Source organism: Vidua macroura, chromosome 9, assembly GCF_024509145.1.
Source record: "Vidua macroura isolate BioBank_ID:100142 chromosome 9, ASM2450914v1, whole genome shotgun sequence".
Taxonomy (NCBI): Eukaryota; Metazoa; Chordata; class Aves; order Passeriformes; family Viduidae; genus Vidua; species Vidua macroura.
In genome coordinates this window covers 250,701-321,556 of record NC_071579.1, presented here as the reverse complement: position 1 = coordinate 321,556, position 70,856 = coordinate 250,701, and the positions used below count along the sequence as shown (strand labels likewise).

Here is a 70,856-nt window from a genome sequence, read left to right as displayed (position 1 = left end):
AAACTGTAATTCTTGATGCTCTTGCTAGTGCTTTATCCACCCATCATGACTCTTGATACAGTGTTTGACTGGGATTAAAAAGGCTTGGAAAGTGCAGGGGAGGGAATGGAAAAACCCTAGAGCTGCTGGCTTGGTATCTATCTGAAATGCATTGATGGATGCTGATAGCACGTAGGAGCACAGTTGCAACAAAACTGCCCCCAAGATGTCTATAAATAAAAGAATACTGAAACTGGCTCTTCCACATCCAGCTCATTTCAAAGGAGGCAAATTCTAACCTCATGTTGTACTGTAGTAGAGTAGTTTTTAAGAAGAAAAGACAATCTTTTCCGTAGACAGAAATGCCAGTAACTCCAAAAGCAGGTTTCATCATCTACCTATGTTCAGTTTTTTAAGTGTTACACATTTGCAAGGAGAGGTTTACCCTTCCAGTGTATGGCAGCAGTGAACCATTTGTAACTAGTAAGGTCCAACTCTGAGTTATAACCCATATGCCACCGAGCATTTGCTGTCTGCCCATTTCTTCCATGTTTGGAAACCCTTACTGGCCTTGCAGCTGCTCTGGGTAGCTGGAAGAGGACATCATCCACACAGAGTCCGTATAAATTTACACCTTCCTGTGTCTCTGTTTTTCCAACCTGCATGCACATCTCCTGGGTACTGGTGCAAGAGGCTTCTTACCAAACACAAGCATCTCTGCCCAAATATAAAGTCTCTTCCTGACTGGAGATCATACTGTTGTACAGCAGTGAGAGCCTCGCTAGTGCCAGGGCTGATTTATTACTGGCTGGCGATTCTGACCCGATAACATTATTTGTGTTGGTAGGTGCTCACGTGTCAGGATTAGGGCAAGACACTGAAGAAGGAACACAGTGTTCTGCTCCTATTTATGTTTCTTGCTCTAGTTCCCTCAGAGACTAACATTAACTTCCCCTGTCAGACAAGGGACACTTAATTTCAGGTAATTTATACCTGTCTTTTACACTTCAGGAGTTGTTATATGAGCTTTAAGTCTGATGGAAAACTGAAGTATAAATGTAGCAACGTGTAATACACATATATACATCCAAGTAGATGTTTGTGGGTGGCTCCTGTCAGAATTTAGGACCTCAAGCCATCAGCAGAACATTAGGAAAAGCTATAGTGACTCAGTGGCATTACTACACTTTGCTAGACCTAAGTGCTCCCTTTCTGGAATTTTTGAGTGACTCAGAAGAGAAATCTGGCACCCTCTGGCAAGGGGGACACTCACACATCACAAGAGAGGGTAGCCTCTAGGTCTGTACTGCAGAGCACCAGCTTTCCAAGAACACCCCTAAAAGGGACTCTACCAGGACCAGTGGCATTGCAGACACCTGCAATGCAAGAGTTGGTGTTACCAATACTGAGAACAGGACGTGCCTTGGCTTGTCTGGCTGCAGGACCAAATAGCGGCCACTGTGGTGTTTCACCCCCGAGACACTTTTGGCTAGCTGGATGTTGCAGCTGGGCACGTGGAGACAAGTCCAGGCATGCCGGAGCTCAGGTGGCGGCGGGATGGAGCCTCCTCTCACAGAGGGTCTGCTCCTCAGGCTTCCCGCTGTCGGAGAATCCTTTAAGGCGATGGTGAAGGAAAGGAGTCGGTTCTGATGGAGGGTTTTAATCCAGAGCTTTTACTCTGTCCCACGGGCCTCTGAATCCAGTCACAGCTCCACCAGAACTCTGGGACCGCGTGGTTCCCCTCTCTTTTACCTGGGGGAGGGGAGTAGGGAAAGGATAGGGAGCCCAGCAACCAGGTACGGGAGAGGAGGGCTCAAAGGACACCTGGATGGCCCAATGCTCCCCTGGGGGTGGAGGGCTTCTTATGAATCTGCCCAATCACTCGATGCACTTCTGGAATGCCAGGCGTGACAGACAGTGCTGGCAGGGGTCAGGGTGGGGAAAGGAGGAGTGATTGACACACCCGGGAGGAAATCTTCAGGGGAAGAACAAGGGTTCGGGGGTAAACCATGAAGGCACACCGCAACATGCAAGGGTGAAGCCGGAGGAGATCTGCAGAGAAAAGTCTGCAAAGCAAGACTTCCACTTAAGGCCAGGGCTGGGACAGCATCTGCTGCATGTGCTGTTGGCTGTGAAGCACCAAGCAACCGAAGCCCCAACACCAATACATCAACCGTGGTGCACACACGACCTGCACGCAGGACACAAACCAGGCAGCAGGCTCAGGCTGCTGCCACACGTAGAAAACAGACCTACTCAGTCAGAGGCTGACATTTTTACAGAGCTGCTTTCCAGAGCCCAGGCGTACTCCAAGTGTGGAATAGTTTCCACTGTTTCCCTTTTCACACACACTCAGTTTTCCAAGCCATTCACCTTTGGCAAAAGATTCATGCCTGGCCCCTGCTAGAAGGCCAGCTTGTTTTGCAATATGAACTAAACTCTTTCATTTGTTAAAGATCTGGGGCAGCAAATGATCTGCTTTCACATCCCAGGGTTCTTTACTTCATCATTGTCACTAAATTTGTATATATATTTCCTTTTAAAATGTATAGTTCATTTTTAAAAGAGACTTTGGCAGACTGATAAACAGAATTATCTTCCAGTAATCCAAATATGTCAAAGGGAAATTATGTCTCTCATTGCTACATAGACCTTTTTTCTTTTTTTTTTTTCTTTTTTTTTTTTTTTTTTTTAGCAAAACCTATTTTGGTCCTGTACTTTTTGTGCCATTGTCAGATTTTTTTACATGCGCACAGTGACATTTGCATAGTTTCCATGAGGGAGACTGAAACCTTTCGGGGAAATGCAAAGTCCAGGAAGAGAAAACTTTTCATACAGGGGAAAAGGAGACAGAAGTGCCAATGTTAACCAGGGAAGTGCTTCCCGCCGTGCCCCACAGGGCTTGCTCCCTTCTCTGGCTGATTCATCCTAACACAGACTCTCAGAACTCTACATTTTCACCAAACTGGTGTGTTTTGGACAAGTTCCTGTTAAGGACACTTTCCTGTCCAACCATCCAGGAGCTACTCTGGCAGTCACACCTGCACCACCTGAGCCGGGATCGAGGTCCCTTCCCAGCTACAGCCCCCTCACACAGCCACACCAGGTTTCCTCACTGGCGTGGCCCCAGGCTCCCCATAGCAGCATCTCAGACATCCTGATTCTTAAAGTAGTTTAATTTTGGTGCAATAATAACTGAGATATCAACAGCTTAAGCTGATGTCTCTGAGAAGGGATCCCAAGCAAAGGAGACCCTGGACTTCTATAGCCTCACAATCCACATGTCTGGGGCCATCGGCTCCTTGTGTCCCTAAGTGTCCCTCATCTGGCTGTGCCACAGGTCCCCAGGCCCTTTTTTATCCAAAGGGTCAACAATTCAAGGCCTCCTGACTCCCCGAAGTACCTGCACAGAACATATTCCTCAGCACAACAAATGTGAACAGCCACAAGGACTTGACTCTCATGACAGAACGGATGAATCCCTCTGCACACACCATTATTTTCCAGCCATCCCCCTGCTCTCAGCCAGCTTGCCCAACTGGACTCCAGCACTCATCAGGCCCTTCTTTTTTAACTTATTGAAAGGACAGAAAATGATCCAGAAAAAATATTTTACTATGTTTTGTATTTAATTAGAAAGATAAATTAGCTCTGTTACAGCTCAGAACTCTCTTAAGGATGGGGCAGGACTGCCCAGCCAAGAGCAAGCAGAGGAAAGGGCATAGGAAGGAAGAGGTAGGGCAGGGATGAAGAAGCGGCAGCAAAACAAGCTGTTGCAATGCCCAGATGGTAAACAAAGTTGAACACCTCAAAATTTTCATCCTGGCCACCAAGGAAGATGAAGAATAACAAGGTAATATAAGAAACAGTCAGACTTAGTGGAATGACAACAGTAATCTTAAAAACCTCAAGTGTACAATGATATGATTCTGTATCATAAGTTAGCATGCTAGCAAATGGAAACAGAAAATCATCTGAGAGACAGTATCAACTTTAAACCACACTGGAGCTATCTTCTACTTCCAACTTTCTTCTATTTCTGTGATTACACATTGATAATTTAGTGCATGGCCTCTACAAACATGGTGCATGTTTGATCATTTTGTCATTCAGTTTCCATTTCCCACAGAGACCCCATCTGCTGTTCTTACCAAACCTCCTTCTCTTGAAGTCATTAGTATTTAAACAATGACTGCAATGGCAATGCCATTTCAGTGAGAGGCACCACCACCATTCATTATTTCCAGTTGTCCCAGTTACACACAAATGCAAAGCCAGGAGCAATAAAAATAAAGTGGTTGGACATTTTAAAAACAGTACCTTCGTATATGCAACCTGTACCTCAGCTTCCACTCATCTAAAGTCAAACTCTTACATGACCAAGTTACACAACATGTGCAATAGCTCAGAAATCTAGAGCTGGAGAAAGATCAGGAGCCAGAAAGATGCTAGGAAAGAAGTTTAGGACAATATTTCTCTAAAATTACCAGCAAAGTTGGTGAATTGTAGTTTGTTTTACAGGTAAAAGTCACATGGAGATGTAGAACACAACAGGAAACTTTCATCTTGGGACTGTAAAAAGCATTCATGGAAATAAATAAAATAATTCTGACAATATAGATCAGAAAATGATCTTCATTACACCAGGGAAAAATGCTAAAGAAATTTACCCTGATGACACAAAAAGGCAAGCTCAGAGTTTAGAGCTGAATCTTTAATCTCTAGCACTCACCTGGCTATTGCCTGCTGTCCTTTCTCCACATTTCTCAGAACACCAGAAATAGTCAACATTACTATTTTGACCACTCCTTCCTTACAGCTATTCACCACAACATAGGTGAGAAATGTGACCAAAGACTAAAATACTTCAATTTCAAAATAAACCTAAGTATTTTGGACTCTATTTCTATACCTTTTTGCTTCCTCATTAGTGAAACTTATTTTTTCTTTTTTTTTTTCCTCTTTTAGTCTCAAATGAATCTCAAATGCAGCAAAGCACTATGTTAGTATACGAAAATGCTCTTATGGCCTTCATAGGGACAGAGTCACTTCATGTTTCTTACACCACTGTACAGTCTTCATTTACTTTTCATAGTTATTAGAGCTATGTTGCACAGCTACAGAGTAAACCTCATTTATTTTGTGTCTTAGAAGGAATTATGCTTTTTCCACTATCACATTTCAAATTAATTCCCCATATGTACCTCCATCTCTTCATCTTTTGGTACAGGCCAAAGACTTTAATCTACTCAGTAATCTAGATTTATTAAAAATAAAGAGCAATAGTGAAAAAAGTGACAGAGAACAAGAAAAAATACACAAAACCACAGCTGGGCTAACACTTTGACAGTCACAGTAGAATGGCACTAGCACCACCAACTAAAATGAAACGATATTGCACATTTCAGTCACCCAGCTCTGACATCTGGCAAGACTTTGAAAGAAAAGTTTTATTTCTCCAGGAAATCCATGACTAAGCAAAATGCTGAAATGTTTGTCTTCTTGTTTACAACATTATGTCTTTTAAAAGAACTCCCCTTGCCCTACAAACAAGGAACTCAAGCATTTATAATAATATTACATATATAGAACATGAATAGTTTAAAATTGGGTTAAAAAAAGTCTGGCTTGCAGTGCTTAATGGAAGATGGAAAATAACGCAGTCAACAGAGAAACATTATACTGCACAAGAGAAATGTTCTAATCTATTCTTAACTCACTTTTATCAATAATCCCCATAGCTGGCTTCTGGCCATACCAGATGAATAATTTAGAGCCAGGAAAAAACAGAGATCTGGACAGACAGTGTCCACATCTGTAATTCATCTGCCTTGCTATATTAAGCCATTCACCTGTTAAAATCCAATTTCCTACTATATAGTTAAATATGCTTAAAGGTCACACAGCTAAAAATAGCACTGCCTGCAGTATTTTCTATACTGTAGAATACATGAATTATCCTTGTCAGCATGTTACTTTAAAAAGGCATTGGCTTGTATTTCTAGAAGAAGGCATTTCAGAGATGTCAGGGGTTTCATTTTCATCAAATAGCTTTGCAGCATATATAAAAGTGTGTAGGTAAAATCTCTAAAGATATTTTACTATTGCCACTAAATTCACAAAAAAAAAAAAAAAAAAAAAAAAAAAAAAAAAAAAAAAAAAAACCTAGGCTTCTCATAGGGAATAGTAACACGTGCCTAAAACTAGCGAAATTATGACATTTTGGTTTTGGGGTTTTTTATTCTCTTAAAGGATTTTTTTTTTTTAAGTGCTCTATGGCTGAACCAACTTCAACCAGCAAATTTTCTTTCTGCAAGGCCACTGCCCAAACATGCCCCTTCTTCTTGGAGAAATCTCCTCTTTGAGCCCCCTTGAGCCCATGAATAAAACCATTTGCAAAGCTCTACATGTGCATCACAGCCTCTGCATTGCTGTTGCTACAGCCCTGCTAGGGCATTTTGGAATATTTATTGTTTGCCATTATACACAAGGTGGAAAAAAAATGCTCTTTGACTCTTGGGATCCTGAGATGACTTTCACTGGCCTAAAAGTGACAAAGGTTTCAATCTGAATTATGGATCTGGAAACCACTGATATGAGAAGATAACGCACTGATAACTCTACAGCCTCTATCTCCAGTGGTCAGGACATCATCCTTCAGTGACACTCAGCAAGGCTTCACTAGAAATGAATGAACATGTCTGCATACAGTAATTGTCTTGCAGCTTCCTCCCCCTAAAGAAAATGCAGCAGAAAAGCCAATTTGTTGCAGAATGCCAGTTCCATTAAATACAAAGCATGCAGGTAGTAAATTTTTGCCCATAAACCAAGTTATCCGAAGGTCAAGAAAACAATGGAAAATTGTAGTTTTAGTGTCAACACTATGCCAAGTATTGTCAGAAATAGAGAAGGTTTCTGCTCCAACCAAGCAGATGGAAACTATTCTCTTGTTCAGAGATAAAGCAGAGGTCCCACCCAGGCCCTGACCACGTAATTACATCTCTCTGTGTGAGCCCAGGCTTTCAACCACTCTCCATGCAAAGCAGCTTTCAGGGAGAAAGTCTGATACTGCAGCTATTTTTACTTTTGCTCCTTGCTTCTCTTGTCCAAAAATGCAAATGCAAGGATGACTGGTTCCATGAAAAACCAAGAAACTTCCTTTGATAAACAGGATGTTGGGTTTTCTATGGAGGCGCACACGCACACCTGTTCTCTTTATGGCTGGATAAACATCCTCAGCTCCCCGCAGATCCTTTCACACACTGTGCACATCAAGCATCTTGCTCTGGCCCTATTCCTGGCTGGGCTGCAGTGGGAGCAGCCGGGGTGTCGCTCAGGGTGCCCACGTAGTCAGCAGGGTACGTTAATCACTCCTTATCTTGTTTGCAGAGCTGAGACAGACAAGCGTAAAGATGAACACACCAATCCATTCACAAACATTGCAAAGAAATACTCAAGTTTTCCTTTCAGCAGAGCAAATATTGGGAAGTGAGCTCACAAAACATGAGGTCAGCTGGCATCCTGATCTAAAGAATTACTTATATTTACTTTCTCTTGCCTTATCTCCTTTGAATAACTTGCGTTCGGGATGTAAGCATACATTCATGTTTGTCTTTCCGAATATAGGATTGTGACTGGAGTAAGCCTCTGCTGGAGTGAAATTCCACTCAAGTCAATGGTATCAAGCCATGTTCCAACACGTGGGCTGGGTTAGCTTTTGTTTAAAATCTTTAGATGACATCCTTAAGCAGGGCTTTAGCTGCACTGAAGTTCAGCACTGCCCACGCTGCCCTTCAGACACAGGGTGTAGGCATGCCAGCCTCTGCTTCCAGCAGGAGTCTTTGGGATGCCAAGCTCACAGGGAGCAGTGTCCACCTCTCCTCACTCCTGTCGTCCATGCCCTTCACCCAGTTTTCTTTTTCATAGCTCCATTTCTCTCCACATCCCCAGATTCATATGGGCCTTCAGTTGCTCACGTGCCCCTTTCCCCTCCAATGTCCCCAAGGACCAGACAATCCTGCAGGACAAGCCTTGGCTGCCTTTCTCCAGGGATGTTTAACTGCAGCACATCAGCAGAATCAGAGAAACGCGAGACATTCAGTTGGAGTCAAAGACAATACACAGCAGAGAGGGCATTGCCCTTTAGGCAGGAGGCTCCCCCAGCAGCAGAGGTGTATGAGCTCTCACCAACTCAAAGTTGACTCTCAGCAAGCAAAAGTGCAAATTATTCCCTTTTAAATCAAAGTGTGTGACAGTTTACCAGCTTGAAGAAACCTAGGCTGGCTTAGGGTTCTGTGTAGGCAAACAACACTGGTTTCACAAGCTTAACGAGTTTAAACCTCATGAACTCGTGAACTGCAGTCAACTTTTGTCTTTGAATTATTTGACTCTGAAGCTTGAATGGTAAAGAAGTAGCATACTTGTGGACCTGAAACTTTCAGGCTTTGCACGTATCAGATTTATGAGCCAGAGCAAATTAAATAAGATGAATGCTTTTGTTACAGCAACTTCTTTTTAGAAGTTGCTGCCTTGATAGACACTGAGTTGGGTGGCGGTTTCAGAGAGGTAAATACAAACCATCATCTTGCTGTTCATGGAAAAAAAAGTAGTCCTTTGGTACCAGCATCTTGGAAATGAAGTAATAAAACAAAGAACACAGAGGTGTTTGATGGCTGTTCTGGAGTCATTAGGCTTGTGATTCAGCTCTTAAATTCAGGGTAGCAATTGTCTTGTAAGAGATACAATATAGGTAATAAATGACAGACGATCTTAAAATATTTATAATCTTAATAATCAAAACACAGGGAGAGAGACAGGAAATCAATATATTACTTTTAGAATTAGCATCAAGAACAATGATCTGAGGGAAAATAATAAGAGGAAACTAAGATGATAAAGCACACTAGGGTAATTTTAGACAGAAAGGCGGCAATAACATTCTTCTAAGGTAGCAAGGGAGACACAATGAGCTAATCTGGGTAGCTACAAGTTATAAATAGTATGAAACAATAGAGACCAAGAAATATGAGAACTTTTCAAGCTGAGGGAGAGAAAAGAAAACTTAGCAGTCCCATAAAGTTATTTGTGCAGTAACTAATACTCATGTGAGTGGGTCGCTACTATTTTTTCATCCATGTTTACAAGCGTCCCTCTCACTATGTGTCAGAGTTAGAAAGACCAGAGCTGAAGCAAAACCTTAACTAATAGCAGGGTAACTGTCATAAAGCCACAGGGCAAGATCATAAAATTTGTAATTGAGCATTCCTTTCCACAACTCCCGTTGCCATGATGTTGATGGAAATGATGGATGAGCTCCATGACAGGCTCATCTTTGGGAAGAACCATTCAGGTCTAATAAGTTGTTCCTTTTTTTTTAGAAACAGAGTCATTTCACAGGGATACTTTTTCTCTTCCTGAGAATATTTTACCAGATTATGAAAACATTCTTCTAACTGCCCCACTGGTATAATTTGCTTTAATCAAGCATAAAGGTGCAGACATTTCTACTACTCTGCAATGCACAAGAAGTTACAAACAAGAGGACATGAGAAAGAAGAGATGCAGGAGGGGCAATGGTAGCCAAAATAAGGACCATACTGTAATACTTCTTGTGACTTAAGAATGCTTAGGTATTCCAGTAGCTCAAACTCAGGCAATCCCATCTCCCAAGACATTTAATGACTTGCCCAGATCAGCACCTGGACATTTCACAGAAACCCTTTATTTAGCTTATGGAAACCTATTTATAGCAGTCACTGTAACCATCCAGTTTTCAGACCTTTCATGGATATTTCATTACATTCTCTGTTTCCAAAATGAGTCATTCTTCCTTCAGAGTAATTTTTGAAGATGACATTAAAATATGCAGAGATAATACAATATTTTCCTCCCTCCAGACACTTTCTCATTTAATTTTATTACGTTTCAGAGAACACTATAAACATGTATAATGGCATATCTATTGTTCATGGGTCATCAGTTGCTTTTATCAGTTCAGTTACAAGTTCGAATGAGATTTTTCTACTGAAACTGCTGCCTTGAGAGGCTACTTAGAACAGAGACTAGACAGTGTTAAAGGAATGAAGTAGGTATTTTTTAAAAAGGCCTTCAAAGGATACACCTTGGGCAGTACAAGAGCCCGGCCGAGGCTACACCCAAGATCAACAACAAGTCATGAGTTTTCACACATTTATAAGATTTGGTCCATTTCCATTTGGGGGTTAATTGTCCAATTCCAGCTCCAGGTGATGCAATCCCATCCTCCCAGTCTGCTCTCCTCAATTCCCTGTTGTTTGCACTTTTTGGGCCTGAAGCTGCAGCGGTGTCCTTGGTTCTGGGGCTGGAAAAGGATTGCTGTGTGTGACTGAACTGCGAGGAGAACTCACCAACACTTCATATGAAGTTCAGATTATATAAAAATGCAGTACAGAATCTGGAAAATATGAAAGCTAAACCTTAAGGCATCAAACTAGTGGAATGATGCAGATAGACATTCGATTAAGTTTTGCCCAATTACACTATCACCTGTAAGTAAGAAATTATTTCTTTATTTTTAAACACTTAAAGAAACAACAATTCTTTTCATTACATAAAAAAGATTAAGGGGAGTATAAATAGGAGGAGCACTGAAACATTACCACATATGTGAATACAGTTAATCTAAAGGGGTAGGCAGAATTCTTTGGGATCAACTAGCAACTTATACCTTGTGAATCTCTGGGCAGATTTCCCCCCAAAAGCAGTGGAGGATGGCACCTTCTAGACCAGCTTTGTCTAAATCTCAGAGTTTGGTGAACATAAATTTGAAATATTTTAATAAAACAAGGTCACTATATTGTGGTATTTCCCTGTATTTTAGACATGAGGGGAGAGAAGAGGTAAGGGCACCATCCAAGTTTCAGCTTTGCCACTATCACAACTGGCATTTATTTATGTGCCTAAAAAAACAGTGGCATTCCTCATGGCTATCCAGGAGATATTCAGGAAAACTCATAAATCTGTGACCACCCAAACAGCACAGACATGCAGGATGCTCAGCACAGGTCACTGCCAGATCATACTTTGCAAGTGTTGATTAAAGAGTAATCTTGGCTATTTTTAAATCTAGAGAACCGGCCTAACAAGGACAGACAATGAAACTATTCTGTATTTGGAAACTTAGTTGCCGACAATGGGTTTGGCTTTCTTTGCCCTTGCTCTGTTCTGACCCTGGTGATTCCATATTTTATCCTCATCTTCAAACTGAAAGACCAGGACAAGATGCACTTGATTTCTATGACTGAGCTCTTAAAATATATTAACAAATTCTCGTCTTAGCTCTCTCTTGCATCCCCTTCTCTCTCTGCTTTCCTGAGGCAAGAAACAAAAATACCTCAACCAACTGAAAGCTCTATTCGACCTCATATCATAAAAATTTCAGTCAGAAACAATGTTCTGACAAAATATTTTGTAATACAATCCCTTCTGCTCTGCTACAGGAATAACTTCCATGCTGGTTTTCATGTAATTAAAATGAAATATGAAAACTATAGAGGTAGTTTTTTTCTTGACTTTCTTTATCATGAGCTGGTATATTTTGCCACCAAGAAAAATAAAAAATACAAACCCATGACATTTATGTTAGTTTCAGTGAAAAGCAAACAGTCCCTGTTTTTTCCCCCAGAAATATATACAGGTTTTAGTGTATCTCTAGGAGAAGCCACAGCATCCACTTCTGAAGTCAAAACTTCCAAAGTGCTGAAGCTCTTCTAAGTCAAGCACAGCAGATGGTCTCAGCAGCCCTTAAAATAACCACTGACCAATAACAAATTAGTTAATTGATAAATGTCCTACAACGTAGAAGACAACTTTAGCCAAGAGATCATCACTAGTCCTTCAGACTTATTTAGGAGATTATATTGACATTTAACATTTACTAGATTTAAATTTGACAATTCAAGATTCCAACATGTCCCACCACTGTATGTATTTTATATTCAAATAATATTTGCAAGAATTTAATAGGTAATTTTTTTTAAAATCCTTATTTTCATCTTATGGATCACAAGGATTGGGTTGGTTACTCAGGGCACATTAATATGTGTATTTGTCTTCTACTGAGGTTAATCTGAGTTTTTACAGATATGAGTGTGTCTCTTAGAGAAGGACAGATACAGAAAAATGACTTACTCATTACTTCATCTTGTCCTTAAGTAGCATCTCTGTGTCTGTATTCAGCTACTCCAACCAGCCTGAACCTCAGATGATTTGGTTTGGATGAACGCCTGTGAAAAGTGGCCAAAATCAACCTTTGTTTATTGTTCTAGCACTGGTTTTAGTTGCTGCCAGTATGTCCTACCCCACAACAATAAAAAGCTTTAGATTTTTCTTGATGGTGGAAAATCCTGATCCCTTGCAAGAAAATGCTTTTAGTAGCCTATGAGAGACTGAACCCCCCCTATAATTATGGACAGTTTTGTGTTAGGTGAGATCCCACAGAAGCAGCCAATCACTATTTGTCAACAAGCTGCACAATGAAGAGGTCTGTGCTTGAGCATCTTGCACTTTCATGGACCTAACAGTGCAGTTAAACAAAAAAAAAAAACCCACTAGGCCTAAGAGCAGATTTCCCATGTAATCAAATATTTCCCAATAGTTCATCTGACATTTGTCTAGCATGTAGAGGAAAATCATACTTAGAGACAGTAGAAAGAATGCAGTATGAGGAGTCTTCATGAAGTCCTATTGCAAATTCTGCAAAAACAGGGAAGGAAAAGGGTACAAGAGCTGCTCCCCTTGCAGGCATGGAGTTTCTGAAATACCACAGTTCCTTTGCAGCAATCCATTTTCACAGTGTTTATTGTGTTTAAATAGTTCCTGAAACATTGGTAGCACAATCCCCCATCTCAGTGCTTTCACCTAGAAATCTTAAATCTTGCATTTCCTTACTGAGTGTATCATATAGGACCAATTACTAGTTTTATAGTACTTTCACCTGTAAAAGTCTAATGAAAGGCAAATTCAAAATACATTCTTCAGTAACATAGCATCATTCTCTCTAATCTCCAAATCGAAAAGAGTGAGAGACTGTTACACTGTAACAAAGCAGAAATTGGAAGCATAGTGGGGATAAGAAACCTCTGCTCCAAAGCTGAGGATAAATCAACAAACCAAGGCTTTTCAAGAGAACCTCGTCCTCAAAAGGGTGGGAAAAAAAAAAAAGTTAAACTTCAGAGTTTCATTTAATCTTCTAAGTTTTTGAGGCAATCTGAATGCAGTCTCTGAGGATGCAAAGTTCACAGATGTGACTGCAGAAGTGTATTAAAAGGTCAGTTATATTTGCTTTTGCACACAAATGGAAATGATTCCCATATGTATTTACTGGGCTCTTTGACAATGTTATGGAATAGATCTGGTCAGTCAGAAGATTATTCAGTGTCTTTCAGTGTATCATATGCTTCCCTCAGAGCCACTGCAAAATGGAGAGAGATTTCTGGATGAAGTCTCTGAAGACACAGGAAATTTCTTCAAAAAACCTTATTCAATAGCTTCCTGGTGATCCCATCCTTACTGTGGCTCTGATGGCTTCTCTTTCCTGTCAGATGGGTACTGAAGATAAAGCTGCGCACAGTCACAGAGGTGGGCTTATTATTTCAGCTCTTATTCTGACAAAATGAACAATACTGCCACGAACCTTCCAGCTAAGCCAGGCTTAGTAAAACATCAAGATGCATCCACTGAACTTCAGACCTCTTGACATGTACACCAGACAGCAAAAAACTGCAGCTCTGTTGCCCCAGGCCACTCAAAGGTACTTATTTGCAAAAGATAATTCTGTAGACAAGGAACTGCACACCTCAAAATCACTGTCTTTTCAGGTTTTGGGTTTGTCATATTACAAAAGATACAATCCCAATGGATTTTCCACATACCGCAATTCTCATAGAAGAGAATTATCAAAATTGTCAAAGTGGTATTGAAGCAGCTTATCTGGCAATTTGGCTCAAAGTTGTAAATTATAATAAGGAAGGTCAAGTTTTTCTCTCTGCTACCATGCACTTCAACAGGACTAGAGTTGTAATAATACAGGATTTGTGTCACTTGCAATAAATGATGGCCAAGTGTCACTTCTCTTTAGTAGGTTTCATTTCAATTAAATAATTAAAAACTCCCAAACCAATCCTGGCAGTTTTGCATTACAGCATTCAGTGAACACATTACCTCCACCTTACTGAATAATAACACAAATCACACCCAAGAAATGTCTGGACAAAGATTTTCCCTCACCTTATCCACAAGGAGGAGGTTTTGCTTTCCTCCATTTGAATCTGAGAGCAACTTAGCAGGGTATTTCTTAAAGCAAGTTCAGTTACTCATGTCAAGGTATTTTAAGAATCTGCCTTTAATTTATTGCTGGAAGAAGCAAGACTGTTGAACCTTAAAGCTTTTGCACATTGTGGAAGCTCATAAAGCCTTGAGAGCTTTGTCCACGGACCCCACAATAAGTATGACTCATTGAATGCTGGTCTTTTCTCAGTATGCAATAAAGAGAAATATTATTTATAGCAGCATGCAAACTATTAAAAAAAAACTGTTTTTCTTTGAAGTTTAGACATAGCAAGAGAACAATAAACTGGATGAACGGCAGTATTTACAATTTCTTTGAACTGGGGCCACACATGATATCATGGCCAAATATGTGGTTACTATGAAGAATTCCAATTTCTCAAAATAGCTCTGACATCCACAAGTTTGCTGAGGTTTAATATCTTATTGGTTTTGGATCAGAAGTGACTTAAGCACAAATAATGGAGCAGTTTCCTTGCCATAGGGCTCTCACTTCCGTGCCTCACATTAGATCTTGACATACATCCTCAAAAAGGTCCTACCGTTCTCAAAAAATGTTCCTGGCTGGATTTGCCAAAAGCCTTCAGCACAGACTCATTTGTTCCCACTAGAATTTGTGGTGAGAGCTTAGTAAAACCCACTAGAGCAGACAGTTGTAACAAGTTGTACACTACATGACTGCTGATGCTCTTATCAGCTGTGCTCTGAGAACTTAAATCATGCAAGAAATCACTCACCAGCATTCATGTTAGTCCAGACTAAAGAGAGAAAAGAAGTCTTCCCAAAATGTCCCAAAGATGAGATTTGAGGCACAATCAGCTGTAACAAAATGTTCTAGAATGGCACTAGGTTTGTGGCAGATATTTCATACAGAGAAAAACTGCTCTTTTTCTGAAGCTACAAGGAAGACCAGGAAGTACCTTCCTACCAAAAATAAGAGGGAATTGGTTCTTTCACATATAGCAATCAGAGGAGAAATGTACATACAGTTAGAAACAGTGCAGTACCTTTTAACTTGAGTTATAATATGCAGCCCAAAATGCGTTTAAAGCCAGGCCCAAATACATCAGTTTCAGGCCTACTCTATTTAGGTTAAAGTCTGTTTCTCACGCCTCCAGCCAAGTAACATATTCAAAGCTAGTAATAGTTACATAGGATTCAAATAAGACAAAATACCCAGTGCAAAAACACCCCACCCTCTGTGAAAAGAAGCATGGTAATGGTCTGTTGAGGAGGTAACAGCAGAAAATGGATGAGACTCCCTCTCTTTAGGACTTTCTTCATGTCCTAGGCTCCTGTAGTCAGCAAGGAAGAGAGGAGCCTTCATTGGAAGTCCTGCTGGGAAAATAATGAAAATAGCACTAGTTTACTCCTGGAGCAAAATGTTTTCTCCAACACCTGTTCACTGAAAAAAATTCAGTTTGTGCTGCAGAGTTTAGAAGAAAGATTGAAAAATGTGCATACTTTCGATTTTGTCTTCCCTACCTTCCTGGCATGGTGTGAATCCATACAACACCCACAGACCCTGACAACAGGTGACCTTTCCCCTTATAAACAGAATATTGCCACAAGATTTTGCCCTTCCTGGGCTTTCATTCAGTACAACAATACAGAAATCAAATGCAATAAAAAGCCATTGCTGAAGCATATTCTGAAAACTACCTGGGTTGAAGGAACAACTGTCACACTTTGCACACTATTCAGAAGGGCATTTGGGTTCCTGCTGTCACCAGTTGCATTTTAATCGCTGCAGAACATGATATGCCTGAAACAGCCACGCAAGAGCTGCACAACAGCCAGTAATTTTCCTCAGGTCGTGTCAACCAAAAAGTACCAGTTCCTTTCCTCCCCATCTGATTTTATGCCATGTGAAATGAACAGGGCTAATGCCTTTATTAACGTTCAGCTCTTTATTAAAAAGATCAGCTGGGCAGGCGGCTCAACACGCAGCTCACCCCCGCAGTTGTAGCTTTCCCAGGTGGCCAAAAGGAAGGAGGAGATTTTAGAGTCTGTCACTAAAATCCAGAGCAGCAGCTGTCCCTTGTTCTTTCCTTGTGGCACACCGGTGGCCCGAGGACGAGGAGGCGTGGCGTGCAGAGTCTGTTGCTGAACTCCAGAACAACAGGTGTCCCCGCTCCTTCCATGGTGGCAGCACCAGGGCTCTCTGTCTCTCTCTCCCTGCTTCTCAGAGCCTAACCTAGTCTATATGGTGACTGGTAAAAGTCAATCAGGGGATGTGTTTCCCTCTTCCTCAGCTAGGGCATTTGTCTAGACTCCTCCACTGTGTTTAGTTTTTGATTTAGGGGTGTCTTTATCTCCTAAAAATACTCCCATGATCCTAAGGGGTTTTTATTTGCATGTTAGTCCCAGAATGGCAGTGTGGAAGGGAGGGAGGCAAGTTATCTCCAGGTAGTTTAGAGAAAACAAACAGAGCAATTAGCTAATTAGAATTTCAATATCGGTACTTAGCGAGAGTTAGTAGTTTTTTTAGTGCTGCCATGGGAACTAGGAAGGCCCTGCCGGCGTCTCTGGGGAACACGTGGAAACTGTTCATTACACCATGTACTCAGAAAGTTGTCATCTGGCCTTTGTGTCCCCGTGATATATTGTATTGGTCTGCCAATTCCCACAAGTTCATATTTAAAGAGTTTCTGTTCACTTATGCCCGCCTTGTAAAAGGTCTCTTGTGTTGTTTTTCTCCCCACCCCCTTCAAGAGCAATAAACATTCTGCTAAGGAAAGGCTTTAGCATCAATCAGATTTCAGTGCTGATTAGAGGGGAGGTACTCTGGCTGCATTTGAAATGGGCCTCTTTTGACTGGTTTTGCTTCTAAAATTAGCTGGGCCGCTTCTGCGAGAAGCCTGGAGATAGATGCAGATGCACGCCCCCCCCACCCCGGCCAACTCGCTGGAGCTGTGTCAGCACAAGGGAGAGAGCTGCAGAACTGCTCAGATTGGCCAAGAAAGCTGGGAAGCTGCTGTCCTCCTGACTGGCAGCAGGGCCCTGGAGAGCCCTGGCTGCCAAACCCAACCTGCAGGTCACTGTTTCAAACACTGAGTGTCTGAGGTACCAAGGAAAGGCCTGAAACTGCAGCCAAGGACAAAACCCTGCTCAGCTCCAGCCCCTGCAGAGTCAGGGCTGTTATTATTTATGCCCAGACTTGTTCTCCCTTTGATTTGCTGCTCAGCTGTCACATTTCTGTGACAGCATTTCTGCCAACAGCAAGGTCTGCATTTCCCAGAGATGCCCTGGGTGCAATACTGCAGAAAGGCAAAGGTAGCAATTCCTAAAAATGTTTCCTGCCCTCATGCACAAAAAGATGTTCTACCCGATTTTCCAGGAGCTGTTGAATTCAGCCAATTTACTCAATTCTGTGAAATTCAGTAGAGTAAATTTTGGACCCAGGGACAAAAGTTCCAATACCCACATTGTAAGTTATTAGTGTATCTACGTCAGAATCTGTGCAGGCCCTATTTAGATAGGTTTACATCCTGAGAGTAAGGACAAAGATAAAAATATGTTACAGTTATTTTGCAAGACACACAGGTCTCTCTTTGCTCGGACTTGCTTTCTCCCACGAGCCAGCCCCTCTTATGAAACAGGAGACAAACATTTGCTTCAGGTCATAGTGCTGTGAGTCTCATGCAAGGGATTTAATAGAAAACATTCCCTTTTAAAATAAAGAACTGAAAAAGCATGTCTTGTTATGGATAGCTCTGGAACAGTGGGCTGATTCATGGATATTTAGACTAAATGCAGTTTCTGACAACAACTCAAAAGAAGAGTAAGACAACGACTGCTTTTGAGATTCTGCTCTAGCAGTACCTATCAAAAGTAATCAAGTTGTAACAGAATGGGAGGCGTATCTAAAATATGCATATAGATTTTTTATCTAACATGTACTGCATCAATAGAGAAGATCTTCAGTAACCAAATGAAGGATTTTTAAAAAAACATACTCAGCTTGAGTTCCCAGGGAACCAATGCTATAAATCCTGGGCATCCCTTTGAAGTAGGGTGTGGAGTCGTGTTTTTAGGTTCCACTGTATGTATGTTCAAAATGCTTTATCCCTCTGTACCCCCCTTGTGCCTTTTTGGTTCATCCCAGGTTTTCCCATCAGCACCTGTGTGTCCATCAATCCCAAAAACCCTGACTCAGGCCCCTGACCCCCCCCAGGTGACTTGTCCATCCTCCCCCTCTGTCTGGAAGCTTCTGCGGGGGTCGCTGGGTGACTGGACGATGGCCTGGGGTCCCTCCCCTCCTCCCTGCTCAGTGGATACCCCGGCTGTCCTTCCCTCGAGGGCCATGCCCTTCTCTCTCCCTTTGGCTGATCGGGTTTCCACCCACCCTATATCAGGGCCTGCTCCAGGCCCAGAGCTCACTCTCTTCTGGGACCTCTTTGGGTGCTGTGGGGCTCTCCTCGGAGTCACAATAAATCTTGGCCCTACCCCCAGAAGTGTCGCCTCCTTCCCTGCCGGTGGGATCACCGGAGCCACGCAGGCACTGTCTAAAGCCCAGCTGGGTTCAGCAGGGAGTGCCTCTCGCTGCCCCGTCACCCCGAGGAGAGCGAGCCGGGGCTGGCAGGGGATCTGCTCTTGCGAACTGATGCGGCAGTGGGGTAACTTGGCAATACTGTGAGAAGCAGCTTCAGGTCTTTAGACAAAGTTTGGGATTAAAGAAAGAGACAGAAGATCACTTGCTCTTCTGTTTCTTTCTTCTTCCTGAAGCAATAATTAAAATATTTGAATTTTAATTTTGAGGATGTTTTTTTAAGATCAAAATTAGGATCAGAAAGAGAGGAGGGAGAATCCCTTTGCAGCTTTGTTATTGTCTTTATGCACCTGAGGTTTGATTTACACAAATTAATGTTTACATGCAAGCACATGTAACAGTCAAAACCAGTTTAAAAAAAATTAAAATAAAAAAAAAATTACTCACACCTACATATATAGTAGGAATATTCCTACTCGTATATTTCTCATATATATTTCAATAGTAATATGCAATGCTAATATTCATACTGCTTCTACTCTTGTTCTGTCTGAATTTGTTGACCCAAAAATGGCATTGGGAGGAAACACAAATGCATAATTAAAGGTAAAATTTTGTTTTCAGGAGCTTCATTAGATTTTATTCCCACTATTACATAAACATATGGGAACTAGTGCTGCTGCAGACTGATCTCACATTGCTGAGTGCAGAGGGAATAAACTCACTGGTGCTATCTGAGATTTTTGCACGCTGTTGTTAACTTCTTTTGCTAAATTTATACCACATCTTTTGTGCCATGTCTATTAGGCCTTAACTGGAGCCTTTCAGAGGCTCTACGGCACTATCAGCAAGAAAAGACTCCTTCTGAATGTACCTACTCAAATTAAACTTTACAAAATAGAATTTTCCAGTCTTTTCAGGAAAGTGGACAACTGATAATTCTAAATTAAAACATATCAAAGGTTCATAACTCAGGTAATTTTTTTCCTGCTGAAATGAAATAAAAATTGGAAGTTGTCATAAGAGGTTTTTGGCAGATGCAGTAAGGATCCACTTCAGCAACAGCAACCATAACTCAAGCACTCACAGCTAAGCTCCACTTCCAATTCCTCAAGAGCTCTAGGGTAGACGTTAGTTTGAAGTCTGTGAATGGCATTTGAAACCCTTGTATTTCTCCATATCCAAAGCTAAACTTTGCAAAAGGAATGTTATTTTGGACAGAAAACAAGTGAAACACCATGTGAGCTATGCATACCAATGCAAATAGGATTATTGCACTTGAAATGTCACTAAAAGACATCTTTCTGTTCAAAACAGCTGTGGAATAATGAAAATTCTTGGTGTTTGTTGGACATACAGGTGTTCAAACCCAGAATGGATGTTGAGAAACAATGCAGTGACTGACAGCAATTTTGCTTTTCTGTGACAGCAGATATCTTATCTTGCCACAAGACTTTTTTCCTTTTTTTTTTTTTTTTTTTTTCTTGGTGGGAGGAGAACCTTTCATAAGTGATAACATATTAAAATCATATCAATGTTTATGTAGTATCTTAAATGCAAATTAAAGGTTGATGAGAAAAAAATTACCAAGATAGTGATATTGACAATTATAGGCCAGATTTTTTTATCTATGTAAATACACTGACATAACTATTCAAGAATATAAAATGCAATGTCTGCTCATGAGAGTCATAAATAATCAACAAAATAAAGATTAAAAAAGAGAAAATTACATTAAAAACCCCAAAGAAAACTCAAAAGCAATTAGTTGCAGGTCTTAAGGCAAAAATGGGATGCTACTACTGGGGTGATTTTTTTTTCAGTTCTGTTAAGGATTTAGACAGTGTTTTAACTATAGGCATAACCACTGTCTTTAATAATTTATAGGTGTCAAGGACTTGTAGAAAGAAAAAGATGGAAGCAAAATGCATCATAAGATGATGCAACTGAACATGAGCACAAACATCCTTATTCAATGAATTTCCAAAAAATAAAATATAGGGGTGATTTCAGTCTAATCAAGTTAATATTCACTTCTAGGAGCTTGTGATTAATTTAATGTACTCTCTAAATCACTGCACATAAGACTCCTCTACACCAGAAGGACTACTGCCACCAACCTCCTTATTACGATTTGCTCCAATTGCAATTTAAAAACTCCTTTTTTTTTTTCCTCTTTATGCTTAAAGCCAAACCATGTTATGCTCTGTAAATTAGAAAGTAATTATAAACAGCACTCAGCCTCTTATAGCCTAGAACAGGCAAATCCCACATAATGCTTTTTCTCTTCAAGCCCGGTCTTATAAGCTCTCAGAGATAAGCATCACACCCTTGATAGCTCAGCCAGCTCAGGTGGCATAAAAGAAGCAGGATGGCTCCTGTGACAGTGTTGGAAACAGAAAGTTTTAATAAAAGGCAAAATAAAAAAGCTCTTTACAGAGGAAAACCGAGCCAGGGCAAGAGGTTCTTGCTCCTGCTAAAACACTTCACAAAAGCGATTAACTCTTTTGTTCTCTTCTTTTTCTAGTAATTGTTTAGGTGGGACTTTTTGGCTCCTGTCCAATTAGCTATCCTTAAGTTTGAGGTGAAGTCCCAAAGGTCTTATGAGGTGTCTTTTAACCAAATTGAGGAGAGAAACTTCTGGGCTTTTTTTCCTTTTTAAGGTGACAAAGGGTAACTTGTTTTACACTGTCAACTGGGGGCACATTCCTACACCCACATGCTACAGCAGTGCTTTGTGGAGACTGGGCATGAAAATATCAAGCAGGTACTGAACAGCAGTTGAGTGCAGTCCTGGCCTCACCCAGACCCAGTCCTGCTCTGTGCCGTGATTCTCCCCACTGCTGTCAGTGCAGAGACACAGGCCCAAAGGCAACACATCATGTAAAATACGTGTCGCCAAGGAAAACACCCAAAATGACTGGAGGCAATGATTTTCAGAGAAACTCATGGCACCCAACTCCATTAATGAATCTGAGAGTTTAGGTCTGTATCTTCTAGTTAAGTGTCTCTAAACTCCAGTGAAATGTTCACTCCTACAACACTGAGGGGGAACTTAGTGTACAAAATATATCAAGATGGAAACTCCTACTAGTGGTCTATCCAACTCCCACTGTAGTATGACGAAGGGTGACACTGAGTGCAGAGTCCAGAGCACACCTGATGAGCACGATCCCACAATTTCTGCACTAAACAAGAACAGGAATAACACTTTTCTTCTAAAGATGTGCAGAGGAAGAGAGCAGTGATGGTGCTTACCTCCTCCATAACCTCCCTATGCTTAAGAGGTTCTCCAGGGAGGAAAGCAAAAATCCTCTCATTTTTCCACAGGAATTGGGAGTAGCATAACAGGAGGGGCATATGTACCTTCATCTAGATAAAGGCATAAAATAACAGCACAATAAAAACCCAGAAACACTGTCCACCCTAGCAAAGTAGCTTCTACTGAAACAGAGATTTTTGGAGTTAACAAAATGAATTAAGCATTTATAATGTAGCTTGTAGAGGTATGTATTGAATTTTAACCTTTTACTTAAGAAACCTCTGCCTGGTACAAAGGGCATAGGAAAATGCAAATTTCTGAAGCTTCTTGCATAAAGAACAATACCAGAAGAAGCAAAGAACCCAGATAAAGAAGCTCCTGTGTCTCCAAGCCTATCAAGACTGACAGACCTACTCAGATAAGCACCAAAGGACCAAAAGCGCACGCGCAGAGAGGAAAAGTTCAAAAGTTCAGCCATGAGGAAGACCACAATCTTCAGCCTCAGGACCACCGAGAGACCCCCGTACGACCACCACAGCAAACCACGCGTGCCCAGAAGGGCGTGGACTTACTTCGCATGAGAGGCGAGGACAGGCGGGGCCAGGGGTGGAATATGCATGAAAAAGTTGTGCAATGTATTGCATATGGAACATCTTTGGGAATAAAGGTGTGGGTCAGACTGAGGCTCGGGGCACAAGTTTTGGAGAGCTATCTCACCTGTGATGGGTGCTGGCATACAGACCCACTTCATAACTACCCCAGGCTGTGGAGTCTGTTTGTTTATTCCGCGTATCGCTTCACTACAAGCGAAGTGCCAGCAAAGTGCTTTCCACAGCAATTTCTGCTGGCTTCAGTTTCTGCATTTTCACTCCAATTAACCACAATAAATTACAGTGTAGCCAGCTTAGAACATGCAGGTACAGCCTGAAAACATGAACAGCAAACAGCTAGAGAGGATCTATTTCTATCAGCTCTGTTTTCTCATAGTTTAGGACAAAATATTCACTGGTCAGGGTGTTCTGAAGGCACTTGCAAGCCAGAAGTGGCTCCACTGCAGGAGAATATCCAGACCAGGTGCTCCCCCGTCTGGATGAGGGGAAAGGAAAAGTCCTTCTCTGCAGCAAGCTCATCCTCCCAGACTCCTGACATGCCCAGTTCTACATGGCATCCAAGAAATGGGGTTCTTAAGTCTAAAAATCAGTTACTGCATGTTTTACCCTCTTAAGAAATAAAAATGCAAAAGCATATGGTAGGACTGGATTAATTGATTAGTCCTTCATGCAAAGCAGATCAGTCTAATATTTTGTAATTTTGAAGTACTCTTTGCACCTACAAATATTACTCAACTGTTTTTCTTCAACCTCTTTCTACTGGGAACTCATAAAATTGATGCATTTTGCTTGGCCATACTCCAAAAGAAAAAAGATCAGGAAAGCAATGACAAGAGAAACAAAGAATAAAGATAAGTTTAGATAAATATGGGGAATGGAAACTGTATATAGAAAATTTTTTATTCGTTCAATAAATGGTTTAGCAGAAAAATGGTAACCTCAAACACTGAGTGCTTACAGTAAAATATAAAATCTCTTATAAATAATGGACTAAGAACAATATGAACTGAAGCCCAGACTAAATTAAACATCTCACTTTTAATTCATCACTGTCTCAGAGCTGTTTTGAACTTAGTTTTGCTTACAGTGTGAAAGAAAACGTTGAAGGTATTTCTCACTATCTGCAGTTAAGACACCAGGATCTCACATTTGAAAACAATTCAGAAGTACAGTGAGCAGTTCCTCAGAGACAGGATCTAATCAAAAACATAAACTATACACGCAGGCATGAACCTTTCTACATGTCTACATGAGCTGTTTATGTAAGAAATCTGACTTTAGTAGGACTGTTCAAATGCACAGACTTTCAGAAGTAAGATAAGTCAAACTCTAGGGAAAAAGCACTCTTCATATGCTTAAGTTTCAAATAGCTCATGACAAGCCCTGATGTCCCTGCTTTGTAAAGGTTTGAATTGAGGTAAAAATCCTCCTTTCCCCATCATTTGAGAGATTTGAGGAAAACCACTTCTTTTCTGCTATTTTGGGGGATTAAATTGAAGGGGAGAAGGGGAGAACACATTTATTTGCCATGTATTGGTTTATTGTGAGGTGAACACACCTTCTTGCCTCAGTTTCAGGGTTTCAATTGAAGGAACCTTCAGCTCTGCCAGCATTTGAAGGGTTGAAATCGGGGTGTGCCGCTGCATTGGAGGGCACTTTTGCCCGTGCCCCAGAGCCAAATGTCTTGCGCAGGAGCACTCCTGGCATTCCCTGGGGAATTTCTGAGGTGGAAGGGGAATTTGGCAGCTGGGCTGCCCCCAGGGATTGCCATAGCTGCGCCGGTGCGAGCAGTGCAGAGCCGAGGCGAGCTCTGCCAGGCCAGCAAGCAAGAGATGCAGCAGGGGCGCTGCGCTGGTCCCGGCCGGTCCCAGCCACTCCGTCTGCTCCGGGCACGGGGCTCGGGAGCGAGTCCCAGCAAGGGGCACTGGGGGACACCTGTGGCTTGTCAGCTTCAGAGTGTGCTTGCCAAAGTCAGTGAAAGGAAGAAGGGAAAACCCAGACACCCCAGGCTTTTTGTCTGTGGCTCTTTAACCGAGCCACAGCTTTAAATAATGACATGGGCACATACTAGAAACAGTGTTCAATACATTTTGCGTTCTCTAATGAGAACTTCAGGCTCACATTTTTCCATTGCTGAGTTAATTGCAGGCCCAAGCTGACAGTGTCCCGTGCATCTGATGCTCATTGATCTATTTGTGGTGTATTACGGCCTGGGGATCTCGGGGTCCATCCGACCCCGGCTGCCATAGGTGTCCCAGATAGCACTGGGCTGATAAGCACAACCTGTCCAGGTCCCTCAGGCAAGCTCCCAGCTGGAAGCAATCTTAGCAAGCAGCTCAGCTTTTAAGTGAGATCAGCTCTTTGGTGAATTCAGCTCTTTAGTGATTTCAGCTCTTTGCTTGCTAAGTGCCACAGGCAGGGAGAGAGAGAGAAGAAGGCTGTATGAGGTTCCACAGAGGTGTCTGTATTGGCAGCTTCTGAGAAGGGTTTCAGTGACAGCTCTTCTGCTGAACTGGGCAGAAATGGGTGTTTATATAGGGTGCAGGGGTTTTGGGGAATGGTCCAATAGTAAGGGTTGGGGCGAATATGACCTATAGCCTTACAGAGAGATAACGAGGGTCCGAGGGCAGAAGAGGGGCTTCTTTGATCCAGTCATCATGACTCTGCATTTCTTATCTTAGGCGAGTGACCACCAGGGAGGCCTTGCAGGGCCTCTGGCTGCTACAATTCCACTTTCTGTATTTAGTAAAAAGGCGTTCCCAATAGTTCTTTTAAAACAACAGACAAGGCATGAGAACATACCTAATACAATGACAATTACAATGAAAATCCACAACATTCCCTTAACCAAAGATGCAACCCATCCCATTAATCCCCATTGACCAAAAAGTTCATTGACCCAGTCTGGGTTGTTTTTTACTTTTAAGTCCTTCACAAGTTCCTTCAGTTTCTGGATGTTTGCATGGATGGATTCTGAGTGTGAAGAGAGATTGAAGCAACACATCCCTTCAAAGTCTTGGCAGCCGTGTCCATGGGCTAGCAGTAGAAAGTCAATCACTGCTTGATTTTGAAGTGCTGCATGTCTTGTGGTTTCTTCTTCCTTTAAAAGATCGCTCAGGGCAGCAGATGTAGAATTGGCTTGCTTGCTGAGCCAGCACCCTTGGTGATTTATTTCACCAAGGGCTTTAGCTGCAGCTACCCATGGTAAGAATAGGGAGTCAGCTATCTTTTCTGGTTTGTTCCAATCGTATAATTTGGTATCACAATTTTCATCAAATTCCGTGTAGGATCTTTTGTGGTGTTTTAATTTGCTTTCTTTTTTCCAATTATGTAACAAGGTGATATTTGGAGTGAAGGTAGAAAGTTTTCCAAGGCTACAGGGACCTCCCTGGAGGCGGGAGGGGATCCCAGCCCATACTCTGTCACCACAGATGAGAAGCATTCCTTTGGGTAATACTTTGGGGTGGAGAGAGGATACAGAGATCACCTGAGCAGTGTAATTGCACCAATCCAGATAGTTATAGGCTTTGTAAAATCAGTGATAATGTCTTTTCTGTATGTTTTTTGTCTGGTCAATTTCTAGCCAATTATTCTTTGGAAATCTAAAGTAAAATTTGACACAGTATGTTGCCTTGGAGGATCCCAACAGGCCCAATTCTTGGAGTTCCTCTAGAGCATTGGGCAACATTTTTGTCCACTCATCCCAAGTATCTACCAGGTTGAGTCTCTTACCTGTGGTGCGGAGGAGCTCTGAATTATAGATGGGCCAGTCATCTGCTACAAATGGAATCCCTACCAGACGTGTGGAAAGTGGATTATCAAGGCTTCCCATGGATAAGCACATGTTATCCTGTTTTAATGTCTTTGCTAAGGTTACCCAAACATTATGGCTAGGTGCAGGGAACGCTGGGTTCCAGGACGGTTTGGATGGATGGAGATGAGGGATCTCTGAAGTCAGGTCTTAGAAGATGTGGTTAATTGTAAAGGGTGAAGGGCCCTGCTTGGAGTTGCTAGCCGCAACTCGTGGCAGGCCCAGGGAGAGGGGAGAGAGGGTTCCAGGTGAGCATCCCAAGAGGGAAGTCCAAGAGAGCATCTGGTCCCTCGGCCACACCTTATCAGGGGGCTTCAAGGTGGGCTGGGACAGGACTTAGGCCAATACCTGATACCTGATACTTCACGGGAGGGTTACAGGTATGGGATGAACCACACATTGGGGGGTGAGACAGGACATTCCATTTGACCTTTGGATCTATCTGTAGGTAAAGGGCATTGTTTAATCAGAAGGGGGGATTGCTTTCAGTTGTAAGTGCCTGCAGATCCGGTCCAGCAGGGTGGCCCACGGCTGGCTAATCCACAGGTGCCCGGGTGGATATGGATAGCTCCACCAAAGAGACGAGAGGACGCTCAGGCTGCTTTAATCCTCGAGGGTTTATTAAGGGTGAGGCAGAGGATGAGGGAAGTGAGAAAGGTGCAGGGAGACAACCACTCCAGAAGGGAGCAGGCTCTGAGGGGAGGCGGGGCTGGGGCATATAACTGCGGAGGAATGGGGGTGGTTAGGGTACAAACGGGCCAATAGGGAAAGGGCTAAGGGAAGGAGCAGGGATGAGGTGACATACACAGAACCAGTGAGGGAATGGGGAAGGAGTGGTTTTACAGAGGAACCAATGGAGGTAACGGGAACCAAGAACTTTCCAGAGCAGGGGAGTAAACCAATTGCTGATTGGCATGAACGAGGGAGGGTACAACATTTGATGAACAGATCCCCTTACACTTGTGTCACCTCCCATGGCAGTGCAGGGGCCCCTCCCACATTTAATCTGGCTATACTATTGTTTTCTAGTTGCTCAGTAATTAAGGTTTGGTATCTCAAATCTTGTTCTCATCTCAATATCTGTATTTTCTAAATCTTTTGCCAGGCAATCATATTTATAGGGCTTTCCTATTTCATCTTCCCCAACAGCTAGGCTGTGGGCTAATCCAGCCAAAGGCATACAGTACAGTGAGGAGCATCCAGGCAGCAGTGAGGACAGCACCAACAGAAATAATTTTCATCTTTGGTCAAGGGTGGGGCTTCTGATAAGGAATATAAGCAAAATTTGTTACCTTTATGGTGGGAGGGGAGGGTTTTCTCCCTTGTTCCTTTCCTCCTTTCCTTCCCCCCCCCTTTTTTTTTTTTCTTTTTTTTTTTTTCTATAAGCTAAGGATGGGGGAGTGGGTATAAGGTTAGGGGTTTTTGGTAAGGGTTGAGAAAGGGAAACAATAGAGTTTTTTAGCGTAAAAAGGGGTAATAACATGGAATTCAGATAACAATTTGTGTTAAGGCTGTGTCTGGCTTATGGCTTGACTGCTACAGCAGAATGTTCCGCTTTCTGGTTCGTCTGCTGTCGTGTGATGGGATGGTCTTTTCTTCAGTGTGCGGACATTCAGCGACGCCTTCGTCTCCAGGCAGAACTTGTCTGGTTTTGAGGAGGTTTTGTATTTGACTCAGGGGAATTCTTGTCGCTGTTTGTGGGAGTTATGTTTGCAGTGCCTATGTATGGCTTTATGTTTTTTCCTGTGTACCATCTTGGACCCGATGGTAGTAGAACACATGCATACCCTCTACCCCAAGTAATTAATTGGAAAGGCCCAGAAATTTGATGTGTTTCTGGGTCCTTCACCAGCACTGGTGGTTTCTCAGTGAGGTTTGCTTGGGTGGTATTTGCAAAGTGGCGAAGTATTGGGGGATCAGGCTCTGATGTTGTACAATTTAGGAAGTTGATGACGTAGAGAGCCTTGCAAAGTCTTTCAGCTGGAGATATTATTTTTGTTTCTCTTCACTGCTGATTGAGGACTCTTTTTGAGGGCTTGATGTGTCCTCTCTACAATTGATTGTCCTGTGGGATTTGCTGGTATGCCTTTCTTGTGTTCTGTTCCCCATTCACTGAAGAACTCTTTTAACTTTTGAGAGGTATAGGCAGGTCCATTATCTGTTTTGATTTGTTTCGGTACTCCCAGAGTAATGAATGCAAGGAGGAAGTGCTTTATGGTGTGCTGTGTAGTTTCTTCTGGATGAACTGATGCAAGTATTGCTCCAGAAAACGTATCAACTGACACGTGCACGTATTTTGACCTTCCAAAAGGTGTGAAGTGAGTTACATCTGTCTGCCACAGCTGGCAGCTGTTCAGGCCTAGAGGATTGACTCCTGTCCCCATAGATTGTATCTGGTAATTTTGACAGTTCAGGCATGTGGCGACAATAGCTTTTGCTTGATCTTTTAAGAGCTTGAACATTCTGATAAGGGCAGGTACATTTTGATAATAAAATTCGTGTGACAACTTTGCCTGGGCAAAGATGTCAGGGACGTTAGCAGTTTCTATTGCCATGGCCAATGTGTCCGCTTTCCTGTTCCCTTCTGTGATGATACCTGGGAGGTTGGTGTGTGACCTCACATGCATTATATGGTAAGGTTGCTTTCTGTGGGAGATTAAACATGTTAATGCCAAAATCAATTGGTGTAACTTTGGACTGGAAACCTCTTTGAGAAGAGCGTGTTCTGCTCTCATAGCTATACCAGCAACATACACCGAATCTGTGACCAGATTAAAGGGTTTGTCTTTGAATTTCTCAAAGGCTCTGACAACAGCTGCTAACTCGGCAATCTGTGGAAATCCCTCCACTATTTGGATGTCAGATTCCCATTTTTGGGTCTTAGGGTCCTTCCAGGTCATTACAGACTTACGGGATGACCCTGAGCCATCTGCAGAAATTGTTAGAGCTTTGAGAGGTGATTTACTTTGGACTAATTTTGGGGTCAGATTAAAGGCTGCATCATGATTAAAAAGTTTATGTTTTGGGATATGGATGGAAATTTGGCCTGTATAGCTGTCTAGGGCGAATTGGAGCTTTTCATTGGTCTGGAGCAAATGCTCCGGGTCCCCAGTGGTGTGGAGGACGGTCCGTAGCCCCCCTCTTCATTTTCTTTGCCTCACAATAGCCGCAATGGCAGAGACTGAGATCCTAGAAACCCCCAACTGCAGTTCCGGCTAGGTAGAGGTGGACATTTGCCAGCTTGCAGGTGTATTTGCCTCCACGGTGCCCTACTTTCAGCAAAGGACTGCCAAGGGGCGACTCACCCTATATGCTGGCACCTGCTTCACGATACCTGCTCAAACCACAAATTTTCCCACCTCTTGGCCAAATGAACTTTCTGGGGTAACTCTGGTGATCTCCCATGGGAGACCCCTCATCTGCCTCAAGACCACCGTGACGGACAGAGATTGAAGCCCCCTCCCAAGGACTGAGACTGAGACCCTTACCACAGGGAGGAGGGCTGGCCTGATCAGTGCAAGCCCAGGTGGACCTAGAAGACATGGCTCTCACTGCTGAAATTGACTTGCCCTGCTTCGGAACGAACTCGCTTTTCAATAGACTCATTTCTCCATTACCTGTTCCCCCCACTCGGCAGAGGACTATAAAAGACCTCTAAGTTAACTAAGACTTCGGTTAACCCCCAGGGACGATGACAAATCCATGTGGCTGGACCACTGGGGACCTCATCTCAGCAAGTGGTAGCTATTTCCCTTTCCCCTCTTTTCTCTTTATTCTTTATTTCCTTTTCTGTCCCCTCTATTGCATTTGCTGTTGGTACCAAAATAAAGGTGCATTTGTTGTGATTAAACTGATAGTCCCCTGCTGTTTGCCTTTTTGCACTTTTGGGATTGGTTAACGAACCATCACGACACCCCACATGAGCTGATCGTGACATAAAATTGGTATCATGGACAGGATTTCTGTCTAGACAGAAGGGTGCAGGTTCTATGTAGTCGACAACAGGGGAAGGACGTTTCTCTCCAGCTGCACCTAAACTGCCAGCCCAAAAGACTGAGTTGCTGTAGATAGCAAGGAGGGAGATTTGAATTTCCCGCAGACTGCACATTGCCTGGGTGAAAAAGCACCCACACTGTCTTCAGAAATTCACAGAAGATCTCTTAGTGCAAAAGGTGGGACACTGTGTTGTTTTGTTGTTGCTGTGTGTATTTTGAACTGTCTGGGAGTGAAGGGACAACTTGAAGTATCTAAGCAGGGCCTCCCTGACAGATTTGTCACCCACACAGGGAAGCGAAGGGAGACACAGCGAAAGCTGTGTGGTTTGTGTAACTTAAGCTAGTGCCTCGCTGTAGTGATTTTGGTCCCTTCACAGAATGAGTGATAACCTTAACGCAAAAGTTAAAGCTGAAATTTATGCTCTGCTAGCTAAACACAATGCCAAACCTTCTCTGGAAGGAGAGGAATGGGCACAAAGTAACTGGTTTAAGTTGAAAAATGTGGTTGATAGAGTATGTTCTTTACAACATGAAACAAAATTCAAATTGGGCAGAAATAAAACCATTCTCTGCTCAGTTTTGGGAGCTTGCCTCACAGTAGCTGTAGAAACTTGCTTCAAGCGAAGAAGTGAGGAAGAAACAGTAATAGACTCCCTTCAAAAATTAGTTGAAATTTTGCAAAAACAATTAGATGAAGAAAGGAATGAAAACCGTTTGTTGAGAAATGCCCTTAGAGAGGAACATGTTAAAAATTCAAAGCACACTAACACACCAAAAGAAACAGAGGAGAATGAAATTCCCCACATCAATCAAATTTATCCCCACAAAGAATTACCTCTAGTAAAAAATTGTGGGGTACACTGTTGTCCTAACTTGAGACCTTTAATTAAAACAGAATATGACTATATTAATGATAAGGATTTTGACCCACACATAACCACTAAAGAAATCCTGTACTCTGCTACTGAATTAGCTAAATTGAATAAGGAGTACAGGTGTCTCCCTCATGAAACTGAAACAGAATACGTATTCCGCGTGTCTCGTACTGGCGGAGATCAAATACACTTCTCAGAACAAGAAGCCAGTGGGTACTGGGGACATGGGGTGTTCTTAACCGCGGGGGACAGATGTAGCCCATGGTCCCTAACTCAGTGCACAGCTTATTGGGCAGGGGGGGCTTAGCCCCTTGGAAAGGGGAGACCCTTTAGCCCTGGTAGGTACCCCCGACCAACTCCTGGAAAGCATTCACAGAGCTGCCTCTTTGCAAATGATACACGAGAGAAAATTTGCTACAGGCTATGAGTCACCAATGCAATTACTGGTAAAGCCTGAAATTATGACTCCTTTAAATTCGGGGTCTCCCAGAATCACTCAAACCTACAGCGATTCTCCTTTAAAAAACCATAGCAGCTATATCTTCTATAGAAAGACTGGATAGATTTCTTAATAACCAAAACAACCCCTCTGTTTCCACTGATCCCGGGTTCACTCCCTATGCTACCCCTTCTAAGCCACTAAGTGCACAATCGCATTCTTCCACTCCTACCAGTAAACAGAAAATTTGGACATAGAGTGAAGTGGCAGAGGAGCTGATTAATTACAGTAGAAAATATGGACCTGTAAAGCTCCCAGAAGAAAAATCAGAAAAATCAGAAAAACCAAAGTGTGTTAGACACACTGCTTCTCCTAATGCAAAACCAGAAAAGAATAAGCAAATCTCTAACTGCTAGTTTTGGTGGTTGTTGAGGATTAAAAAAGGGTGTCCCTAAAGACGTTATGGATGGCTTACCACTTGAAAAACTGAGCAAAATAGTTTCTAATTGGCACTGGCCCAGATCCATTGTACCAAAATCCCCCACTGTACAAGCCAGTGCACCCCTTCTTCCACAGGTTCTGGGCAGTGAGCCACAGCAGTCACCTGTACAGGTACTTGGCAATGAACGCAAGCCATCCCCTGCACAGGGTCTGGGTACAGAGCCTAAACAGTCCCTTCCACAAATTTCAGGAACTGAGCCAAAACAGCTTCAGCATCAGGGAAACTGAAAACTCTGTCTCTCAAGGGTGAGCGGAGAGATGGGGACTGGTTATTTTTAACAATGTTCACTAGAAATCACAAAACTGGGGACATATTAATTACAGCAATAGTTGGTCCTAAAAGGGCGCTTATTAATTTTGTAGTTGATACCAGAGCTCAAATTTCTGCATTAACAAATATAGCTGCCCAGAAATGTGGAATTTTCCCAATTAGAAAACAAGGTTATGCTTTGAATGCTTTAGGAACTACAGAAACTATGAATGTGGCTTTAGTAAAACTCATATTCCCTGGAGATGAAAATCAGTTAGTTGTCAAAATGGTAACTGGGGACATTCCAAACAATTTACTAGGGATGAATATTCTTGCTGGGAGGCAGTGGGAGGATTCTGAGGGATTTTTGTGTTTTTTCAGTATACCACACCTTAACATTAGACTGCTCCAAGCTGCACCCTCCCTACCATTCAGCAAAACTACTAATGTAAAACAATACCCTCTTCCTTCTGGTGCCAGAGAGGGTATCAAACTGGTTATACAGGATTTGCGAGATCAAGGAGTAATAGTCAATACACATTCTCCTTTCAATTCACCTGTATGGCCAGTTCGGGAACCCACCGGGAAGTGGAGGCTGACAGCTGATTTTCACAGGCTTAACGCCAACACAGACCCCCTCACGGCAGCGCTACCAAATCTAGCTGAATTAATAACATCAAGTCAAGAAAAGGCTCACACAGTCATGGCAACTATAGATGTCAAAGATGGTTATGGCGATGGGAAGATGCCAGCAGCTCACGTCCCCGGCAGCAGAAAAAGAACTTTAACGTAAATTCTAAGGTTAAGAGTTTTGACCAATCACACGAAGCAAAAGCATATTGACACCCGTTCTATCCCACCACTGCAAGCACACGTACCTTTGGTTAAAACAACGCTCGCTTTTTTCCAATGCAATGCCTGCTCGTAAGCCTTAAAGCACAATGCACAGGGCTCCATTCTTAAGTTTAGATCTTCCTAACATCTCGCTAGATACACTTTTCTGTGGCTTAGGGAGTTATTCCAGACAAGCGATAATACACAGCCCATTGTTCTATTTGTAGTTAACCTCTACTTCTTATATAATTTTTCTGCTGACAAATCTTATGCTTAGCTCGAATCGCAGTTCTGCTGTTTCTGAGGCCTGCCTTTTGCAGCTTTCCCAAAACCCTCTGATTTTAAAGGTTACCACAATTTGGGGGATTTCATTTGAGGACAAGCCTTTCTTTTCTGCTCTTACAGGGGCTGAAGTTGAAGAGGAGAACACATTTATTTGCCCTCGTTGAAGCGAGGTGAGCACCTGAGTGTGGCGTCAGTTTCGGGAGCTCAATTGAAGGAGGCTGCAGCTCTCGCAGCGTTTGAAGGGTTGGAATCGGGCTGTGCCGCTGCATTGGAGGGCGCTTCTTCTGCCCCTGGCCCGGCAGCCAAGGCTGTGGCGCGGGAGCTGCTGGCGTTGCCTGGGGAGCTGCCGAGGTGGAAGGGGACTTGGGCGCGGCCGGGCTGGCGCGGGACTGCCGGAGCCGCGCCGGAGCGAGGCGTGCGGAGCCGCGGGGAGCTTTGCCGGGCCGGCGGGCGGGAGAGGCGGCGCGGGCGCTGCGCCGGTGCCGGCCGGTGCCGGCCGCTCCGTCCGCTCCGGGCGCGGGGCTCGGGCGCCGCCGGGGCCCCCTGGACCCGGTGCCGGCCCCGCCGGGCAGGGGGAGCGGGCGGGGGGCTCCCGGCGCGGCGCCGCCTCTGCCTGCCGCAGGAGCCGCTTTCCTGCCGGGAGCCGCGCTCCGCCCGGTGCCGGCAGCGCGGCTTTTCATTTTCCGAAGGTCCTTGGTGTAGCGGTTTGGAGGTGGTTCTTAGGAATTGGTTGTATCGTTTTGTTTTGTTCGTAGCTGGTGTATGCTAAGGGACATGGTGTGCTTCTTGAGTGTTATGGTTCTTGGTTCAGGTGCTGATGGCAAGGGTTTATTTGGATTGAGTTTTGTTGTTGGATTTTTTTTTTTTTTTGATGGTGTATTATGTTTTTAAAGGACATGTTTTTAAGGTTCACAGTGTTTTTTATGGGTCGTAGCATGAAGTCGCGGGTAGGTTTTAAATTCTGTTCTGGTGGCTCTTATTAGCGTATGTAGTGTTTGTTTTGGTGGGTTTCAGGTAGTGTCCTGGAGTTAATTAGTGAGGTTTTTAAAATATTGTTATCTGCATTATAGTTTATTATAGGGATTTTATTTCTTTGGTTGGTTTGATTGTAGTGTATGTTTTATGGTTACAGATCCTTTGGGAGATATTGTTTATGGTTACATTTATCTTTTGGCATCCTGTTTATTTCTAGGTGGTATTTTTGTTTTGATGGTTGAGGCATTGTGGGTTCATTGAGTTAGGAATAATTTTTGTATTGTTTTTAATGGAAGTGTTTTTTTGTAGTTTTATGTATTTGGTTGTTTTTTATTAGTTTTATTTTGGGAACATGGGTATTTATATGGTGGAATTTTTTAGGTAGTTTTATTTTGGTAGTGATTTTTTATTTCTTGGTGGTTTAGATTTTTTTATATGGTTAATTAGGTTGGTGGGGTTTTTTTAGTTAGTTTTATAGAGTATTGGTTGCTCTTTATGAGCTAGTGTAGAGGTAGAGTTTTGGTTATTTTTTTTTAGTAACAGTCAGTGTCTGTTGTACGGTTTGGAGTTTAGTAAGTTGGTTGGATTTATTTTTTTAGTGGCTTTTGTGATTTGCTGTGTGGGTTTCTATATGGTTGTTTTTTATTTCTGTTTCATTTTTGTGATCTGATAAGAATTGTTAGTGAAAAGAGTGTAGTGTGTTTTTTTGCTGGTAGTTGGTTCTATGGTGGCGTTTCTTTAGTGTTATTTGGTTTTGGGGGTTTTTTGTTAGTTAGAGATTAAACTTTTTATTTTGGGGTTAATTTGTAATGATTTTTAAGGATTTAGGGCAATTTAGATTTTTGACAGGGTTGTGCTGTATGATGAGAGTAATTTATTTCTTGTATTTCATTGCAGAAGTGTTGCACACACACTTGTATTTCATTATGGAAATGAAGCAAGGAAGCTGGAGAATAATCAGTATGAAAATCAGGGGCCTGGCTTCTCATTTATGTTGAAACAAGCAAAACTTTTCACCTGCTTGCTTTCCATCCAGCAAACGGCTGGACTCTAGCTGAGCCTCACAACAGCAGCTTGAATCCCAAAATCCGGATGAAGCCCCAAGTCTGGTTTGTTTTACGTGCCTTTGCTGGAACTTGGACTATTTTATGTGGCTGTTAAATATACATGTGGCATGAAATCAGTTGAAATATTATGCAGCAATCACAGATGGTGATAATTGTAGATCCAAAATAGCTTGTAAAATAATAATTAAAAAATGGTTGCCAGAAGCTGAAATTACATAGCTGGTGGCAGCTATTGCTCTCTGCTTTGAAATGGGTGGGCTGGTCTGTGTTGTGTATTTGAAAATCTGTTGCTGTTGTAGCAAAACCTGAAGTAATTTAATATGAATTTAATTTAATGAATGAATTTAATTTAGTAATTTAATATGAATTTTATGTTTTTAGAGACCATTGAGTAGAAATTAAAACCAAACACTTTTTTTCCTTCTTTATGCAGGGGATTTGGGAAGCAAGGATTCCAGTGCCAAGGTAAGCCACAACTGCTTTGCTGGCACACACAGGTGGTGGCACCTCATTTTGAAGGTACCCAAAACTCGCCAGCAGCAAGGGAGAAACAGTCCTGGGAAAACCAAGCAAACATCATTGCCTATGTGAATTCTAAAAGAAGGCAATTATTCAATTAAGTAATTAGTGATTTTTATATAATTGACATTGAACAATCAAGTAATTATTCATACTGTGATAATATAAAAGGTTGGATTTGTTTGTTGGTGTTTTTTTTTTTAATCCCAGCACAGTAAATATTGTATAATCTGCAAGATTCTACCTTTTCATGGAAATAATCTGTGCAGTTTAGCTTTGCAGAGATCATTTTTCTCATCAGAAGCTCTTGTCTGTGTGGGTGTTTTGGAACATGGATTCACTCTTTAGTCATATGGCTTCTTTTCATAACCCAAAGTCCCTGGTTTTCATTTCCCTACAATGCATGTTCAGGAGGACCTTTGGCTTTATCTCTGTATTAGGACAAGACAGTTCAGCCTTACGTAATACTGAATTACAAAAAAGAAAATTCCACCTGTATAAAATCACTGATTTAATGAATCTGCTAACCTTGAGAAACTGAAAGCTGCTGTAGTAGAACTGTAAATGCTGTATTCTCACGGAGCCTGTACTTCTGCCAAATACTTACCATTATTTAGCATTTAATCATGAAAAAAAACACGCCCAACTAGTGCAGGTTTTTTCCTTTGTCATATGGTTGCTTAATCAGGATGAGCTTTTTGATGTCCCTCTCACTTCTCCCTGTCCCTTCTGCTGCAGCTGCATGTTGGGTATTCATTAGTTGGCCTTTCCCTTCCTTCTTTCATGGCATTTCTGATGGGTATTTGCTCTTGCCTTAGAGCACGTTTGACTCTCCTGAACATTGCTCTTACTTAGCAGTTAGGGAAATGATGGATTCTGTGGTGTTTTTGTGAAAGTTGATGTGAGCTGATGCTTCTTGAAATTAAACCCCTGAGAAAGTGGATGTCAAAGACTGATGCCTATTAAAGATTAGTGATCAATAAGTTTTCTTTCTGCAAGTTGAGCCTTGCAGACACACACACAGAGCATTTCCTGATGGAGCTAAGCAGACATCCATGATTTTTCCTCTGTGCCCCAAAACATTGATATGAAATTTTGTAGCTATCGTCCAGGTTTTTGCCCCCCATCACATCCAAAGCAGCGCCGTAGATGAGTGTGCAGTGCTTAGGTGGTAATGGAATGGCATTTCCCCAGTCTCATTCAGGACAGCTCAGTGGTTACTAGTTCAGGAATTATTTAGAGGTTCATTACAGATTCCTCTTGGTATACAGAAAATAATTGGGGCTGCATTATCCAGCTTAGCTTTTGCAGCTTGCACGGTGCTGACTTTCTCCTGTCTCCCAGCTGGGGGCTCAGGCTGGGCAGGATGCCCTGCCCTGAGCCACAGATCCACCCTGGCCTGGCAGCTCATCCCCAGGCCTTTGGGTTTCCTTTCCTTTTCAGTTTCCTTTCCTCTGCCTGGAATTCCTTCTACCATCGTCATTCTGCTGAGCCAGGAGCAGTTCTGCTGCTGAGGACTGATCTGTACAGAGCCAGCTGAAGTTCTGGAGTCAGTCTTGTTTCCCCGGCAGATGCTATTCATGGATACAACCAAGAGTAAAAGCAGTAGGGCAGCTCTGTTTGTTCTTAAGTGCCTCAGAAGTGACTCTTTTTAGGAATCTACACATGGTCAAACTTGACTTTTGTCTCTATCAGAGCGAGAACCTACACTTTTTCTTTGGAGACTGCTGTATCCAGTGGTTTTGTCTGTTTTCTTGGTCAAAATCTCTGAGAAAAACTCTGCTTATACATGGTTTGTAGCAAGCTGTTGTTTGTGCTCTAACAAGTTTGAGTAATGGGGTTTTGTAACCATCATTCATTACACTTGTGTTCAAAATCAATGCCTTCGTACTCTTGGGATAATACTCTTGAAAACATAAAGCTTCCATGATAAAGTTAAGCCACCAAATCAATGTTTTTTCAGTTGAACTTTCTGAAGCTTCTGTCTAAAGCGTCACCAGCTAAAGCTGGAAAGTCCAATCAGTGATCAAAGTTACTGAGAACACGTGGAATTAAAGCCAAAATTCTGAAACTAGAAGGTAGGCTGCAGAAAAAAACCCCTAAATTCTATAATCTATATATTACTGTCTTTACAGAGAAGAATGACAAATGGAGAATTAAGTGGAATTTTCAGTAGGACACGAAGGAAAGAATACTGCAGCGACAGCTCTTAGCATGACTGCAGTTCTTGGTCCTTCAGCGTTTCCATTATAAAAAGCCTTTTCTACTCTGTTTTCAAGAGTGTTGTAAAATCTCTCACTAGATACAAACTTGATCTCGGGCAGAATTCAGAGCTGGGGGTTTTGTTCTTTCCAGTTGTTTGAAATTCCCCTGGCCTTTTGATACAAAGGGGAAGAAGAGGAAGGCCCACAACAGTCACACACCACACTCAAGTGATGTTTCTACGATAAAAAACTGCAATTCTATCAGTGTTTGCATTACAGTGCTTTAATTAAACAAAAGGTCTTAGTTGTTGTGCAGTTTTAAGTATTGCAGCAAATGTAGTATGTTTTTCTATATTTTTTAATCTTCCATTAAAAAAGTGTCACACAAAATGCAGTCCTAGTTTTATTTTTGAGATGCCCTCAAACAAAATATTTCAATATTTTAATAAAGATTTTATTAGGATTTAAACTGTGCTGTAGTGAAATGATCTGATTTTGGACCATCAATACCTTTCTTCATTGGACTTGCTTAGATCCTGTTCCCACTCGTATGTTATCACTTTGGTTTTCAGATTTTGATGCCTGTTTCTGCTGTAGTGTTCAGCTTCAGCATTCCATAAAGACATTTAAATGAGCTCTTAAGAATTGAAGAGAATGATTTCCATTTATTTTCCTAAAACATTTTGCAATATCATTATTTTCACCTCCTTATTTATGGGATCCTGATGAATTTGCAAGAGACAGCAAATTAAATTTTGGTGTGGTTTTCATGCCCTGAATGTGGCAGAGGGTCAGGTGCAATTGCATTATTACCACACAAATGCTCAGCAAGGGACAGTCCACATCCTAAGTAGTTTGTCTTTCTTGATGGGTGTATTTTAATGTGGCTGCTGAATATTCCAGCAAACAGAACCTCAGAAAGACTGCTGAGGTTTGCAGCCAGGAACTGGGATGTGTTAGTTCATGGAGAGGAGGCAGAATTCTGTTGCACGATTGAAAAGAAGTTTTTTAGATAAGGGGGTTGGGGATCATGAAGTAGCAGTGGAAAAGGTCTGTCTTTGTGGCCGTGTGTGGGTTGGAAAATCAGCTTGAAAGACTTCAGCTGGATTAGTGTTCACATAGGGATAGGATTCAGGAAGAATTTCTTCACAGGAAGGTTGGTCAGGCATTGGAAGGGGCTGCCCAGGGAGATCTGGAGTCTCCTCCATCCCTGGAGGTGTCCAAGGAATAACTGGACGTGGACTCAGGTTTCTGGGCTGGTGATAAGGTGGGGATTGGTCGCAGGTTGGACTCGGTGCTCTGCGAGGTCTTTTCCAACCTCAGTGATTCTGGGATTCTATGCAATTTTTATTCCTGTTACTAGAAAGCATTTTGCCATTTGATATTTGTGGTTTGTTGTTGATTTATAGAAACATGAAGTATTTTCAATATTGTGCTTGTGAAACAGGAGTTCTCATTCTGCTGTTTTGCTTTGGCTCTTTGCTGTTGATCATGTCTGTGGCAGTGCAAACACGATGGGAGGATTATTCCAGGGAGTTTTGGCTTTGTTTTGTTTTCTTACATTGTCAAGCAGGCCCGCACGCTGTCTGTAGCACTGAAAGCTTTCCTCTGAAGTGCACCTGCAAGAACAAGTTGAAAAACAGAATAATTTAAACCTTTTTCAATCTGCCATAGCATGAAAGTTCCTCTTTTGAGACAGCCAACTTTAAATTAAGCAAGCAATTAAGTTAAATTTTGGCTTCATCATTCTTTTGATAGACTGTTCCACTCTTGAGTGTAACCTACACTTGTTTCTTTCTGTTGGATTTGTAAGAAGCATTTTTCTGGCAAACAGAGATCAACAAATAGGAACTCACTCACTAAGATGTGAGGAGCCAACATTGTAGACCATGTATTTCTGTAGAGGTTGTTGGAGGTTGTTTTAAGTTCAGCACTGAAGGCTCAGCACATTTCCTCAGGGCAGAAATATTTTTAGTTACATTCATATAAATGTGATCAGCTCATGTTCCTGATCAAGGGTCTGTTGTTAATTCTCTCCTAAATGGTCAGAATTTGTAGTTATTGCAGCAAGGTTTCCCTCTTTTACATGGTTGCTGCAGGCTTTACTGAAGTGCAATATTCTGCTGTAGTTCACCCGTGAAATACATTTGGCTTTAGGAGAGTAATGAGCTAAGGAAGAGTTTCACATTTGTGTCCTAATTTGCATAAATAAAAATTAGAAAAATCAATTGAAGCAGATCATTATGCTTCCCTATCTGAGCAACTTTTGCTTTTTCCACTGTTTTTTCCTGTCTTCCCTCAATTTCTTTTCAGATCAGCTTTCTCTGAATGTTGAATTTTACCTTCCATTCTTGCCCTAAGCTGCTTGGAACAGCTTGTGCCACGCTGGCTCTGGGCTGGGCAGACATCTACAGCAATTCCTTCAGTAAAAAGGAAAATGGGGACATTTTATTAGTTTTTAATACTCAGCTATTGTAACATTGGCACATCAAACCAGCACTTCATTTCCTCTGCATTGTTTATCTTTTATCTGATGATTCTTGACCTCTCTTCTACAACAAAAAGACCAAAGAACCCCTTGGTGCCACCTCATTTTTAAATCATGTCTTTTCATTAGAAATGTTGTATTAAATGTCTGTGTAGTGATTTGGTTTTGAAACTAATTTTTCATGTTCTATGATCTGAAGATTTGAACCAATGAAAACTCTGACCACTTCCAACCCGGTTGACACACAGAGTTTTTCATCAATGCTCAGTGCTGACATATTTATAGTAGGAGCGGCACCATTCTTTTCTGTCTTTGCATCAAGACTTAATACTTGGTTTTCCATCCTGAAGGCTGTGTTTCCCCTACAGTTTCTACTTCCTTTTACAGTCTTCATTTTCCTTTGTAACCTAAGAAAAATCTATTGCCTTGTGACATTGCTTCTCATAAAAATAATTTGTCTTCCTTACTTGGAAATATTTTTGCCAAAGGGTGAACAAGACATAAAGCAAGTTCTCTTTGCTATGCCAGAACTGCTCCTCTTGTGTCATTATCATTTTCTGTGGTGAGATGGGGTATTAAAGACCAGGGCTTGAACAATGGGGGTGCTTTCCTTTGTACTCTTTATATTATTTATTAGTTATGTGCTACAGTCTACATTAACTAATGTTGCTGTAAGCCTGAGACTGAGAAATTAATTCCATGGAAGGCTGTGACTGTGGAGCTTGAAAGCCAGCGTGAAATCTTCTCCAACAGGAACTCAGTAAAAACACACTTCCAGCAGCTGCCTCATGAATGTATTTCCATGTGCATAACTTGGAGGTATCTGTTCAAAAATGGAACCCCCCAGAGCAAAACCCAAACAGTTACACACGCTCCCAAAAAAAATCACAACCCAAACAAAATAATAAACAGCACCTGGGAGCATAAATTGAATCTGCACTCAGTTTCCATGATTCCTCGCTCTCCTTTGGCCTTTCCTTTGGCCTTTTGCCCTCAGCCTGATCTGTGGACTGTGCATTTCTGGACCTCTTCTCAAAGGGCAGTAATTTTACTGACCTGCAGATAATTTGACATATACACACACAGAGATAAGATGCTTCTTGTGCATTTGTCTTGTCAGCTTCTATTTATTGTTCCTCCCCTCGTTTGGCTGTCCTTACTTTTCCAACATCTGACCCATTTTATGAGGCAATATGGTGCCATTAATTGCTGATGCCTGTGGAAGTTGAGATTGTTCCTTTTTCTGCAGGTGAACTCTGAGCGATCTTTGAAAAATTGCCCATGTTCTGAGTTCCTCCTGAGAACAGCAGTGATGGGTGAAACTCCTGAGTCTTAATGAGTGCAGACCCATCAGTGCTGGTTCAGACCAGGAGAACCCTTTGGAAATGTGTATCCCAGTCATCCCAGCTCTGTCTGTGTTGCTGGGTGGTCCTGGGGCATGGAGCTTGTTTTTGGTTCCTGGATCCCACTGCAACTCATTGGACATAAAAGCCCTGCCATGGAGAGCTTAGTTCACAGCATTTTCCTCCACAGATGTGCTCCCGTTGGCTGGCTCTCTGCATCTTGGAGAGCACAAGGGAGGCATTTCTGGCAGCTGGGCATCAGCAGGCCTTAAAATGGGGGTGTGTTGTGGAGCGAGCCCAGCTGAGATACCCTGAGGGGAGCCCAGTGCTCCTTGCTCCTCTCTGCTGACACGGGAGCGTCTGTCTGCCTTCGGGACGGCCCTGGCTGTGTCAGGGGTGCTACGTGGACACGAGACAGCCGGTCCTGTCCCGCTGGGTCCCAGCAGTGCCTGGCAGCAGTCCTGCATCCACGTCAGGATGCTGGCCAAGAGAGGCCCTGGAAGCTGAGGCAGCTGACTTTAAGCTTTTGCAGATACACACAGGGGATGGCCAACAGTGCTCCCTCAGGATACAGCAGTCCTCAAGTGCCTCCCCAGAGCTGCCTGATGCTGCCCACTCCTTGTGGCACCAGTTGCTTTCCTCTGGAATGTTCTACCTCCCCCGAGAGTGAAGAGGGAGCTGGAGAAAGAGCTTGCCAGGCTGCTCTCCATCCTTTCCCAGCAGCCCTGGCTGAGTGGAGAAGCCCGAGCTGAGCGCAGATGTGCCAATGGAACAGCCGTGCACAGGAAGGCTCGGTGGGAAGGATGAGCCAGGATCCATAGGCCTGGCAGCCTGAGCTTGCTGCCAGGGAAGGCCTTGGAGCAGATGCTCCCGAGTGCCATCCCACAGCACGTGCAGGGAACCAGGGGGTCTGCTGGAGGGTGGGAAAGCTCTGCGGAGGGACGGGGACAGCTGGGGGTCCTGGTGGGCTGTTGAGGGCTTCTGTGGGAATGTTTGCGGGGGGTTGGTCTTGGGGAGCGTGTTGGGGAAGGAGTTGTCTGCAAGGTGAGAGGTCTAGGCTGGAATTGGAGTCAGCTTGAAGGCAGCATCTGTGGTTTGGCACAGCTTTGCTTATGGAGGGCAGAAAGAATATCTGTGACTATTTCTGTTCATGGTCCTGATTCTCCTGCAGGGAACAAGATGGGAGAGATGTACTTTATTGGCCACTTAGATATCTGTACTGGGGGAGGATGAGCCCTTCTTCCATCTACTCATTTGTTTGGGCTACTTTTGTAAGACTGAGTGGACTACCATTCCTTGAGAGCTTTCATTCCTTAAGAGAATCACGATATTATCATCCCTTCATCGAAAACCATTTGCACTGAAACATAAACTTTAAGAGATTTAGAGATTCTAGAGGAGCTAAGATTTTAGTTAGAGATAAGCCTTTCTAGAGTTAATTAAAATAAAGGGATTCTGTAAGTAGGCCTTGATGAAGTTAAGAGTTAGTAGTTAACTAATAATTGATTGCTTGTCAACACAGTGTTTAGTGAGCTGAGTTTATAATGAAGAATATAGAAACTGACAAATAGCTTTTAGGAACGTAAGACAATTGTGGGCCTCCTCTGTTCTGAAACCAATTGAAGACAAGGAATGGGAGTTCTACCAAGGTTCATATTTGCATTGAAAAGGTAGAAAGGTCAGAATGAGGAAGACTTCATTTACTTCCTCATTTTGGGACCCCTCCCCATGAAAGGGACCACCGACCCATTTCAAGGAACAAACTACGCATGCTTAATAGCTTTTGAAATGATTAGCACAGGAAGCGAGGAATGGGATGTACCATAATGATGAATATGTCTTTGTATTTTAAATATTCAATTCTTGTGTGGATAAAAGGACTCTGTAATCATTGGAAAGGTGCGGTGGGTATTTGGGAGCTGTCCCACACGCTGTCCGGCGTCGCAATAAACATACACTTTCTAACTTTAAACTGTTAGAGAGTTTTTGTCCGTCACAGTTGGATATTGGTGCTAGATCAATATCCATATTTCTTTAATAAATCAGCACACCAAAGAATGGCCTTCTTTTTGCCTCTGTATAGTGCTATGTTTCCAAAGTGACTTTCAATGGAATGTGTTAAGGCAAATTAATTGCTGCTTTTAGATGGGAACAAACTTCCAAATCCTTCACATTCTCCGGCAATCGCTATTAATTTGAGAAGTTTGCAAATGTTGGAAACTCCTTCAGTTGTGCAATGAGAAGTAAAGCCTTTAAGAATTGAGGATTCTTAAATGCCCTGATCCCGCAGAGCAGGGCAGGGTTTGCTGGTGGTTTGAGCTGTTCCTAAAGATCCTGTCGGGCTGTCTAAGACACTTGGAGCCAGGGATTCCTTCCAAGCTGGGCCATTTTGGGGGGGCTGGGGGTGGCCCCAGGGCAGGTGACGGTGTGTGCAAGGTCCCTTTGTGACACGCTGCACCATGGTCAGCCTGGAATGGAACAGGACAGGGTTTCCAAGGGCCCTCCCTTTGTGACACGTGGTGACATAGGAGCTGGCGGTGACAGGAGCACGCCACAGTGCTTGGTGCACGCATCAGGACAGGACAGAACCGAGTAGTGCTGTGAGGAGCCCCCCCACAGCGTGCTCATTTGTGTCTGACCCAGCAATTTTCCAAGGCGTTATTCCTGCAGCTGACCTCGCGGCCAGACTGTGGGACTTGGTGATCAGAATCATTTACGAGGAGGCTCCTGTCATTGTGGCAGGAGCCCTCCAGACCAGAGTGCAGGACTTGCTGTCCTGCAGCCTTCCTGAGGCTCCTCTGTCTCAGGTGTCTTCAAGGGTCAACTGCAATTGTTGACTTGGATATATCCTGAGGCATCTCTCTAGAAGGTGCCTTCAAGGCTAGCTGGTGGAATGGCGGGCAGATTTCTCAGCCTGTGCAAAGTGTTCAGGGGGGGAAAAAAGAAAGGCCCTGGAGTTGCCCCAGCACAACAGCCTGAAGAGCCAGAGCAGATCCAGACACTGCAGGATGGTGAGTGGCAGAGTGGGGCCACAGGGCTGATGCCTGCAGCCAGCTTGACCCCATCCCATCCCAGCCCATCCCATCCCATCCCATCCCATCCCATCCCATCCCATCCCATCCCATCCCAGCCCATCCCCTGGGGACATGCCCATGGACAGGACGGAAGAGGGGCCGTGCTCCATCCCCTGGGGCATCCCGGGGCTCTCCCTGCATGGGGAGTGCAGGGCTGGGCTGTGTTCTCCGGCCTCTCCCGCAGCCCCTCAGCTCTGGCTGCGCTCGCTCTTTGCCAGATGCAGCCCTGGGCCGGACACAAGAGCGGGAACCCGCCCGTGGCCGCTTCCGCAGAACCCTGAAGGTACCAGCAGCCATCCCCACCTGGGCTGGGCCTGCTGTCACTGCTCAGCCCAGCACCACGCTTGGAGCACTCCATGGAACACTCCGGGCTTCCCTGTCCTTTGTTCTCCTGCAGATGTTCCGGAGGTTCCTGCGCATTCGGCGTAGAAAGACCGGCAGCACAGCAGCTGCGGGCCCGGCCGAGCCTGACTCGGGGATGACCGAGCTCCAGGCAGAGCCTGATGTCAGCCCAGATTCGGCTGAGCTCTCAGAAGACTCTGAGGCTGCAGTGAATGGTCACAGGGCAAAGCCTGAAATGGCAGTGAATGAGGATGTGCCCATCACAAACACCAAAACGAGGGAGACTCAGGGCCTCACAAATACTGGTACCACGCCTGTTCCAACTATGATTGCTGCTCCCACTATGGATTTTTTCAAGGAGACTGCTGTTCCTTCTCAGCAGCGGGTAAGCAGCCGGGGGCCAGGCCTGGAGGCCTCCCAGGATGGTGTGTCCCCTCAAGCCACGGTCACTGGGCCCCTCAGCCTTTGAGGCCAGCACAGTGTGGCAGGAACAGAGGCACTTCTTGGGGGAAGCTGGGCAAGTTTCTCCCTTGGACAGTGCTCCAAGTCTCCCCCATGTCTCCTCCAGGTGCCAGCCAAGGTGAAGGACATCCACCAGAGTCTCCTGTCCCACGTCTCTGCGGATGCCAGGCTGCAAAGGGACATTGTGAGGCTGGCTGAAGAACACCCTGCTGACGTGGTGCTGACCCTCCTGCGCTGTGCCCCAACATGTGACAGGTACGGGGCCCACGAGTCTTGAGAGCTCAGGGCTCAGCAGCCTTTAGGGCCCGTGGCCCTGCACAGCCTGTCCAATGGGGTCTGCCAGACAGGCAGAGAGGCCCAGGACCCTCGGGCCCCTCTGTTTCCTGAGCCTGCTGCCAGTGCTCCTTCCCTGCCCTTCAGGGCACCGGGGCTCTGTCACCTGGGCCCCCACAGCTGCACAGGGCATGGTGCTGTGACTGAGATGCCCCTGACACAGAGCTCCCATCCCACAGAGCAGCTGCAATGATGTGGAGAGCCATAGGCTCATCGGGCCCAGCAGTGGAGAAAGTGCTGCCAACACTGCTCTGTGTGATGGAGGACTGGCCACAGCACAGAATGTGCACCTCCGATGGGGACAACGAGGATGTTTTTGCCCTGGCTGTGAGTTTCTGGACCTGGCCTCTGCTCACCCCCAGGTCACCTTTCCAGCAGCTCTCCATCCTCTCCATGCCTCAGGCGCTGGGATGAAACCTGGCCTAGGGGCAGGCTCAGGGGGCACCAGGCCCGCTGCTCCCCCTGCCTCTGCCCTTGGGCAGAGGACACCTGCCCTTGGGCATGGACACCTCGGCACTGAGCGCTGCCTTGGGCTGCTTCTTTTGCAGGCAACTCTGGTGATCTGGGTGATCGTGCCCGTGTACAACAAGGCGATGATCCCTTTTACTGTGCGATTGTTTGTGGCTCTGCTCTTCCATGTTGCCATCGCCACACAGCAGATGCCACCAGAGGAAGTTGCTAACTTCTGGAGAGTGTGCCGGGAGGAACACCGCCTTCCCAGCGAGCCCAACAGGTCCCAGTCCTCCTGTCCTTCCCGTGCCCTGGTGGCCAGTGCCAGTGCTCCCAGTGTGACCTGGGCTTTGCTCTGCACACAGGTTTGCAGTGCAGGCCATGAAGGCTCTGCTCTACCGACTGCCGTGTGACAAGCTGGTGATGGCTATGGAGCGCAAGCGTGGCTGGGACACGCTGCTGCGTGCTCACACCCAGCACTATGCCGTGGGTCTGCTGGCCAGGTGAGACCCCCTTCTCCCCACTGCCCCCGGCATTTGTGCCCTGTCCCCAGGTGCCACTCACAGTCCCTGTGGTCATGGGCCAGAGGGCCTTGTCACCGAGGAACAGCCGAGCAGACTGGAAAAGGCTGGGAAAGGAGGGTGCCCAGAAAGGGCTGCCTCACAACGTGCCCACATCCCCTCCAGGGATGCTGGGGAAAGACCGGACCTCTGTGACTCAGTCCTGGGAGAGGATTGGTCTCCCCACCTCAGCGCCTTTTTCCCCCCTGCCAGGGAGATGCGCCGTGTCTCGATCATTTTCTGTTCTTGCATCGCACCCCACGTGCTCTGGCACCTCAGCAGGGAGGAGCCGTGCTGGGATCTGCCTGCCCTGGCATTCCTTGTGGAGGTGAGCCTTTTGGTCAGCGCTGCCTCGCTCAGCTGCCTCCCAGCTCCCTGCCCTCTCGTAGCCACAGCTGCCTGGGACGGTGCCCACGCCCTGTGCTGCTGCCTGGGCCCAGCCCTGTGCGCTTCTGGGCTCCTGCCGGCCGGCTCCCCTGTCACTGCCCTGTGCCTTTCAGGTCCTGGATTGCCTGGACTTGAGTAAATGTGGTGGCAGCGTCCTGAACATCATGTCAAGGCACCTCCAGAGTGAATGCAGTCAGAGGCGTCGCCTGGCACTCAGAGGCCTCGTGCTGCTCAGCAAGGATCCCTCGATGGTGAGAAGGGGGCAGCAGCTGAAGCTGCGCCAGGCAAAGCAGCCCCTTGGGCTGGCAGGGCTTCAGGAGCTGAGGCAGCTACTCCCAGCTCTCCTGCCTCACCTGCCCCAGTGCTTTGGGACAGGCCTTTGGCCTGTGGGCCCTGCAGCAGCAGGGTGGGGTTGCAGTGCCAGGGCGGTGTTGGCCATGCAGCCGTCCATGGCTTCCCAGCACAGCCTTGTGTTCCACACAGGCCGGAAGGATGTGCAGTCTGTCTTGCAGCCTTCTGGAGCTGCTGAGGGATGCAGATGGAGAGGTGGTCAGCATGAGGCTCCGTGTGCTCATGAATGTGCTCCCACACCACGGCATCCTGCTATCCAGCACCAGTGCCCCAAAGCTGGCTGAGGTGTTCCTGCTGCTCTTTGACCACGTAAGGTTCTGCATCCTGAGCCACAGGCATCGGGTGCTTCCCAGAAACTTTGTGCCCTGTGGATTTTCAGGCCTTTGCCCAGGTGGGCCTGGAGTAGCTGGTGTAGGTCTTTTCCTTTCCTCTAGAAAAACAGCCACGTGCAGTTGCTCTGCATTCAGCTCTTCTGTAAGCTGATGGAATTGGTAGCGGATGAGGGGAAAAAGCCCCTGAAGACAATTGTGATCAAGAGCCTGTACGCACTTTTAATCTACTGCCATGATGACAACTGGCACGTGGCAAAGGTGAGCATTTCTATGATGCTGGGAGGGGGCTCGGCTGCCTCCTGCCCTGGCGCCTGGCGGGCTGCAGCCTCCTCCAGGCCTTGGCACAGGGACACAGGTCTTGTGCCCTGGGCTGTGGGGCCATCTCTGGGTCTCTGCTGCTCTCCAGGCCTCTCGGGAAACGCTGCATTGTGCAGCCAAGTTCCTGATGAGGAGAGATCTCGAACAGCTGGTGGAGAAGGAGCAGCTGTCAAAGTTTGTCAAGTGCCTGGTAAGAACGGCCTGGAAGGCCCAGCCTCAGCCTGGAGAAGCCCCCTGAGCGCGGTGCTCAGTGTGTGGGCTGGCAGCTGTGCCCCTGCCCGCTGCTGCACCCAGAGGCCGTGCGGGCTCTTCTCCAGGCTCCCGTGGGCCCCAGCCGGGTGCCGATGGAGCCCCGGCCCGGCGGGGCTGCGGGGCGGCCCCGCGGCTCCCCGGGCAGCAGCCGGCCCTCTGCCCCCTCCAGAGCCCGGCGCCAGCGGCTGCTGGCCGCGCCTCAGGGCTGTGCGGGCAGGGGAGGCCGGGGCTGGGCGCAGGGAGCGGCCGGCCCAGGGGCTGAGCCCGCGCCAACTCTTCCCTCCTGCCGCTCTCTCCAGCTGGCAGAGGACAGGATCCGAGCGGCCGAGCACCTGCGCCGGGCCCTGCCCTACCTGCAGAGCCCAGAGGAGCCCCTGCGAGAGGCGGCCCTCAGCTTCATGGGTGAGCCACGAGCCCGGGCTCCCTCCCCGCCCCGCCGCAGCTCGGCCCCAGCCCCGCCTGCTGCCCCGGCAGCGCCATCCGGGCCCGGCGCCGGGGAGCCCCGCCTGGCCTGGGCGCTGCTGCCGCCCTCCGGCAGCCGTGCCCTCGGGCGGCAGCGTGCGGCAAGGGCCCGGCTGAGCCCTGCCGGGCCACGAGGCCGTGTGGCCGCAGGGCTGGCAGCGCCGCTGGCAGGGAGCTGTGCCGCCGGGGCCAAGATGAGCTCTTTGTTCTCAGGGATGGACGAGTTTCCCATGATGAGGGGGCAGCAGGAAGAGCTCCACGCCCTCAGTCAGGGCGCTCCAGGCAGAGCTGACGCTGGGCACAATTCTTGTGGCTTCAGCCCTCTCCCTGCCTCTACGTAGCTCCCTCCCTCTAGATAGCTCCCTCCCTCCAGCCCTCAGACACTGTCCGTCCCCTTTTTTTCCCTCCTCTCTTCCTGTCTTTTGACAGCTCCATTCCTCTAGCCCTCAGACCCTGCCCATTCCCTTTTTTTACCTCCCCGCTCATCCCTTTGTTTCATCTTCCATTAATAAAGAGTTTGGCTTTTTCACTTTGCCTCCGTCTCTGTGGAGATGAAACTACGCCAATCCCGAGCCCTGGGACACACAGACCCCTGCTGCCGTTCTCTTCCACACCGTCTTTTGTGCACACACACAGAGGAACGAGGGCAGATCAGGCTGGAAAGCTGCCTGTGCTGAAGCTGCAGTTCCACAGCACTGTGGAGCTGCAGATCTTGCTGAGCACCCTGGAGCCCCTGGAATTTGGAAGAGCCAACCTGAGGATGCTCTGAAGCCAGCTGTGAGGGATTCCATGGCAAGCACCCACGGAGGGCAAAGGAGCTTGGAATGCTGGAAGGTTTCAAGAATAGCTTCCTGAAAGCACAGCAGTGCTCCATCCCTGCACAGCATGAGGAAGAGGACAGAACCAGCGACCATCTGGGCTTAACAGGGAGCTTTAGGTGTGCCTAAGAGCAAATGAAGCAGCAGCGCGGTGCCCGAGACTGGGACGCGCCACCGTGCCAGTGCCCAGAGCGCTGTCAGGCAGTGCTGGGATCCCGGGTGTGGTTCTGGTCTCCAGAGGTGAGGAATGGCAGCCCCAGGCTCAGAGCCAGTCAGAAAGCCAACCAAGTGAGCCCACAGAGAGGGCACCCTTCCAGTTTCTCTTGGGCATGGCTGCAAAACAGCCCCTGCTGCTTCTTCCTCCGCCTGTGTTTGGGGTGTGCTGCTGGCAGAGGCAGCCAGGTTGTGCTCTGCCTTCCAAAGCCTGTTGGGAGCGGGCATGAAAAGCGCTGCGTGCACAGCGGAGAGTCCTGGAAGGTGCTGGCAAGAGCGTCCTGCGGGAACAGGGCTCTGGTCTGTGGCCGGGAACAGCCTGGTTTTGGTGCCGTGAGCGCAGGCAGGAGTTGAGGCAGGTGAAGAGGCAGTGAGCAGCTTGTGTTTGTAGAGGGCCTGGGGCTGCACGTCTGAACCTCCACCTGGAAACGCACTTGGGGGAAAAGAAGCGAGAGCTGGAGTGCCTGGCCTGAAAGGACATGAAGTCCTTCAGCCTTGCCAGCGTTCCTTAAGGCTGTGTTGGTGTTCCCCAGAAAAGCTGCGCCTTTGGGAAAACGCCTTTGGAGGAAAGGGGCTTACTTCTCAGGGAAAGCGCTTCCCAGGGAGCTCCCAGTGAGGCAGGTGCAAGTGGGCACCGGCGGAGGCGCGGTCGCAGCGCTCACGGGCCGGGGGCGGCGGGCGGGGGGCGAGCGGCGTCGGAAGAGGGCTGCACCCCGCTTTCCTGACCCCCGCACGCGTCCCTCTCAAGACGCTGGAAGCGACCGCGTGCTGGAAAATCTCGCGGGGTGGCGTGCAGGCGGCGCAGGCGGCGGAGCGGGGCCCCGGCTTTCCCCGCCCTTTCTGCCGGCATCTGTGGAAGGTCAAGCGAGTCGTCCCCGTCCCGCCGCGTCCCTGTCTCGTCCCGCCGCGTTCCCACTGTCTCCACTCTCACACAAACCGCCCCCGTCCCGGACCCCCTCCGCTGCAGGGAAATGCAGGAGAACGCGAAAGCATCGGGGCAGAGCAGCCGCTGGAGGTGCCCGAGCCGTCTCCCCCTTGCCCGCAGGGCCGGAGTTGCCCACCGCCGGGAGCTGACAGGTACGCTGACAGCACGGGCGGCTCCGGCACGCTTTGCCTCGCTGTGTTCCGGTGCCGTGCTGCTGCGGGAGGACGGGGCCAGCGCTCCAAAGGCCAGCGCAGAGCGCTGCGGAATGGAAGGCGAGGAAGGCTTGGGCTAAGGATGGATTTGCAACTGGGCTGCCTGTAAGTGCGCAGAGAGACCTTTGTCATCCACGCTGCCAAAAGGAGCACCTGGCACACCCTATAGGTGTGCCTTGTGTTTCACGTGTTTTCATTTCCTGTTTGTGTCATCCCAAAAAGCAGGGACGGAGCAAATGGGACTGGTTTCCACTATTGCTGTGTGAAGGCTTTTTACAGGCTGCTGTATTGATGTCATCTTTTTTTCACTCCAAGCTTGGCTTTTCCCATTCTTTTCCCGTGGCTGCGGCATTGGGTGTCCCCAGGAGGGCTGGGTTCCTCAGCAGGGGTCTTAGGAGTTGCTATGGATTCTGATTTTTCTGAAGCTGTATGGAGGCGTGCTAGCGAATCAGCTCTTTTCTCTCCTGAAAAGCTTTCCATCTATGTCCACCCGTGCGTCTCTGTGTTTTAATCACGTAGCCGGACGCACTCAAGTTTTTACTTTCTAAGCCAAAACCTGTAGCAGATGACCCGTTCGCTTTGTGTGTGTGAGAAGGGGCACTTGTGCTGGAGACCTGCAGTGGGGAAGAAAAGATGGACTAAATGTGCTCTGGGGATGGGCACGGGCGGAAACGCACAGAAAGGCAAGGCAGTGATGATTGCGGAGGAGAAATGAGAGGTGGTTGCTTCCAATCCGTGGGGACTTTCCTTTGGAATGATGGATCAGAGAGTGTACGGAAGCAGAGAGCATCTTCTGGCTGTTGCTGCTCCGTAAACTTCTCTCTGGCTTCACAGGTCCGTGCTGGAGAGTGGGAGAAGGGTCCCTGCTGGCTGCCGTGTCCTGGGTGGGCACAGAGCTCTGACCTTGGCCAGATGGGCTGGTGAGTATTGAATCAATCCCTGCCTCCTCGTGAACAAGTTGTTTGAAGGAGTTTAGGTTAGTAACTTTGAGATCAACTGAAGTATTTTAGAAACAGGTACTTCTAAAATTCCATTTCCACTGCATGTTTGGGCTGCAGACTGACTGTTCCCAATGGATGTTAGCGATTAAATTTGGTAGGAATGGAAATTGAGAAGTCCAGAACAAGCTGTGGTAAGCCCTGAGCTGGCACTCAGAGGGAACCGGGGTTTTGTGCTCTTAGGAGCAGGTATCCTTTGGGAATGTCTGAATGTCTGACGGTGGTATTTTTCTTTATGGCTTCCAGTACAAAACAGCGCGAGTGGATCCTCAGATTTCTTGGGGAAGGGCTGCGTGACAAACATTGCTGTGAGCTTTATGTCTACCAGGGGATTTTCCAGGTCATTCCTTCCTTTCTCAGCAGTCCTTTGTGTGACCAGGGCTCCCAGGTAAGAATTTATAAAGAACAGTTCCCAAATACCCCAAACCACAAAAGCTTGTATTGGCCTCGAGATCTCAAGTACCAAACAGAAAGGAACAGCTGATTCTGCCTTGGTCCTCTTGAAAATCTGTTCCTTGTTGGTTTTGTGTATCTGTGGAGGGGGAAATAACTTAGCTTGTGTCTAAGCCAGGCCCATCCTTATCCCCTAAAACTGGGACCGGTTCCTGCCGTCGTGGAGCCTCACGGGGGCGCCGTGGTTTTGCTCCTGCAGTCGGGGCCTTTTCTTTTTGGGGTCTCTATTTCCCCAGCCTGCACATTTGTCACCTGCACAGTGCTTCGGCAGGAGGGAAACTCGCCTGCCGGGAGCTCTCAGGTTTGGGAGCATCCACCCTGAGGATTTCAGGTATCAAAACCTCGGACAAAAAGAGAAAATTGTCTTGCTACCTGAATACTTCTTGTAAGAGCAGCACCTGTGGTGTGAAGCGTTGAAGGGAGAATGTCTTTCCTTCTCTGGAGTTGCTGAGAACAGGTGGTGTTCATTTTAGCTGGGAGTTGATCAGATACCAGCCAAATTGCTCATTTTAAGTTAGATAATCCCATCTTGGCTGTAAAAGAACAAGTTGCATTTTCTGTTTCAGAGTCGTATTCTGGAGATATGACAGAGTGCTGCCCGTGTCACCTCTAGAGCTGCCCATGAGCTGATAGAGGATCACAGCCTCCACTCGTGGGTCCCGCACGGCTTAGAGAAAAGGTAACCAGGGAAGTACGGGAGAAATGGGGACAATTTCCTGTCCACGGCTGAAGAATGACGTGGCTGAGGATGAAAGCAAGGGGGACAGACCTGGAGACGGGGGCACCGAGGGCTGCACTGGCAGAACTTGCTGAACTCTGAGGTGTCCCTTGTGTTTTTGAGAAGAGAATCAAGAGGCTTTCAGGTGGTGGTAGGAGGGACGATGGTGGGGGGGCTTTGTGATTTGGAAATCACTTCCTTGACAAAGCAAAAGGACACCTTGTACTGGTGTCTTCAGCTTTTAAATTTCAAGCACCCTCAGTTCCCATCCTGTCACAGGACCTGCTGCACAGGAAGTGGCACAGTAATGGATTTGAGCTGTCTAGAACGTTATTTCTCCTCCCCTTGCCTCTCCCTGACAAAAAAAAATCTCTCCTGCAAGCACAGAGTGCCCTGACAGGTTCAGGCAAGTGCACCAAAAGTGCCCTAGAATATGGTCCCCCGTAGGAGATGGACCAGCTGCTGGTGAGGATCTGCCTTTCAAATGTGGTTTTCTTTTTTTTTTTTTTTCTTTTTGTTCTGTTTTATTTTGTTTTTCAGGTTTCTGGAGAACCAGGTGATAAATAACATGATTTCCTTACTCCATCCTCTGTGGCTAATAAATTTAGGAGACAAGAGAGAAAACAGGAATCGATCCCAGATGCTGCTGTTGAGATGGATATATGATCTATCTATCTGTATATAGATATATGTGTATACATGTATATCTGTGTAGTGATAATAATGGGAGTTTTTATGATACATTGCTTTACTGTTTTATATTTTTAATAAAGTGTGATTTTAAGTTATTAGGTATATTATTACAGTTTATTCTGTTTATTGGCTAAAGTAACAGTTTCTTGTATTTGATTGGTATCAAGTAATTAATGTTAATCGTTAATTGATAAGAGTTTATAATGAATTATTAAGGTGTGAATATGTTCATTAAGGTACGTCTTTTTTAACTGTAGGTATTTTCATGTGTTTTTATGGGTTTTTATGTTAATGATTTTGGGTTTTTGTGTTATGAATATATTAGTATTTTATTCGGGTTTTTTTGGTTAGTTTAGTTGTTTGGTTATTAGAATAACAAGATTATTCTTGTTAAGTATGTTTGTCTATATATGTTTTAAAATTTAAGTTATAAATATACTTGGTAAGGATTTTTGTAGAGTTCTATGTAAAAATTTAAGTAGGTAGGGGAGATAAAAAATAATAATTATTAATAAGATGAGTATTTCAGTTTTTAATAATGATTTAAGTTATTCAGTGATGTTTTAATGTTTGAAAATATTATTTAGTTATTTTTATGTGATTGATTAATGTTTTAAAAATATTTAGTAATATTTTTCTAAATGGATTTCTTGTGATTTCATGAATTTATATATTTTTTAAAATGTTTTATATTTATGATTGTGTGTGAATAATAAAAAATGAACAGTTGTTTTATTTTGTAAGGCAGTATGTTTAAAGATGTTTATATTTGGCAGTAATTTATTTAAAGTTATAGATGTGTTATTGTTTCATCTGGTTAGTTAATAAGTAAGTTCATTTGATGTGTTTCAAGTGTGAGTTGTAGTTATTTTAGGTGTTAAAAAGAAAAGTGGCCAGCCCAGGTTCCTGGTGTCAGTTTGTAGGGTTCCCTTGGGACTGTCAGGGCAGCACAGGTTTGAGGTGGGGGCAGCTTGGGTCTGCGACACATCTTCGATCGTTTGGATTTTTGGAGGTGTCCGGGCATTCAGGGCCACAGGCACCTGGAGACAAAGACCGGTCCTTTTCCCTGGGAAAGAAAAGTGGCCAGCCCAGGTTCCTGATGTCAGTTTGCCGGTTGTGCTTGGGACTGTCAGGGCAGCAGAAATTCTCGGTGGTGATCGTTTGGGTGTGGGACTCAGCCTGCCTTATTCAGGTTTGTGGAGGGAACAGCCCATTCAGGGCCACAGGCCCCTTCAACTTGATCCCCAGCCCTTTTCCCTGTGAAACAAAAGCTACCACTCCAGATTCTTGATGCTAGTTTGCAGGAGGTTGTTGTCACTGCCAGGGCAGCCCGAATTTTCGGTGGGGGCAGTTTTGCTCCCTTGTAAATCTTGCCCCGTTCGGACCTTGAGGTTGCATAGTATCATTTGGGGCCACTGACCTCTGGACCCAATCGCTGGTCCTTTTCCCTGTAAAAACAAACTCTCTCTCACCGTGTGTTGATGTCTGTTCACTGGTGGTGTGCTTCACTCCAAGGGCAGCAAGAGTTCTTGGTGTTGGCATCTGTTGTCTGTGAGAAATCGTTCGCTGTCTGCAATTTTGGATGCAATTCCTGTTTGGCTAGGGGCACACAGAGAGGAAAGACTGTTAATTTCCTTGGAAAGCAAAGTCTGACACCCCATTGTTTAAGGGGCAGACAAAGGGCTGCATAGGGGAGGGAACTCCCCACAGGACCTTTCTTCACCTCATCCCCCACTCCAAAGTGTCGCAGCCCCCCCGTGTGACAAGCCGCTTTCAGAGGGTTACCTGGGCACACCTGCACAGGGAGCTGCTAGTCCAGAGGGCCTAACAGGGCTATTCCAAGCGTTCCTCCAGGAACTATGGTTGGAACATCCAGCAGGGACTGGGGAGCAGCGGGACCCACCTGGGCACGGAGCATCCCTTTGAGAAAATGCCAAGGGAAGAGCCCTCTTGCCAAGGGGCAGCACCTGAACAGGTCAGGCAGCATGTGGGGTTCCAGGGGAGAGCTTTCAGCTTTCCCCTTTTATTGTGTCAGCCCTTCCCTAGAACCCCCAGACCTTCCACAGCAGCCCCAGAAAAGAGAGGGCTTAGTAGGAGAAAAGGAGTTTAAATTGAGAGAAAAAGCTTCCTTTTCCATTATTTCTTGTGTTCAAATTGTGAGGGAATCCACTTCCCCTGCAATTTTAATGGTCTCAGTGGAAAGAATCCCTGCCTTTTCTATGCTGTTAGGGGTGTTAATTGACAGGGAATCCCCATTTTCCATTATTTTCCAGACTAAATAGAAGGGGAAAACCTTGATAATGTTTTTTATCGGTTTGAATTAAGGGTAACTGCATTTGAATTAAGGGTAACCCTTTGTGTTGTCCTAAGGCTTAAATTGAGGGGAAAGCCCAGCTGCCCCTCCTTCTTAAGGGTTTGGATTGAGGGCAAATCCCTCTTTCTTCATCACTGGAGAGATTTAAAGCGAGGAAAACCCCTCTTTTCCCAATATTCTTGGGGATTGAATTAAAGGGCAGAAGACATTCATTTGCCATTGTATCAGTTTCAGCGGAGGTAACTGCCCCATTTCCTCCTGTTAAAGGCTTTACTTGAAGGAGGCTCTGTCTTTTTCAGCATTTTAAGGGTTTAAAACTACCTTTCAGGGCACTTCTTTCTGCACCCTAGGACTAAATATCTCAGAGCAGGGCAAGCCTGGCATGTACTTAACCTTTATGCTGCCCGGGAGGCTATTATTTTTCTTATTTTTATTTATAATGTAGATAGCCCTAAGTAGTAGTCCCAAGGAGACAGACTGTTCATATAATTCGTATTCTCCACCCTACTTAGTCACAAGTGGAGTACTACTTAGTAGTCACTGAGGAATAATTATATAAGTTAACAGCAAATTACCCAACTTATCTAGCTATGCTGCCTAAAAACAAAGTTTTATTTCTTTTTTTATTTTCAAATAAACCAAGTTTATTTCTTACCAGCTTTCTACCCTTTTGCTCCAAGTAGTTGTAGCAAAAAAGAAAGTGCTGTCATTTCCCTGGAGAGTTTTCTTCTGTATCAAGCCCTTTACTCCCCTTGAATTCAAGTCAGAGGAGCCAAACAGCTGCAGCCACTCTGAGGGCTTTTATACCCGCTGGGATTTGCCCCTCTCCTTTCCCAGGCATTGTGGGAACGAGAGGCGGGCCCAATCAGGGGTATATTAACCCCAGCCTTTACCAGGGGCCTTCATGCCCTCTCTGGAATCTGCTGGGGTAAGAGCTCTCCTCTCATTTTGGTGAAGAGGCTTTTTCAGCTTACCTCAGGTTGTTTTCAGCAGGTGCTTTTGGGCATCTAAAGCAACAGAGGCTTTGGAAAGACTGTGAAGAAAACAACGTTGAATACAGGCAGTATTTAAGTTCATGATTTGGGTTTTGCATTCAGGGGTGGTAAGGTGTTTTTGTAATTTATGATTTTGTTTTGTTGGCTTTTTTTTTTTTTTTTTTAGGAGGAGTCCAACTTCCTGCAACTCCAGGTTGTGTCAAGTACAACATTTTTTCAGGAGATTCATTGCGTCACAAAAGGTATCTGCCCTGTGTCAAAGATGATGTTTGAGATTGAGGCTTCAGATGAGTTGAGGATTGTGACTAGGAGAGGGAGAGTGAGCAGGGTGCCCGGTTAGGAGTTATTGTGGGGGGTTTTGAAGGCAGCAGGGTGAGAAATGGTGTCTATTTGAGGACCCCCCCAAGGCTTTTCACAAGCATAGCAGAGGCATTCGTGTGTCGTACAGCACACGAGCTCATCCACTGCACTCACAGAAATGCCATGTAACTTTGCCTCTCTCTAATCCAGGTGCCACTCATAATAACAGCCATAGCCTTGGACTCAGGATGAAGCTGGAGACTTGAGGACCCAGGCACACTCAGAAGAGGATAAGTAGCTGACTTGCTGGGATTTGGCCCACGTAACACTAAACTCATGCATTGATTTTGCTGTTCTTTATTGTAGCTGACTAAGAGGCTAACAGGCGATCACACGGCCCTCCGAGGTAGACTCATTTCAGGTCCAACCTGGATTCACATCACCGATCATCCAAAAGATAAGTCGGGGCCACAGCCTGGAGATGGGAGTAGTGGATTGGAAATTCCTGGGATAGATTTGAAAACTAGCAGAGGATAAAGGGATATCTTCTAAGGGGCCTCTTAGGACAGCTAAAGGGAGAGGCTCTACTTTTGATTGCAGCTGTAGGGTGTGCAGTGCAGAACAGTTCCGGTCCGTGTTGTGTTGTCCCGTGTACTGTGTTATCTGGCGTGTCTTTGGGGTCCCTTGGATCAGATATCCTTGCATTTTCCCCTCAAGGGCCTTAACACAAGCATCAGCCATCATCTCTGGGTTCTCAAACGCTCGCACTTCTCGGCACGGTGCCGATATCATTCGTTCTTTTACCGGCAGGCTCGGCCGTCTCTCTCGGTCGCATCTCCAAAGCATCGAGTCGGACGTCTTTTGAGGCCTCCTTCCCGGCCGTATCACTATCCATCCTTTCCAGCCACGAGCTGTAACATCCTGGGGCTTACCAGATTGTATGGATATGGAAAGCATTCTAAACGTAGCATTGTTTCACAGCCATCCTGATCATTGTGACCAACAGTTCTTTTAACGGGTCACTCTGTTCCAGTCTTCTCCAGGAGCTCTTCTGCTCCTTAGAGCCTCCTCCATCCACCACTGCCAGAGCATCGGTCATCTCTTTTGGCATCCTCTCACTCCTTGCCATTATTCTTGCCAGGAAGTTATCATCCTTGTGTCACGCCGTTTGTATCATAACGTGTTGTTTGTGTTTAGCGTCCCCTCGTTTGTCCCGTCCTGTGTCACGGGTGTCTGCACATATTTGTCCCAGAGCTGTTCTGCCCTGCTGCATAGCCTGGTGTAATAGGATAAGTCCTGGGGACTTGAAATTTGCAGTGCAGGGTGTAGTTGGACTCTAGATGGTATTCCTAGATTGACATAAGGTGTTTTCAGCTGTTAAGTTATCTTGCAACCATTTGACTTTTGTCCTAACTCTCTTTCAGATGCAGGTGGATTAAATCTGTGGCAGAGCCCCCCAGTCCCTGGAGAGGGGGTTCCCCTGAGCAGGTCAGTCACCGTTTGTCTCTGCAGTGGAAGTGTAAATGGTGACTGTGTGTTACAGTACTGTTTTCTGTCTTTATTTTTAGGCATTAAATCTGGATCTCTGCAGTCAAGGTGAGCAGTGACCGGTTGCAGGAACCGTTGTTCTCACTCAGGTCTCAATTTCTGGCGCAACTCTAAAGCCTCCGTTCTCGTTTGTGTGCTTTAGGCAATCCACTCGGAGTATGCCAAGCCCCCGTCACCAACCAGCCGACGGACCGGGTTTCCTGTGCTTGTGAGTCCTCTGGAAGTATTTCAGGGCCGTGATGAAGCCTTGAAATTTTGTATTTCAAGGTCCCATCCAGGCAGCCTTTGGCAATGGCCGAGGAGTTGCGGTGAGTCGCCGAGGTAGGGAGGGGGAGCCAGGGTCCACTTAGGTTTCAGCAATGCCGAGTCACTTTGTCTCTTCTTAACCCAGGCCTACCCTGCGATGACGGCCTCAGCCTCCGAGCACGGCCAAAGCGTGCGGCCCAAGGAGCCGGGCATTCTGAGGAGAACGGTGAGTAGCAGAATTGCTGGGTTTTGTCCGTTGTCCAGCTAAGATCACGCAGTGATGTTTGGTGTTCTCGATTGTAGTTGAGCAAGGGACTACAGCCTGGTAATCGTAAGAAAATTCCCAGCAGGCGAGGCGGCCTCCATTCGCACGTGACGTGGATTCTCATCCCCGGACATCCGAGAGATAAGTCGAGGGCTACGACCTTGAGAGGGGATGAAAGGGAGGCACTGGGAGGGCTTTTTGAATCAGCTTTGGTGGCAGGGATGTGCAAGAAGTATCCACTTAGGCCACCATAAGGGAAAGGGTTTCTTTTGATCACAGTGCTGAGGTGCTCAGGGCAGAGCAGTCCTGGTGTGTGTTGTGTCACTTGTCTATTGTGCATTCTGTGTGTTTGGGTATTTCGTGTCACGTGTCTTTTTTACCTTAGCCCTTTGAGGGCCCTATCGGAAAGCCCGGCCTCATTTTTGGCATCCGCAATCTCCGCATTCCTTGGACGGGCACCGGTGCAATAGGACTCTTGATTCTGGAGGTCAGACAGGCATCTGAATTGCATCTCGCTTTAGAAGCATCCAGTCAGATGTCTTTTAAGGTCTTGCTCTGAGCTGTGTCGACAGCCACGCACCGCAATGATCCCTTATAGCCGATTAGGACCGATAAGAATGCAAAGCTAGCTAGAGCCTTCGGACCGTAAAATTGTTGGACATTCATCTTTGCAGTTCTCTTAAGAAATCATTCTGTTAGCATCTTGTTCCTGCAGGGTTCTCTGAGCCTCATCGGCTCTGAGCGGTCCGTCTCACCTAGGTTATCTCGTTCCGCATTCTCCCGGCGCTCGCCGGCATTCTTCTCACCGAGAGCTCTCTCTCCCTGTCGAGTCCCCTTGTTTGTCACGTTCTGTCCTGTGTCACGGGTGTCTGCACGTATTTGTCCCGGAACTGCTCTGCCCTGCTGCATAGCCTGTAACGGGACAAGTCCCAGGAGTTGAAATTTCTGATGCGGGGTGTAGTTGGGCTCTAGATTGTATTTGTAGATTGACATGTTTGGTGCTGTTAAGTTATCCTGCAGCCATTTGACATTACTCCTACCTTTCTTTCAGAGGCAGGCGGATTAAATCTGTGGCAGAGCCCCCAATCCTGGGTCAAGGGGTTTTCCCTGAGAAGGTCAGTCGCTGTTTGTGTTTGCAGGGGAAGCATACATGGTGACTATGTTACAGCACTGTTCTTTGTCTTTATTATTAGGAAGTCCAGGCAGATAGCTGCAGCCAAGGCCAAGTGTGCCAGGTGAGCAGTGGACAGAAGCAGTTGTTCTCGCACAGGTCTCAGTTTCTGGTGCACCTCTAAAGATCCGTTCTCATTTGCATGCTTTGCGGCGTACGCTAAGCCCCTGTCATCAGGTGGCGGACGGACCGGGTTTCCTGCACTCGTGAGCCCTCCGGAAGTATGACGGGACCCCGTGATGAAGCCCACACATCTTGTATTTCAAGGTCCCGTCTGGGTAGCTCGTGGGAACGGCCGAGGAGCTGCAGTGAGTCGGGGAGGTAGGGAGGAGGAGCGGGGGTCCGCTCCAGTTTCAGCCATGCCCAGTCACCTTGTCTCCACTGAACCTAGGCGTACCTCGTGACGGCAGCGTGGGCCTCGGAGCGCGGCCGAAGCGTGCGGCCCGAACGCCAGGGCCCTCTTAGGAGAAGGTGAGTAGCAGAATTGTCAGGTTTTGGCCCGTGTGCTGTTAAGATTGTGCACTGATGTTTCCTTTTCTTTGTCTTGGCAGACGAAGAGATAAGAGCCTGGTGACAGCTGGAACTTCCCAGACGGGGAGGTGGCCTTCTTTTGCACTCAACAGGGATTTGCACGCCCAGAAGTGTGCAAGATAAGTCGAGGGCTGTGACCCACTGAGGGGAGGGAAGCGGGGTGCTGGCTTGGGACTGCCTGGAAGGGATTTTGGAGTCTGCTTTGGAGATGGGGATGTGCAAGAAGCGTCTCCGTAGGCCACCAGAGGGAAAGTGTCTCATTTGATCTCAGTGCTGAGGTGCGCAGGGCAGAGCAGTTCCGGTGTGTGTCGTGTCACTTGTCTCTTGTGCATTCTGTGTTGTTTGGGTCTGTCATGTCACTTGTCTTTTTTTACCTTAGCTGTCTGAGGGTCATCTTGGCATCTGTGATCTTTGCGTTCCTCGGCCCGGCCCCAACGCCACAGGCCTTTTGACTCGGGAGTCCCGACAGGCATCGCAGTCGTATCTGTCTTTAGAAGCATCCGGTCAGATGTCTTTTAAGGTCTCGTTCTGAGCGGTAGCGACAGCCGCACACCATCCATTATAGCGGCTTAGGACTTGTGAGAATGCCGAGCTAGGTAGCTCATTCTTACCGTAGGCTTTTCAGGCATCCAGTTGTGCAGTTCTCGGAAGACATCGTTTTCTTAGCATCTTCTTCCTGCAGGGCTCTTTGAGCCTCATCGGCTCCGAGCCGTCCGTCTCACCTAGGTCATCTCATTCCACAATCTCTCTGTCCTCGCGGGCATTTTTCTCGCCAAGAGATTTTTCTCCTTGTGGCGTCCCCTCGTTTGTCGTGTCCTGTCCTGTCACGGGTGTCTGCACATATTTGTCCCGGAGCTGCTCTGTCCTGCTGCATAGCCTGGTGTAATTGCACAAGTTCTGGAGACCTGCAATTTGGAATGGGGGATGTAGTTGTATTCTAGATGGTATTCCTAGATTCACACAGGATGCTTGGACCTGTTAAGTTATCCTACAGTTGTTTGAATTTTCTCCTAACTTTCGTTCAGATGCAGACATTTAAGATCTGTGGCAGAGCGCCCCTCCTGGGTCAGGGGGTTTTCCCTGAGAAGGTCAGTCGCTGTTTGTATTTGTAGGGGAAGCATAAATGGTGACTATGTTACAGCACTGTTCTTTTATTAGGAAGTCCAGGCAGATAGCTGCAGTCAAGGCCAAGTGTGCCAGGTGAGCAGTGGACAGAAGCAGTTGTTCTCGCACAGGTCTCAGTTTCTGGTGAAAGTCTAAGCATCCCTTTTTTTTTTTTTTTTTTTTTGTTTGTTTGTTTTAGGCAGTCCTCTTGCGAGATGTTTCTGATCCCAGATGTCTGAGGCCAGGTGGGTGCAAGCTTAAGGTGTAGGTGGGCGTACTTGTCGGGTCAGGGTGGTGGTCTTTTCTCAGTATCTCAGTGTGGGTTTTTTTGCTTTGTTTCTTTGCAGGTGTCATTGCTGCCCTAGGCGTGTGAGGGAACAGAGTCAAGCGGGTGAGTCGGCATTTAGGCTGGGGACTCATAGGTGACCGTTATGCGGCAGCACGCTAAGCCTGTACCTTTTCCTTTTGTAGGTATCCTCCTGGCAGCCTGTTGAGTCGCATCAAGATTTCAGGTGAGCCGGGGCAGCGGTGCGTCAGAGTTCCTGGGATTCCTCTTTTGCAGGGCGCCAGTTGCATTTTCTGTTTTGTCTTAGGTACCGTGAGGAGGCGCACAGCTGAAGTTTGGAAACGGCAGCACCGAAGCGGATGTAGAGAACGTGTCGCCGTCCACGTCCGGCTGACGATGGATTTTGTCCGGTCGTCTTGCAAAAGCTAAGTGTCGGGGCCAGTAGGTGGGAGAAGGGGAAAAACCTTTACTATCACAGGAGACAATTAGATGTTAGCTTAGAGGAGAGGCCCATAGTGGGACGGGCCCCTTGGAAGCAGAGGGAGAGGGTTTCTCCTCAGCCTCACCAGAGTCTTCGCCGGGCAGGGCAGTTCCGATCCGTCTTCGCGTCCTCGCGAGGTTTGCGTCGGCGGCCTTCTTCGACTCTCGACGTCGTCGTGGATCTTTTCACCCGAGGAGCCCGCCTTCACGTCCGGAGCTATAGCCATGGTCACGCCGTAGTCATGGCTTTCTTGTCTAGGCCTACTGAGCTTCTTAGGCTTCCTCTTAAGTCCTTTGGCACTAACATCTTGAAAGGAGTTAAATTTCATCATCACATGCTATTGCCCTAGGGCTTTCTTTCCTTTGGCATCATCGGCCTATGACTCATCTTGGACTAGCAATCTTGGGTCCATAAGGTGGAACTGCCAGGCAGTTTCCACTCGTGTCCGTGTTATGTCGTCCGTGTCCATTGATTTCTGCGTCATAGGCCTTTGTTACATCTCGAGGCTTTATCGGCATTGTTCTCTGCCGTATCGGCCATATTTTACTCGTGTACCTTCCTGGATATCGCTTATTCCGGCATCGTTACATTTTTACTTTTTGAGACGGGAAGAAGTACAGGAGACGTTCTCATCCATCTTCCTTCTCACCTTTGGTAGCGCCTTCTCTTCCCGTGCCATTCTCTCGGACTTCTAGAGGGAGCGTATTAGACCTTCATCACCTGACCGCAGTAGTTCCGTAGCTTGCGCCTTCTCAAAGGGTATAGGGCTCAACAATTAATCTTCCGGAGAGTTACGTCAAGTCCTCACTTATATTGTATCTATGTTGGCTTATATTGTACGTGCTTAGGTTGTACCTACCTATGTTGGCTTATGCTGTATGTGCTTGTATTGTATGTACTTATGTCGTATGTACCTATGTCGGTTTATATTGTATGTACTTATACTGTATGTACCTACGTTGGCTTATATTGTGCATATATTGTATGTACCTACCTTGGCTTATGTTGTACATGCCTCTGTCGTGCCACTTACGATCGGAGCTGCCCTGCCCAGGCGCGTAGTCACGGTTAGGTAGAGCAGTTATAAAACTTTACAGTTCATCTGTCTTCTATGGGGGTTTTGGGTACAAAATTTATGGACCCGGAGCGGGAATAGCTCCTAGCCGTCAGATAGTCACTCGTCGACCGCCTCCCGTCGTCTCTGTTGTCTCGCAGGTCCCCGGGTCCCTACACGTTATCCCGGAATCTACCGCCGGACATCGAAGAGCCGCGGTCAGAAGACGCGTCGAAGCGTCAACGTAGCGTTTCAAGTAAGGGTCGCGGTCAGCGTGTAAGCGGAAGAGCGTGTGAGAGAGCGTGATTGTCCGTGTCTGTCTGTGAGAGCTTGTGTCTGCAGGTGTGAGTGTGTGTTGACCGGTTCTAACCTTGTGCGTATGGCCTTTGCCTTTCAGGTTTTTCAGCTCATTTTTAAATTTAGAATAAAAAATCCCCAGCCGGGGTTTTTTTTTTTTTTCCCCCCCGGCTGGGTTTTCTTTTCCTCTGTCCCGGCCGGTCCGCGAGGCGAAGTTCATCGCCAAAGTTCGGAGGCGGACCGTCCCGGGACCGGGGTTTTCGTCAGGCAGGAGGATTTTTTAGGAGGCTCCCGGGAACCACGTTCCCGAGGAACAACGATTGCCGGGGCTTAATGGTGCGGTTGAAACGAGAGCAACAGTGAGTTTGCGTGCAATGTGAAGGAGGCGGTCACGGTGGATGACTGTTGGTTTCTGTGTGCTATTTTTGTTTTGGTCTTTCCTCTAACAATCAAACAAAATGTAATGTAATTAGAAAAAAGGTTATATTGTGTTGATATGCGTTTGGTTTCTATTGCCCCGTATCGTTCCGTGTTTGCATTTGCCGCTGCATTTCCACATACGGCTCCGTAAGTAAGTGGGATTTCTACCGGTCAGCGTACGGATTGTATCTACGCTCCCATTTGTATACATCGTTTCCATGTGTTTTGCTGGAGCGTAAATAAAAAAAAATTTTCTCTCTAGTTGATGCTTTTACTCTTTATTTCTTTTTCTCTCCAGCTTCTCTTCTTTTTTTTCTCTATTCTTTTGTCCTCTTTTTCACTCTCACCCTCTTTCTTTTTCACTGTAACCCTTCTCATTTTTTTACTCTTTGCCATTCTTTTCCTATTTCTTTTCGTCTCTTAAGTCCTCTCTTAAGTGCTCTCTTAAGTGCTCTCTTAAGTGCTCTCTTAAGTGCTCTCTTAAGTGCTCTCTTAAGTGCTCTCTTAAGTGCTCTCTTAAGTCTGTCTTTTTCTTTCTTTCCATCTTTTCATTTCTAACTTTGTTTCCCTTTCTAGCTTTCAAAAAGCAGCAGTAGAAACTTTCAGGCTCCCTGGGAGTAAAATAAAAAACAAACTTTAAATAATTATTAACAAAAAAAAAGAATTTACTCCCCGGGAGCCTGAAACTTTCTACTGCTGCACCGGACATATAGTTTTTCTTCTTTTTTATATATACCTATACAACCCCTAACTAGTGCTCCACCTGGCACATTACAATACCCTCTACCCACATCACCCCCACCATGTAGACACCGCCACCTTGCTCCCCATCACGTGACCCTATGGGCGCCACCATCTTGCTCCCTGTCACATGACCACACAAGTGCTGCCATTTTACTCCCCATCATGTGACCACAGGGGTGCCACCATCTTGTAGGGTTAGGGGTTAGGGTTTGGGTTTAGGGTTTAGGGTTAGGCCCTCAGTGGCCGGCTGCGTCCCAAAATCCGAACGATCGAGGGTGTGTCGCAGACCTAAGCTGCCCCCACCTCAAACCTGTGCTGCCCTGACAGTCCCAAGGGAACCCTACAAACTGACATCAGGAACCTGGGCTGGCCACTTTTCTTTCCCAAGGAAAAAGGCTGATCTTTGCCTCCAGGGGTCTCTGGCCCTGACATGCCCTTTTCCCTGGGAAAGAGAAGTGGCCAGCCCAGGTTCCTGATGTCAGTTTGTAGGGTTCCCTTGGGACTGTCAGGGCAGCACAGGTTTGAGGTGGGGGCAGCTTGGGTCTGCGACACATCTTCGATCGTTTGGATTTTTGGAGGTGTCCGGCCACTTAGGGCCAGAGGCACCTGGAGACACAGACCGGTCCTTTTCCTTGAAAAAGAGAAGTGGCCAGCCCAGGTTCCTGATGTCAGTTTGTAGGGTTCCCTTGGGACTGTCAGGGCAGCACAGGTTTGAGGTGAGGGCAGCTTGGGTCTGCGACACATCTTCGATCATTTGGATTTTTGGAGGTGTCCGGCCACTTCAGGGCCACAGGCCCCTGGAGGCAAAGATCAGCCATTTTCCTTGGGAAAGAGAAGTGGCCAGCCCAGGTTCCTGATGTCAGTTTGTAGGGTTCCCTTGGGACTGTCAGGGCAGCAGAGGTTTGAGGTGGGGGCAGCTTGGGTCTGCGACACATCTTCGATCGTTTGGATTTTTGGAGGTGTCCGGCCACTCAGGGCCACAGGCCCCTGGAGGCAAAGATCAGCCTTTTTCCTTGGGAAAGAAAAGTGGCCAGCCCAGGTTCCTGATGTCAGTTTGTAGGGTTCCCTTGGGACTGTCAGGGCAGCAGAGGTTTGAGGTGGGGGCAGCTTGGGTCTGCGACACATCTTCGATCGTTTGGATTTTTGGAGGTGTCCGGCCACTCAGGGCCACAGGCCCCTGGAGGCAAAGATCAGCCATTTTCCTTGGGAAAGAAAAGTGGCCAGCCCAGGTTCCTGATGTCAGTTTGTAGGGTTCCCTTGGGACTGTCAGGGCAGCACAGGTTTGAGGTGGGGGCAGCTTGGGTCTGTGACACATCTTCGATCATTTGGATTTTTGGAGGTGTCCGGCCACTTCAGGGCCACAGGCCCCTGGAGGCAAAGATCAGCCTTTTTCCTTGGGAAAGAAAAGTGGCCAGCCCAGGTTCCTGATGTCAGTTTGTAGGGTTCCCTTGGGACTGTCAGGGCAGCACAGGTTTGAGGTGGGGGCAGCTTGGGTCTGCGACACATCTTCGATCGTTTGGATTTTTGGAGGTGTCCGGCCACTCAGGGCCACAGGCCCCTGGAGGCAAAGATCAGCCTTTTTCCTTGGGAAAGAAAAGTGGCCAGCCCAGGTTCCTGATGTCAGTTTGTAGGGTTCCCTTGGGACTGTCAGGGCAGCACAGGTTTGAGGTGGGGGCAGCTTGGGTCTGCGACACATCCTCGATCGTTTGGATTTTTGGAGGTGTCCGGCCACTCAGGGCCACAGGCCCCTGGAGACACAGACTGGTCCTTTTCCCTGGGAAAGAAAAGTGGCCAGCCCAGGTTCCTGATGTCAGTTTGTAGGGTTCCCTTGGGACTGTCAGGGCAGCACAGGTTTGAGGTGGGGGCAGCTTGGGTCTGCGACACATCTTCGATCGTTTGGATTTTTGGAGGTGTCCGGCCACTTCAGGGCCACAGGCCCCTGGAGGCAAAGATCAGCCTTTTTCCCTGGGAAAGAAAAGTGGCCAGCCCAGGTTCCTGATGTCAGTTTGTAGGGTTCCCTTGGGACTGTCAGGGCAGCACAGGTTTGAGGTGAGGGCAGCTTGGGTCTGCGACACATCCTCGATCGTTTGGATTTTTGGAGGTGTCCGGCCAGTCAGGGCCACAGGCCCCTGGAGACACAGACTGGTCCTTTTCCCTGGGAAAGAAAAGTGTCCAGCCCAGGTTCCTGATGTCAGTTTGTAGGGTTCCCTTGGGACTGTCAGGGCAGCACAGGTTTGAGGTGGGGGCAGCTTGGGTCTGCGACACATCTTCGATCCTTTGGATTTTTGGAGGTGTCCGGCCAGTCAGGGCCACAGGCCCCTGGAGGCAAAGATCAGCCATTTTCCTTGGGAAAGAAAAGTGGCCAGCCCAGGTTCCTGATGGCAGTTTGTAGGGTTCCCTTGGGACTGTCAGGGCAGCACAGGTTTGAGGTGGGGGCAGCTTGGGTCTGCGACACATCTTCGATCGTTTGGATTTTTGGATGTGTCCGGCCCGTCAGGGCCACAGTCACCTGGAGACCCAGACCGGTCCTTTTCCCTGGGAAAGAAAAGTGGCCAGCCCAGGTTCCTGATGTCAGTTTGTAGGGTTCCCTTGGGACTGTCAGGGCAGCACAGGTTTGAGGTGAGGGCAGCTTGGGTCTGCGACACATCTTTGATCATTTGGATTTTTGGAGGTGTCCGGCCACTTCAGGGCCACAGGCCCCTGGAGGCAAAGATCAGTTATTTTCCTTGGGAATGAAAAGTGGCCAGCCCAGGTTCCTGATGTCAGTTTGTAGGGTTCCCATTTTTATACATCGTTTCCATGTGTTTTGCTGGAGTGTAAATAAAAAAAAAAATTCAATAAATTTGAATCAACCCTAATAATGATGCCCCCCGCTCCGTCCCCTTCCCCCTTTGGGTCCTGTGTTTTTTTGGTGTGGTTTAGTAATTTTTTTTTTCCCCACTGTATTTCTTCTTTGCTTCTTCTCTTAGTTTTCTTTCTGTCACGTCATTTCTGTCCGTCCCTAACTTTGTTTCTGTTTCTCACTGTTTCTAACTCTCTCTCTCTCTGCTTCTCTATTTCCCTGTATGTCTTTTCTTCTGTTTCTCTGTTTCACTATTTCTAACTATTTATTTGTCTCTCTAGTTGATGCTTTTACTCTTTATTTCTTTTTCTCTCCAGCTTCTCTTCTTTTTTTTCTCTATTCTTTTGTCCTCTTTTTCACTCTCACCCTCTTTCTTTTTCACTGTAACCCTTCTCATTTTTTTACTCTTTGCCATTCTTTTCCTATTTCTTTTCGTCTCTTAAGTGCTCTCTTAAGTGCTCTCTTAAGTGCTCTCTTAAGTGCTCTCTTAAGTCCTCTCTTAAGTGCTCTCTTAAGTGCTCTCTTAAGTCCTCTTTTAAGTGCTCTCTTAAGTGCTCTCTTAAGTGCTCTCTTAAGTCCTCTCTTAAGTGCTCTCTTAAGTGCTCTCTTAAGTCTGTCTTTTTCTTTCTTTCCATCTTTTCATTTCTAACTTTGTTTCCCTTTCTAGCTTTCAAAAAGCAGCAGTAGAAACTTTCAGGCTCCCTGGGAGTAAAATAAAAAACAAACTTTAAATAATTATTAACAAAAAAAAAGAATTTACTCCCCGGGAGCCTGAAACTTTCTACTGCTGCACCGGACATATAGTTTTTCTTCTTTTTTATATATACCTATACAACCCCTAACTAGTGCTCCACCTGGCACATTACAATACCCACTACCCACATCACCCCCACCATGTAGACACCGCCACCTTGCTCCCCATCACGTGACCCTATGGGCGCCACCATCTTGCTCCCTGTCACATGACCACACAGGTGCTGCCATTTTACTCCCCATCATGTGACCACAGGGGTGCCACCATCTTGTAGGGTTAGGGGTTAGGGTTTGGGTTTAGGGTTTAGGGTTAGGCCCTCAGTGGCCGGCTGCGTCCCAAAATCCGAACGATCGAGGGTGTGTCGCAGACCTAAGCTGCCCCCACCTCAAACCTGTGCTGCCCTGACAGTCCCAAGGGAACCCTACAAACTGACATCAGGAACCTGGGCTGGCCACTTTTCTTTCCCAAGGAAAAAGGCTGATCTTTGCCTCCAGGGGTCTGTGGCCCTGACATGCCCTTTTCCCTGGGAAAGAAAAGTGGCCAGCCCTGGTTCCTGATGTCAGTTTGCAGGTGGTGTTTGGCTTTGCCCTGTCCACTAAACTTGTATTTTGCTGCAGCTTTGGTCTGGGATATGTGGACTGCCCCCTCCAAATGTCCCTCTTCCCTCTGCCCTGTTCTGCTCTGTGCCCGTCTCCACCCCTCACCCCTACTTGTCCTTCCAGCCCACCCCTTCCCCAGTCTCTCTCCACCCTTCACCCCTCCCCATCCCGCCCCTGCCCCATCCCTCACTCCTCCCATGCCCCAGGTGTGACTCCCTGCAGCAGGACATGGGAGCCCGGACTCGTGGGGATAGTGCGGCCCTCGCAGCAGGACAACACCCAAAGAAAACAGGCAGG

General features: G+C 46.2%; 1 protein-coding gene and 1 long non-coding RNA gene across 2 annotated transcripts; both read left to right on the top strand.

Annotated features, from left to right (window-relative positions):
- Positions 1 to 35,715: 35,715 nt before the first annotated feature.
- LOC128811586 (uncharacterized) lies at positions 35,716 to 37,992 on the top strand. Its single transcript, XR_008438395.1, has 3 exons — positions 35,716 to 35,743; positions 36,135 to 36,166; positions 37,664 to 37,992. It is a non-coding gene; the product is annotated as an uncharacterized LOC128811586 (long non-coding RNA).
- Positions 37,993 to 45,988: 7,996 nt separating this feature from the next.
- Positions 45,989 to 50,107, top strand: LOC128811494 (maestro heat-like repeat-containing protein family member 6). Its single transcript, XM_053985156.1, has 12 exons — positions 45,989 to 46,056; positions 46,240 to 46,388; positions 46,646 to 46,793; positions 47,015 to 47,199; positions 47,282 to 47,419; positions 47,690 to 47,804; positions 47,977 to 48,114; positions 48,347 to 48,523; positions 48,649 to 48,804; positions 48,953 to 49,054; positions 49,416 to 49,518; positions 49,792 to 50,107. The coding sequence occupies exons 1-12, from the start codon at positions 45,997 to 45,999 to the stop codon at positions 49,917 to 49,919; spliced, it is 1,599 nt and encodes a 532-aa protein (XP_053841131.1). The 5' UTR covers positions 45,989 to 45,996; the 3' UTR covers positions 49,920 to 50,107.
- The last annotated feature ends 20,749 nt before the right edge of the window (positions 50,108 to 70,856 follow it).

Bases quoted from the DNA above. Each gene is read 5' to 3' on its own strand.
- LOC128811494 (XM_053985156.1), top strand. From the start codon at position 45,997: ATGATTGCTGCTCCCACTATGGATTTTTTCAAGGAGACTGCTGTTCCT. The intron at 46,057-46,239 runs GTAAGCAGCCGG...TGTCTCCTCCAG, and splicing joins CTGTTCCTTCTCAGCAGCGG to GTGCCAGCCAAGGTGAAGGA. The intron at 48,805-48,952 runs GTGAGCATTTCT...GCTGCTCTCCAG, and splicing joins ACAACTGGCACGTGGCAAAG to GCCTCTCGGGAAACGCTGCA.